Raw genomic sequence first — 72,089 nt, forward strand, 5'->3', positions numbered from 1 at the left:
CACATACTTATGAGAGCCACAAACTCGTACAATCGGCCGTTCCATTAATGGAGATTTGTTATGACTGATGACAGTTTTGACGTTGTTTTTTAATTACTCGAATCTGTTGAATCTGGAATTAGAATCACCTCACCCCTTTGCTTCCGTGAAGTGATTCAACGTCGATGTCTTTTTTCTCAATGTATTGGACCACAGAAAAGATGGAATCTATGGGTCCATTTATTAGAACAATATAGAAGTCAAATCCATATGTTCAGGGCATTAAGACTAAAAATTCGGAAACAGTCTGCTTGATACAATCCTTTCCATGGCAGTACCCATACAACGACAGCAGAAACATCATCGGTCAATGCATGTTCGGTAATTACTACAATTGAAAATGTCGCAGGTCATTTCGCTGAATTAATATGCTGTACCACACATATTTAAGACGCCTTGGTTCAAAACCCTGTCAAAACAATACGTACAACACAATTAATGTGTAGAGTAATTGTCTTTACGGTCGTAGTAGAATAATCTCTTGCAGTGACACCCGACACCGTCTCAGATAACAGACGTTGTATATATAGTTCCGGAGATGTGGGTCTTGGGTCTTGGACAAGGTCTCTTGCTAACTGCCGTTGCTTTGAGGAGTTATTTGGTTCCACAGTTTTCTCTTGGTCTGGGTTCTTCGAGCCGTGACAAGATGTGGAGAACAGGCGTTGTTCTCGGTCTGATGGTGATTCTGGGGGTGGTGCTGGAGACAGAGTCCTTCTTCCTCTACAACAAGATGAAGAGAAGGATGAAGAGGGAGCTTCCACACGAAGACAAACATGATAATGATACAGGTACGTGGTTATAGCATTCAGTTGAGTGAGTTTGGTTTTACGCCGCACTTTGCAACCATCCTTACTGTCAGGGAATGACTGTGAGAGAGTAGCTTTACATTTACTCCGGTTTTAGCAACATTCTAAAAATATCACGGCGGGGATCACCAGGAATGGGCTTCAGAACTTGTACCTATGTGGGGAGTCGAACGTGGGTCTTTGGTGTGACGAGCGATCGCTTGAACCACTGGGCTACCCTACCGCTCCTGTTAGGGAAGACGACGCCGTTACTGTAACCGTGGGTTAAATAGAAAATGGAACTCAAACCATCTTTCCCGACTGAACCGCTGCAACGAACACATCTTTCCGCCCACTTCACATTTGCCATATTTTGAAAGCAAACACAGATTGTACGACGAGGCGTTGTTTTCACGTAATAACTCCAGACATGGCGTACTCCTTTAAGTATTACCTTGCATAATGCTAGTGGCAGTATGTTATAACAGTAAATTTCTAATTCTCGATACAAACAATCACAGGACACTTAACACGCGAAACAGATACTGCTCAAAACAAGTCAAGGAGCACCTGATTCTAAAAATACAACTCTGTCATAACATGTAATATGAAAGCACCCGGAGTTCTTGAAGTTCAGTTAAGAAGTATGGTACATGTAAAATACGCGAGAAATAACCAATAAAACTGTGTCTGCCATTGCATTCATATTTATAATCAAATATATCGAATCTCTGAAGTTCACAACGGTATTATTACAGCCCAAGGGAGGCAACTATTGGCTCAGGGTACATAAACAAAACGTTACCGCATCAGGCAAAACGACAATTTAAGCATATGTCGTCCAGTAGAAACATTAAACGAAATATATGTATTGTTTTAACATTTCTTTTTCGGTTTGATTTTCTGCATTTTTATTGAACGAGCATAATATTTAAGTGTGTTTTCTTTGCTGTTTTATTCCAAACCAAAAATTGGTTGCTTGATGTTTTAATACATTTCATTAAGCAGAAGATCCTGTCATTTCATCAAATATTTAGATAGTGAATACATTTTTTTGCATGGTAAATATAAACATTTGCAGTAAGCCTACTTATATTTATGATAGTTCAACTTCAATTATAGTCTGTTTGCAGTGAAAACGTACCGGTGAATTTCACTTTAAACAAAAATGTAAATCGAATACAGTGAAATTAAGATTGCGAATCCTCATAATTCTACCTTGCCAATTTAAAAATTAAATCTTAGATTTTTATTCAACGTAGGAAAAAAGCTGTTTAACAAACGATCATTGTTTCAAATCGCTTATATTAGTCTGTATTACAAGGGGATAAGCGCAGTAGTTGGAACAGTGAAACAAATTCACGTGCTGTACGTGATGAGCGTTAACTTAGACCAACCCTCTTTGTTCTCGGTGTTTCATTGAATGTGCATACCCCCTTGTAATACAAACCAATAATACCGATTTGAAACTATGATCGTTTCTTAAACAACTTTTATCCTAAGTTGAATAAAATCTGAGATTAATATTTTGAAATGGCAAGGTAAAATTATGAGGATTCGCAATCTTAATTTCTCTTTATTTGATTTACAATTTTGTCTAAAGTGAAATTCATCGGTACGTTTTCACCGCAAACAGACTATAATGTGTTGGTGCAAATAGCCCCTACTTCTGGTCCAAGTCGCCCTAAAACCATATCACCACCCCCACCACCAACAGAGGGAACCCATGTACCCCTTGGGGACCAGTGTACAACTTATAATATCCAGTGCACGGGAAGAAATTAGGGTATGCGACTTATTCAGACAAATGTGAGGACATCTGCTGGCCTGAAGAACAATATTCTGAAATCAAATACATGTACATGTATTGCTTTTAACTCGTTTTAACATTTCTTTTTCTGTTGAATATTCTGGGTTTTTTTCATTGAAAGGTTATAATGTGTTTTTAAGATATCTTTGTCCATAATAATTTCTTTGACACAGTAAATTGATTTATCATCCAAAACTGTGTTCCACAGGAGATATCGCTTGTGTGAGATCAGACGATATCTCCTAGGAGATATCGTTTTGACAGTAGATTTTGTACAATGCCCTGACAATGCTATGACGTCATGAACTTGATGACGTCACAATGCTATGACATCGCTGCACTGCAAATCTAATTGCCGTACCATGTTCAGAGATTTCCTTTTTTTCATTGAAAATTAATGAAGAGTGATTTTTGATGATAAATAGAATCTCACCCTCGTGTCTTCCGATATCAAATATATCAACACTCGTTGATACAAGTAAAAATATCCTCGGCAAGACTCGGATATTTGTAACTTTATCAACTCGTGTTGATATAATTGATATCAGTAGACACTTGGGTGAGATTCTCTTTGTCTTAGTATTGTAAAACATCACAGAACAACAAATAGGTCTTTCTGTTCCATATCGTCTTCAAGCAAAACCATAGACAGCTCTAGATGACCATAATCAAGGAACTTGATTCAACCAAATAGTGAGAATGAATAGGTCACAGGTTACAGCCTCGGCCTACGTGCGTGTAACATAAAATATGTTGACAATCTTGACAAGTGATGAACTCAATTATCATTTGTTTAATTTGTTCTTGTTGAATGCCAACGGATATATGTAGCGACTCCAAAGTATTGACATGGGTGGTGCCCTTTGCTGGATCAATAATGAACCAGAAAATCAAATGATTGATATCATGAGCAAATAGTCGATGGGGTACGGTGACATATTATCAAACAAGAACCACTTACTTTGTTCGCAGTGTTACAATTGGTGGGGACCTATGACACTCACAACTGGAAGAAACAAGGCGATTGGAGGCAGGAGAGGGTCATTTTATGGCTAGGTTGTCTTTTGGTGTTGGTTCGGAGGTTTCTTAAACTTTAACTGTACTCGGATGCTTATGTAACGAAGGATACGACCAGTAAAGATCCCAAGGATTGTAAGGAAGTAACACGAATCTTGAACAAACTGTTTGTCTCATGTTACAGGCAGGCCGTAAAACCTAAACAGAGTCTTAGTTGGTTCTAACAGTTCCCGTCCAGAAACACGTGAAGATCCGGGTTAGAATTGGTCTTCAGCATCCACATGCTTGTCATAAGAGGCGGGGCGGTGGGGTAGCCTAGTGGTTAAAGCGTTGGCTCGTCGTGCCGAAGACCCGGTTTCGATTGCCCACATCGGCACAATGTGTGAAGCCCATTTCTGGTGTCCCCCGCCGTGATATTGCTGGAATATTGCTAAACGGGCGTAAAACGAAACTCAGTCAGTCAGTCATAAAAGGCTACTAACGGGGTCGGGTGGTCAAGCTCGCTGACTTGGTTGACACATTTCGTCGTATCCCAACTGCGTAGATCGGTGTTCACTTGATTGTCTGGTCCATGCTCGATTATTTACAGACCACCGCCATGTAGCTGGAATTATTGCTGAGTGCAGAGTAAAACAACAATCAATCAATTCCGTCCAGAAACCACGCTGTGGAAATCAGCCATGTCAAAAGGTGAAAACTGTATTCAGGTCAAAGTCCGGTACCCTTTGCCACTTTGCTGAGATCGTGAAACGCGATCCTGGCAATGTCCACTTGCCTGTAAGTACACATGTACACAACACTCGGAATGAACACATACAGGCTTGTAACATAACGCCTGGGACTGGGACGCTTGGTTCTTGTGTTACTGGACCAAGAGATGCCGGAGTCACTGACATACATTAATAGGGCCAAGAACGTTGCAGGACATATTTGTGTGTTGGTAGGCATTTAGAATAACTGCTCTTAAAAGGAAAAGAAAAGAAAAGAACAAAACAAAAACAAACAAACAATCAAACAAACAAAAAACAACTTACCAAAAATCTATAAAAAAGTACAATACCCTGTCTTGGGCACCATATAAGCACTTTCTGCCTGATTATGTGTAAGTTGATGGCAGAATATAATACATTTGCAATTGATACGAGTATGAGGGATTTATCGCTATATTTGACAGTAATTCATAGCCTTGCGACAGTCGCAACTGCAAAATGTCCTATGTTTGTAAAAAAAATCTTATGACTATGGAAAATGCTTCGTATCTCAAAGCTCAAAGCTGGATTTGACAACAATGCAGACTTATATTAATCTAAGGCTGATCTAAAAAATCAGGGAATAGTACATTTACCTCATACATGAAGCTATGACCATTAACCTTTAATTCAAATCAGTTGTATGTTATATTAAATATAATAGAGGATAAAGAAATATAAATAGTTATGGAAAAAACAAAGTTAAGGGTTGCTGACAAACATCCTATGACTGAACGTGTATGTCTGTAGAATGTTCTCGTGGCTGCCAAGACTCATCACACAATCCATAATCTGTAGGTCATGGTTGACTTCCCCATCGTTGACAATAACAGCTTTCGTCAGTTCCTCTCATATGTATTAACACGGTAAGACTGGACAAAGTTTTACCATTATTTATGACAGTATATATTATTGAAAACTGGACATGTACAGATTAACTGACCACGGTTCACAATCTTCAAGCTGCCAAGGGTCACATTGATAACGAACATCCGAAACCAGTATCTGGTACGGGTCTGCAGATAGCAATAAGCTAATCAAATTCACTGTGAACTTCACCCATCAACACCGATGTCTTCAATACGTTTATGAAAATTATCATATAATCCGGTCAAGATAGAATAGCTTAAGTGCGCAGTTGGCACCGTATCGTCAGTCGAGTTAGGCAATTGGATTTAGATATAGCAACTGAAGTTCACAACAACAACTTTATCGTCAGTGTATCAGTAAATGGGATTATCTATGATAACTGGAATAGGTATAAAACAGGGACAACACACAGTCACAAATCGTTCAGTGACTGCTGTGTAATAAACTCCTTGTTTATTTACTCAGGTGTTGTGTTGTGTGTGGGTTGGTATGGGCAGACCTCTTGCCAAGCGAGCTGATTCCCCCAAACTGGCGTTTTAATATAAGGACCAAAATATGGTGCAGCCCCCTACCTATCGTGAAAACAACTTTAAAATCATTATGGATGCCTTCGAAGCAGAATGTCTTTTGGAGAGAGTTAAGTCAGTGCGTGATGTTTTGTTATGGGTTGAATGCACAAAATGAAGAAGAAACAGAATTTGAATAGATCCATTCTGTCCAAACCAATTGTCATCCAGTTTGGCAGCCCAACATGACTTTAAGAAGACCATGATGCATGTATCGCTACATAAAGTGTTCGATCAATGTGTGACATAACAAACGACGCCCCTTATGAGACCCGTATAATAACTGAGGAAGAAATCTGCCCAAACCATGCATCCGTACCTTTCAACATTTGGCTTGACTCTAAACCCTGAAACCTTTTCATATCTGTACAATATTCCAAAGTTTCATAAAAATCTATTTTCAAAAAGCCATATTGATGGTCAAGTGAATTTAGCTCCAAAATACTGTTTCAAAACTTAACCATAATTCTTAATACAAAGGACTTTCTTTATATTCACAGAAAGTATTTGAAGGAAATTGAATTAGTGCGATGTAGATCTTAAAATATTCATGTCGTTTTCTTGATATTTTACATTCTTATTAAAGAACCAAGTTCAGTCGTACAATCGGCTATATTTGGCAGAGACGTCTGATGGATATTGGAAGGTTATTTTTCGTTTATATTGTGTATGAAGAAGCGATGAGACGACAACAAGGGGTTGAATGTCTATGGGCTGTTGACTATGCATGGGATGCTGAAAGTCAGCGTTCACTGGCCAATACCATCTATGTTTCGCTCAGCACAGCTCTGGAACAGTTGCAACAAGACCCCAAATGTTTACGACGGGGCGTTCAGGCGTGTATCGTTCAGGGCGTCCCAGATAAACCTCAAGGGTGCATTATCGATGGATCAGGAACAAATATCTACAAAATCCGGTTCAACAGGCGAATCGTTTTGAAACCTCTCTTCCCGGACACGATTTACTGAGTGGAACGACAGGGATGGCTGCTGGATAGTACCATCGGGACAATACACTGGCACCATTTGTTGTACCGTTTGCACACTGATACCCTTTGTTCTTATGTTTGCAAGATGCGTTGGTCAACGTTCTGTTTTGCAGAATTACGGAAGTCCGATGCCCATCGTGATAGAATTGTCAACGTTCACCTTTTGAATCACGACATCTATAAAATGCCATGGCTACCAATGAGCCCAGGCCTTCACTCTATTGAATATGTCTGAACTATGTGAGTCAACGCCATAGGCCGCAGACCACGTAAGCAGAACTTCTCCAGGTCCTGTATGACGAGTCGGACAAATCGCATATCGCACCTGGCAGTATCGTGTATTACGCACAACCGATCCAAAAGCGTCAACTAAGTTTAATATACTATACTAACTTAATATCGAACTTAAAAGATCGTTGGCTGTCAAATCTCAAAGACTCGCAAATCTTTCAAATCCCTACTAAAACGTTCTTCTTCCGCCAAACTTTCGCTGACTATAAATATTCAACCATATTGTGCGCCTTGAGCATTGGAAAATAGCCACATAGAAATGCACTATTATTGTTATAATTGTTTAGTGTCATACGTAACTACTGGGTGTAATGTGTTCGCATTTCGCTCACTGTTTTAAAAAAGCAATATTAGAAACTACTAAAGATTTTGGAAACTTGAAGTCATTCGAAGTGAAATTAACAAAGACAAAAGCATCGCTAATTTGAAAAAGAGTGTGAATGGGTGCATTTGTAATGCTTTAACATAACAAGTACTAGTTTTATGGTAATTTCAAAGTAATTTATTGTATTTAATTTAGAATTCATAAAGAACTTGAAACATGTATCTTGCAATTCTATCTTTGCTCTTCCCCAGACATTCACACATCACTGAAGGAAGGACATGACGACCATGGTCATGATAATGAAAGTCATCATGGAAGTAGCGAAAGTCATGGTAACCATAGCAGCAGTGAAAGTCATGGTCACCATAGTAGCAGTGAAAGACATGGTCACCATAGCAACAGTGAAAGTGAAGAACATAATGGTCGCCAAGGCAGACATCATGATAGTAGCGGAAGTGAAGAACATCATGGTCGCCATGGCAGACACCATGATAGTAGTGGAAGTGAAGAACATCATGGTCGATATGACAGACACCATGATAGTAGTGGAAGTGAAGAACATCATGGTCGATATGACAGACACCATGATAGGAGCGAAAGTGAAGAACATCATGGTCGCCATGGCAGACACCACGATAGTAGCGGAAGTGAAGAACATCATGGTCGTCGACATGGCAAACACCATGATAGTAGCGAAAGTGAAGAACATCGTGGTCGACATGGCAGACACCACGATAGTAGCGGAAGTGAAGAACATCATGGTCGTCGACATGGCAAACACCACAGCAGCAGTGAAAGTCATGGAAGCAGTGAAAGTGAAGAACATCATGGTCGCCATGGCAAACACCATGATAGTAGCGGAAGTGAAGAACATCATGGTCGACATGGCAGACACCACGATAGTAGCGGAAGTGAAGAACATCATGGTCGTCGACATGGCAAACACCATGATAGTAGCGAAAGTGAAGAGCATCGTGGTCGACATGGCAGACACCACGATAGTAGCGGAAGTGAAGAACATCATGGTCGTCGACATGGCAAACACCACAGCAGCAGTGAAAGTCATGGAAGCAGTGAAAGTGAAGAACATCAAGGTCGCCATGGCAAACACCAAGATAGTAGCGGAAGTGAAGAACATTATGGTCGATATGACAGACACCATGATAGTAGCGAAAGTGAAGAGCATCATGGTCGACATGGCAGACACCATGATAGTAGTGGAAGTGAAGAACATCATGGTCGACATGGCAGACACCATGATAGTAGCGGAAGTGAAGAACATCATGGTCGACACGACAAACACCACAGTGATAGTAGCGGAAGTGAAGAGTCATGGTCACCACAATAGCAGCAGTGAAAGTCAAGAAAGTCATGGTAACATTAGCAGCCACGAAAATACTACTGAAAGTGAACAACATCATGGTCACCACAGAAGCAGCGAAAATCATGAAAGTAGCGGTAGTCACGAAAGTCATGGTCACCATAGCAGCAGCGGAAGTCATGGAAGCAGCGGAAGTGAAGAACATCATGGTCGCCGTGGAAAGTATCACGGAAGTCATGACAATAGCGGAAGTGAAGAACATCATGGTCGACATGGCAGGCACCACGATAGCAGCGGAAGTGAAGAACAGCGTGGATGTCACGGCAGGTACCCCGGAAGTCATCATAGTAGCGAAAGTGACGAACATCAGGGTCGACATAGGAGACATCATGACAGTAGCGGAAGTGAAGAACATCATGGTCGACATGGCAGAAACCACGATAGTAGCGGAAGCGAAGAACATCATGGTCGACATGGCAGACACCATGATAGTAGCGAAAGTGAAGAACATCGTGGTCGATATGGCAGACACCACGATAGTAGCGAAAGTGAAGAACATCATGGTCGACATGGCAGACACCATGATAGTAGCGGAAGTGAAGAACATCATGGTCGACATGGCAGACACCATGATAGTAGCGAAAGTGAAGAACATCATGGTCGACATGGCAGACACCATGATAGTAGCGAAAGTGAAGAGCATCGTGGTCGACATGGCAAGCACCATGATAGTAGCGAAAGTGAAGAACATCGTGGTCGATATGGCAGACACCACGATAGTAGCGAAAGTGAAGAGCATCGTGGTCGACATGGAAGACACCACGATAGTAGCGGAAGTGAAGAACATCATGGTCGACATGGCAGACACCATGATAGTAGCGAAAGTGAAAAGCATCATGGTCGACATGGCAGACACCATGATAGTAGCGGAAGTGAAGAACATCATGGTCGACATGGCAGACACCATGATAGTAGCGAAAGTGAAGAACATCATGGTCGACATGGCAGACACCACGATAGTAGCGGAAGTGAAGAACATCATGGTCGACATGGCAAACACCATGATAGTAGCGGAAGTGAAGAACATCATGGTCGACATGGCAGACACCATGATAGTAGCGGAAGTGAAGAACATCATGGTCGTCATGGGAAGACACCACGATAGTAGCGGAAGTGAAGAACATCATGGTCGACGTGGCAGACACCATGATAGTAGCGGAAGTGAAGAACATCATGGTCGACATGACAAACACCACGATAGTAGCGAAAGTGAAAAGCATCATGGTCGACATGGCAGACACCATGATAGTAGCGAAAGTGAAGAACATCATGGTCGATATGGCAGACACCATGATAGTAGCGAAAGTGAAGAACATCATGGTCGACATGGCAGACACCATGATAGTAGCGAAAGTGAAGAACATCATGGTCGACATGGCAGAACACCATGATAATAGCGAAAGTGAAGAACATCATGGTCGATATGGCAGACACCATGATAGTAGCGGAAGTGAAGAACATCATGGTCGATATGGCAGACACCATGATAGTAGCGAAAGTGAAGAACATCATGGTCGACATGGCAGACACCATGATAGTAGCGGAAGTGAAGAACATCGTGGTCGACATGGCAAGCACCATGATAGTAGCGGAAGTGAAGAACATCATGGTCGTCATGGCAGACACCATGATAGTAGCGGAAGTGAAGAACATCATGGTCGACATGGCAAGCACCATGATAGTAGCGGAAGTGAAGAACATCATGGTCGACATGGCAGACATCATGATAGTAGCGAAAGTGAAGAACATCATGGTCGATATGGCAGACACCACGATAGTAGCGAAAGTGAAGAACATCATGGTCGACATGGCAAACACCACGATAGTAGTGGAAGTGAAGAACATCATGGTCGTCATGGCATCCACCACGGAAGTCATGATAGCAGCGGAAGTGAAGAACATCATGGTCGACATGGCAGACACCACGATAGTAGCGGAAGTGAAGAACATCATGGTCGTCATGGCAGCCACCACGGAAGTCATGATAGCAGCGGAAGTGAAGAACATCATGGTCGTCGACATCATGGTCACCATAGCAGCTATTAGGTTCTCTCAGTGCAGAGCAACCCTTTATCCGTTTGTATTTTAAAAATCTATATTAAAAATATATTTGCAATACTGTACCCATTTTCCTTGCTCATACCTTTTATATTACATAGTACTCTGCATAGAGAATTGAGGACTTCTTTCAAAAGAGGGAATATATATGCCGCTTTCGCAGCGTCCAGCATAGCAAATCCAGAGACAAAAAATGCATTTCAACGAAAAAGTCAAATACATGGCTATGATTAAATATCTTTTTTTATTCGTTTGTACACACAGATTCAGTGCCAGATATGCAGCGTTTCTCTCCTGTGTCGATCACATGGCTCGCCTCCATATTCACTCGGAGGTCTTTAATGTACCCACTGTCTATCCAAGGAAACATCTCCCTTGTCTTTGTTGGACATAGATGGAGGATGCATTCACCACATAGTGATAACGGATGTATTCGTCGGGATGGATTTCTACGAAGAAACATAAGAACCTGGCTAGCTATTCTCGAAACGTTCGTAGCCCTACGAACTTCTTAAGCCCATTCTTAACACATTGGCAACGATCAAAGTTAAGAATTCTTAGGGCTACGAACGTTTCGAGAATAAGGGCCCTGGGTAAAGTCAGGGTAGAATACCTAACTGCCCCTTGGCTCTGTACGAGTGTTTCTTACATACACTGGCCCAAAAAAGAAACGCATAGTTGAAAATCCAGTGTTATCAGTGATGCTTTAATAACTTAAATTACACAAAAAGTAATGATAATAGAGCAATAAAAATTCACACAGGTATTGGGACATGTGTATCCAAAAACATACAGTCATCCACAGTGGTATTGAGAGTCTCTGTTTTTGAAGGCACGGTCACAAAGTATCTGGTGTGACCACCACGAGCCTCAATCACTGCTCTGCATCGCCTGGGCATAGACTGTATAAAACGTCGGATCCGCCGATGTGGGATTCTTCTCCACTCATCCTGCAACGCATCGACAAGCTGTTGACGTGTCTGTGGTTGCGGCTGTGGGCGTCGTACACGTTGATCCAATTGGTCCCACAAATGTTCAATTGGGTTAAGATCCGGAGATTTTGAAGGCCATGAAAGAACTGTAATGTTGTTGATGGCAAGGAAATCTGTTGTAATGCGTGCTGTATGCGGTCTTGCGTTGTCATGCTGGAAAATTTCTCTTCTAGCGTCAATTACGGGAATAGCATGACATACCAGGATTTCATCACGACAGCGCACAGCATTCAAATTCCCTTGGACATGCACCAGCTCTGTTCTGTCATTCACAAATATGCCTGCCCACATCATTACACCTTCGCCGCCGTGTCTGTCGACCTCACGAACACACTGTCGAGCATATCTTTCATTTTGACGTCTGTAAATCCGCATCCTGCCATCATGTGGATACAGCATAAACCCCGACTCGTCGCTGAACCAGATCCTCCTCCAGTTCAAGAGGGTCCATGGCCGAACGTTCCTGCTCCATTGAAGACGTGCACGACGATGGTGCCGTCGCAGAACAGGTCCTGTATGTGGTCGCATCGGTCGGATTCCATGCTCTCTTAGGCGATTCCTGATGGTTTGTGCAGAGACTCGACGCAGCCCAGGAACATTGTCGGCGGTGTACGCTGCAGTGACGGTCCGATTTCGCAGATGAAACACCCGGATGAAGTGGTCTTGCGCTGGAGTTGTCACCCTTGGTCTCCCATCGAGTTGTGCTGCGTGTAGCGCTGCCAGAGACGGGAAATCGTACTCTGCCTCACGTTTAGATGTCTGGCAACTGGTGACTAGCTTTCTCCAGCTTCCAAGTGTCCAATGGCTCTGTTTCTGCTTTCTTCGTTTAGTCGTGGCATCTTGAGGGTCGCATATACAGAATTTCGGAGAATGAATCGCAACAGGACTGCTGGCTTTTTATACCCATCAGTATCAAGATTCAGATCCCGCATTTGCACGTGCATCATGCTTTCAGATTTTTCTACATGCAGATTATACGGGGATTTTTTTCAAGGTGCTGTGTTTTGGCGAATAATCACAAAAGGTTGTTTTTGCGTGTGTTGGATAATTGTATGGGCTATATTCACACTAATTATTGACATTGACAGTTTTTCCATGCCATATTTTTCGAAACAATCTACTTTGAAGATCAGAATTCAGCTATGCGTTTCTTTTTGGGCCAGTGTAGCTCGAATTCTTTGAACATCATGGTCGCCATGAGAAACACCATGATAATAGCGAAAGTGAAGAACATCATGGTCGTCATGAGAAACACCACGATAATAGCGGAAATGAAGAACATCATGGTCGTCATGGCAGGCACCACGATAGTAGTGGAAGTGAAGAACATCATGGTCGTCATGACAAACACGACGGAAGTCATCATAGTAGCGAAAGTGAAGAGCATCATGGTCGTCATGGCAAACACCATGATAGTAGTGGAAGTGAAGAACCTCGTGGTCGACATGGCAGACACCATGATAGTAGTGGAAGTGAAGAACATCATGGTCGTCGACATTATGGTCATCATAGCAGCTATTAAGTTCTCTCAGAGGCATGTTGTAAATCCTTTGCAGAGCAACCCTTTATCCGTTTATATTTTAAAAATCGATATTAAAAATATAATTGCAATACTGTACCCATTTTCCTTGCTCATACATTTTATATTACATAGTACTTTGCATAGAGAATTGAGAACTTCTTTCAAAAGAGGGAACATATATGCCGCTTTCGCAGTATCCAGGATAGTAAATCCAGAGACAAAAAATGCATTTCAACGAAAAAGTCAAATGCATGGCCATGATTAAATATCGCTAAAACAAAGAACGTACAATTGTCAAATGGGCTGGAAAGGAATGTTTTGGGTACAATTGACAATATCGCAATGTGTTGTATCTACCTGTATGTCCTTGCAAAATACATGAATATATGCATCTACGTGTTCTTTTATTCGTTTGTACACACAGATTCATTGCCTGATATGCAGCGTTTCTCTCCTGTATCGATCACATGGCTCGCCTCCATATTCACTGTGTCTGACCTTCTGGGAGGTATTTAATGTACCCACTGTCCATCCAAGGAAACATCTCCCTTGTCTTTGTTGGACATTGGTGGAGGATGCATTCACCACATGATGATAACAGGTATATTCGTCGGGATGGACTTCTACGAAGAAACATAAGAACCAGGCTAGCTATTCTCGAAACGTTCGTAGCCCTACGAACTTCTTAAGCCCATTCTTAATTCATTGGCTACGATCAAAGTTAAGAATTCTTAGGGCTACGAACGTTTCGAGAATAAGGGCTCTGGCTAGCTATTCTCGAAACTTTCGTATCCCTACGATCTTCTAAAGCCATTCTTAACACATTGGCTACGATCAAAGTTAAGAATTCTTAGGGCTACGAACGTTTCGAGAGTAAGCGCCCTGGGTAGAGTCAGGGTAGAATACCTAACTGCCTCTTGGCTCTGTACGACGGTTAAATAGCTCGAATCCTTATGTTACGAAACGTAAGGATCTAATGATAAAACGGGTGTGTGGACCTGTGCATGGAGCTGAGGTCACAATCAGTTGAAGTTAAGAAACGTTGGGCTCGGAGAGTAATGGATGGTGACCGTGTTGACATCATGTTGACTCCTGAGAGTTTATAGGACTTGAGTGCTGCCCCACCACGAAGCATTAGGCAAGTGAATCTGTTCAAAATTGCCTCTGATCACACAACAGAAAATGGGTACCCGGTGGGATATGTCATGTGACCTTCAGGTGCCTCACAGGCAGCTTGGGTTATCCGGGTTAATAATGTGATGTGCTTTGTTAGCGCTATGAGCATTCACTATAGTGAATGGAGTTTAGCGCATGATAAATGCACTTATTGCTATTATAAAAGACTGACCATTAGTAACGAGAGCCTTGAATCAATGCGTGTCCCCAAACTCATGGAAAGGCATTCATATCGAAGCTAACACTTCTATATTGTTTCGAGGCAATGGCCATGGGGGATAAAGGGTTTTAGTGCCACTGTTATATATACAAACCTATGTTAAAATATAGGATCGTCATAGTGCTAAGATCGCTTATGGAACTCGGTACTTGTCATGTCGATCACTTTTCAATACACTTGCACTTAATACAAAGAGAATACATTGCTCAAGTCTTCAGTTCTTAAGGCACAGGAAACTAACATTTCATATTACGTTAAAAATATCTTTTGTTAGGATTAAAGATATTAACACAACTGTAATTTACATGCCTGGTCTTCCCTTCTTTTAAATTCCTTTGGGTGTCTGATGTTATTAACACTTACTACACAATAAGATAAGATAAGATAAGATAAGATAAGATAAGATAAGATAAGATAAGATAAGATAAGATAAGATAAGATAAGATAAGATAAGATAAGATAAGATAATACGTTATTTCCCGTGAGGGAATTTCGTGTACATCAGAGGTAGACATGTTAAAACAGAAAGCAAGATGCAAACAGACACATTAACATAAACCATAATATTTAAGACATCCACAGTAATAGCACACGTAGAGTCCCTAAAGGTTAAACATAATAGGTTATGACCATAATTACGATTCTAACACAAGAGACAGCAGAATATTTAAGATTAGTTTAAAAGAGGTATACTAACGGGAATACAATAGTGTTTTGCTCTCTCAGATTTAACATTGGGGATAAGATATCTACGATCAGAGGGTGGAAGATTATAATAAGAGTTTAAAACATGAGATGGGTCATTTAAACTTCTTGATGCCATACACTTAACTGCTGCTATAATGAATTAAAAAATGAATATATAAGTAAACTTTTCAATAACTGAAACCAGCAAGATGTGTCAGTGATGTGTATGCTATTTATATTATCAAATTTGCAGAAAAAAAGCCAAAACCTATTTTAAGCATTTAACTATGATTGCATTGAAGACGAAGCACTCACTAACACACATCAGCATATTTTCATGAGAATTCCTAATTGATACATGACGATGTCCAAATTGAAACAGTAAGTTGACCAAGAACTCAGCGTAAACCAAGAAAGAACAAGAGAACAAAGAAATTCTTATACTGAAAAACGTAATATTTTATCAAACCAGTCTACACATACTACCAGTCACAGCAAAGTACCTACAATCCCAGTGAGTGAGTGAGTGAGTGAGTAAGTTCAGTTAAACGCCACACTCAGCAATATTCCAGCTATATGGCGGCGGTCTGTAAATAATCGAGTCTGGACCAGACAATCCAGTGATCAACAGCATTAGTATCGATCTACGCAGTTTGGATAGGATGACATGTGTCAATTAAATCAGCGAGCCTGACCACCCCATCCCGTTAGTCGCCTCTTACGACAAGCATGGGTTACTGAAGGTCAATTCTAACCCGCATCTTCACGGGTACCTACAATATCGACACTGTTCTGAACATGTCACTCGACGACCAAACTTTTGTAACTTGTAACTTTCAAGCTACTGTTTTTGATGGTAGTACATTCCTGACACCTAAGAATTAATTTGAGAGAGAGAGAGAGAGAGAGAGAGAGAGAGAGAGAGAGAGAGAGAGAGAGAGAGAGAGAGAGAGAGAGAGAGAGAGAGAGAGAGAGAGAGAGAGAGAGAGAGAGAGAGAGGAGTTGTGGTGAGAGTGACATTACACATCCATATTCTGGTAGATTCTAGAGGGTTCGTTCCATCGATCAGCATGAAATCCAACGGGAATCGTTTCCCCATTAATACCAGAATACCTTCGAGTATATGAAGTGTGCATGGATGCATTTCATTCTTGCATCGAGACAGCCGTCCAAACAAAACGTGTTAGCGTAATCTTACAAAAAAAATAGTTTAGAATTCGGTCAGAGTTTACTACACTTAGCATGCAGCTTTATCTTTCCTTTGTCCCCAGAACACCATACGGAACGAGAGATCATCTCCATTCCTAAAGGACATGACGACCACGAACATCAAAGTAATACAAGTAGCGAAAGTCACCACAGTCATCACAGCAGCCACGAAAGTCATGGAAGTAGCGGTCACCATAGCAGCAGCGAAAGTCATGGAAGTAGCGGAAGTCACGAAAGTCATGGTCACCATAGCAGCAGCGAAGGTGAAGTGTATCCTGGTCGACATAGAGGACACCATGATAGTAGCAGAATTGAAGAGCATCATGGTCGACATGGCAGACACCATGATAGTAGCGGAAGTGGAGAGCATCATGGTCGACATGGCAGACACCATGATAGTAGTGGAAGTGAAGAGCATCATGGTCGACATGGCAGACACCATGAAAGTAGTGAAAGTGAAGAGCATCATGGTCGATATGGCAGACACCACGGAAGTCATCATAGTAGCGAAAGTGAAGAGCATCGTGGTCGACATGGCAGACATCATGAAAGTGAAGAAAGTGAAGACAGACAGCATCATGGTCGACATGGTCGACATGGCACACCATGATAGAAGCGGAAGTGAAGAACATCATGGTCGATATGGCAGACACCATGATAGTAGCGGAAGTGAAGAGCATTATCATATGACAGACACCACATAGGTGGAAGTGAAGAACATCATGGTCGATAGTAGCCATGATAGTAGCGAAAGTGAAGAACATCATGGTCGATATGACAGACACCATGATTGTAGCGAAAGTGAAGGGCATCATGGTCGCCATGGCAGACACCATGATAGAAGTGGAAGTGAAGAACATCATGGTCGACATGGCCAACGCCACGATAGTAGCGGAAGTGAAGAGCATTATGGTCGATATGACAGACACCATGATAGTAGTGGAAGTGAAGAACATCATGGTCGACATGGCAAACGCCATGATAGTAGCGAAAGTGAAGAACATCATGGTCGATATGACAGACACCATGATTGTAGCGAAAGTGAAGAGCATCATGGTCGACATGGCAGACACCATGATAGTAGTGGAAGTGAAGAACATCATGGTCGATATGTCAGACACCATGATAGTAGCGGAAGTGAAGAGCATCATGGTCGACATGGCAAACGCCACGATAGTAGTGGAAGTGAAGAACATCATGATCGTCATAACAGACACCACGATAGTAGTGGAAGTGAAGAACATCATGGTCGACGTGGCAGACACCATGATAGTAGTGGAAGTGAAGAACATCATGGTCGACGTGGCAAACACCACGATAGTAGCGGAAGTGAAGAACATCATGGTCGACATGGCAAACACCATGATAGTAACGGAAGTGAAGAACATCATGTTCGATATGACAGACACCATGATTGTAGCGAAAGTGAAGAGCATCATGGTCGACATGGCAGACACCATGATAGTAGTGGAAGTGAAGAGCATCATGGTCGCCATGGCAAACACCACGGTAGTAGCGGAAGTGAAGTACATCATGGTCGACATCATGAAAGTAGCGAAAGTGAGGAACATCATGGTCAACGTGGCAGACGCCACGATAGTAGCGAAAGTGAAGAACACCATGGCAGGGTTCATGATAGTAGCGAAAGTGAGGAACATCATGGTCGAAATGGCAGACACCATGATAGTAGTGGAAGTGAAGAACATCATGGTCGTCATGGCAGACACCATGATAGTAGCGGAAGTGAAGAACATCATGGTCGACATGGCAGACACCATGACAGTAGCGAAAGTGAAGAGCATCATGGTCGACATGGCAGACACCATAACAGTAGCGGAAGTGAAGAACATCATGGTCGACATGACACTCACCACAACAGTGGCGGAAGTGAAGAACATCATGGTCGACATAACACTCACCACAACAGTAGCGGAAGTGAAGAACATCATGGTCGACATGACACTCACCCCAACAGTAGCGGAAGTCATGACCATATTAACAGCATGGAACGTCGTCACCAACATCACCCAGACCACGACAGTAAGTAAACATTGAACGTAACACAGACAACGTTTGGGAAATCTTCGTGGGTCTTATCTAGATCGCCATTTCCGAATATATCATACAGCAATTCTTTCACTACTAACGGGAAGGTAGTTCTTGAAAGGCATTAAGAAGTTGGACGAACATGGATATATGACACGTTTTATGAGTGAGTAAAAAAATTAAAGTCACGACACGTTTCATCGTTAACATTTTCTTTTTACTCTACACGACGTTTCAGCGCTAATTATTCTCTTTCAATGCTCATTCAACTGATAAAGGAGCAAGACTTAGCTCTGAATAAATTCGTATAAAGAATATAAAGAAGTTTTTCTCCATAAACCGTCATGCATTAACGGGAAGGTGGGCACCGTTGAGCTTAAGTGGTTGTTATCTATATACATTCTCTGTGACTCAAAAGGCTTGTCACCAAATTAAAAAAATTGTTCAACGATGTCATTTAATCATGAATAAGCAATTATTAACTAGGCATTCGATACTTTCAGGAACAAAATATAATATTGTACTGTAATGTCAGTGGGTTGTATATTGCATTAACTGTTCAAAACCTGCCCGATATGTTTCAGCCTACGTCTATGGTCGTTGTGATATGGCTATGAACCCAACACTGGTCGACTCACCGCACAACATCACTGGGGTGATCCTTTTCAGACAGAAGGTAATTTTGAAGTATGATATCGATGTATCAGATTGACGTTTCGCTCATTTGAGAATTGTTCAAACCATCTTAGGGGTAAATGATCGTGGAATTAAATTGATGCGTGCCAGAAATATTCTTAAACATGTAACGGCTCACTCTATGAACGTTGATTTATATACCGAACCACAAAAGAAATGACGAAATGTCGCACCGATAGCGGTTTCTATAGCACACACTTTAATTCACTCTAACTAACAATCAAAACGGAGGATTGAGTTCAAACTTGACAATTATGGTTAACACATTTTTGGGAATAACATTTAGAGTTCACTCAAGCAAAATCACCAAAAATGGTACCATTAAGTTACGCCAAAGTCAGTATTGTGTGTGGCCTCATGGGCATCGATGAAAGCGTTGCATCGTCTGTACATGGAATGAATAATCCGGTTGACGAAGGCCATAGGCACTTGGGTCCATACATGTACTCTGCGAAATGCCTGATCGAGTCCTGCCGCAGTTGTCGGCCTTGGCTGGAGGTCTTTCAGTTTTCTTTTGAATATTGTCCCAAAGGTGTTCTATTGGACTTAAATCCGGACTGAGTCCAATGTTGCTCTGGCAGTGTGGGCACGTTTGTTGTCTTGCTGGAAGATGTGATTTCTGTAACATCCAAACTGGTACAACGGTACAATCATAATAAAAACACCACCTTGTAAGAACCCAATTTAGCATTTGATTCTGAAAGGAGACGTTTCTTTTGTGGTTCAGTATATATACTGCTAATACATATATACACATAGAACTTCGTTAAGCACCCCCTGACATATTTCACGATTGAATGAGCCCCGATCTTAACCCTTTGGAGCATATGATTGGTCGTCGTCAGAGGTTCAGGAGGCCGACAGTTGGAATGAGGAGGAGTGTGCGGGCTTTCATACAGTCACATGGAGGTTACGCTCGGTATTGACCTTGAATCGTGTAAGACACACAAAATGACATTTTGAATGTTCACATTCATCAATAAATCAAACATTAAACATTCCAGGATCACACTTGTACAGATATGGTTTTGTATGAAAATCAGTGTTATTTTAGAATGGGCAATTATCACAATAAAATCAACATGGATTCATCATTTCGTCGTTTTTCATGAGTCAATGGATAAAAAATGGAGTTTTATGGATCATACAGGTCAGAAAAACTCCATCGAGGTCACCACCAGAAGTTTTATGTACGTGTTGAAAACCTATCATTGCAAAAATAGAGGCGGTGCTTAATTAAGCTCTTTGTGTATATTTATATATATATAAATAAGCCGCAAGTGTGCTGTTTGTCGTAATCTTAAGCACATTTCTCAACTACTTCTGGGGCGGTGGGGCAGCCTAGTGGTTAAAGCGTCCACTCGTCACGCCGACGGCCCGGGTTCGATTCCCCACATGGGTAGATTGTGTGAAGCCCATTTCTGGTGTCCCCCGCCGTGATATTGCAGGAATATTGCTAAAAGCGGCGTAAAACTAAACTCAGTAACTGAACTGCTTCTGACATCAATGACCTAAAACGTCCGAAAAATATCATTTTACGGACGCTTCATGTCGGGGTCATGCGACTGACGATATTCCCTTGAAGACTACTAAAGAGAGTGAGTGTGTTGAAATATTTAATGCGAATCGGCATTATTCCAGTTATGTAGCCACGTGACCAACTCTACATCCATACACAAGTACATTTAGTGCAAAGTTATATTTCAAACGAATTTCTTTACACACCGGATTAGGACAAGATCGAGTTTGTTCAATTGGCAGGAGTTTTTCTTAGGCTAAATGTAGGTCTAGTCCAGTGAGTTAGTAAATGAGTGAGCTTAGGTTTACGCCGCAATCAGCAATATTCCAGCTATATGGCGGAGGTCTGTAAATAATCGAGTCTAGACCAGACAATGATCAACAATATGAGCATCGATCTACACAACTGTTTTGATAGGATGACATGTGTCTACCAAGTCAGTAAGAGTGACCATTCGATCCCGTTAGTCGCCTCTTACGACAAGCATCTTCACGGCTCTATTCCAAAGAGGTTTCAAAGCATCATTTTACATGAAGTCCTCAATGTTTCTGAAACCGAAACCATATGAAGCATAGCGAAGACGGTAATACATTATTGAGAATTTAAAGATTGTATTTTTTATTTACAGACAGACAGACAGATTTATTTTCAGTGTACAAGGCCATGGCCCACATTACAGAATATTTTTACATTTGGTTTGATGCTGGTAAAACCAGTAATGGTCATACATTATTGCCTCTGAAAGCTGTGAAAACATTTGTGTACAATGTACAGGCATAATATACCCTACTAAAGAAAAAGTAGCAACACTTATCAAAACATCATCCTTAGATGACACAAGTCTAACAAGACTATCTCTACACGGGTTACCAATATATAGGTAAGGTGGAAAACATTCTATCTTATGCATTTTTTAAACATTGACAGTTTAAATGGTATTCATCTTCAACTACTGGTATAGCAATATAAACAGTCTATTACAGTACAGTGTATTATGCCTCCCTGTTACAGTTGGAGGTTGGAAGCTATTATATCTGGACTGGCTTAAAACATGTTTATAATACTGTAGAATATATCTTTCAATTTACACAAGTGTCATAAAGTGACAGTATGTTGTAATTTGCTTTATAAAGTGTCTGACATATTTGCACAGTGTATAGGCATAACATATCTAAGAAATAACATATAGATCTTAATGTGTAGAATATTGACTGAGATTTATGCATTTCTACTTTTACGAGCCTTCATCAGAAACTTAGCAATACTTGTCAAAACATTTTCATCCTTACATGACATAAGTCTTGCAAAACTTTCCCTATCCGGGTTTCTAATATAGGTATGGTGGAAACATTCAATTCTTGCATCTTTATAGCATTGACAAACCATCAATAGGTGGTATTCATCTTCAACTTGTAAAACCAGTAAAATCAGTAATAGTCATACATTATTGCCTCTGAAAGCTATGAAAACATTTTTGCACAATGTACAGGCATAATATACCCTACTAAAGAAAAAGTAGCAACACTTATCAAAACATCATCCTTAGATGACACAAGTCTAACAAGACTATCTTTACACGGGTTACCAATATATAGGTAAGGTGGAAAACATTCTATCTTATGCATTTTTTAAACATTGACAGTTTAAATGGTATTCATCTTCAACTACTGGTATAGCAATATAAACAGTCTATTACAGTACAGTGTATTATGCCCCCCTGTTACAGTTGGGGGTTGGAAGCTATTATATCTGGACTGGCTTAAAACATGTTTATAATACTGTAGAATATATCTAAGGAAATATATCTTTCAATTTGCACAAGTGTCATAAAGTGACAGTATGTTGTAATTTGCTTTATAAAGTGTCAGACATATTTGCACAGTGTATAGGCATAACATATCTAAGAAATAACATATAGATCTTAATGTGTAGAATATTGACTGAGATTTATGCATTTCAAATTTTCCGAGCCTTCATCAGAAACTTAGCAATACTTGTCAAAACATGTTCATCCTTACATGACATAAGTCTTGCAAAACTTTCCCTATCCGGGTTTCTAATATAGGTATGGTGGAAACATTCAATTCTTGCATCTTTATAGCATTGACAAACCATCGATAGGTGGTATTCATCTTCAACTAATGACATGCCTTTGCTTTGACAATATAAACAAATTCTATTACAGTACAGTGTATTATTATGCCTCCCTGTTTCAATGGCAAGTTTGAAGTTATTACATCTGAACTGGCTTCAAACATGCTTGTAACACCATGGAATGTCTAAGGACAGATATCTTTCAACTTGCAAAATTGTCTCAAATTGACAGTATGTCTGACATTTGCTCATAAGTGAAATAGTATGATGCCAATCTTGGTTCAAACAATCAGACAATCTCTGCTTATAAAGTGGGATAAACATTTTTACATTTCCTATGTCTTGGCTTATCCATAGAATACCAAAACCAAATTGAAATAAAATATTTCTGATATGCGATGCCCATGTAATTCTCCCTACACCATCAAGTGTCTTAAGCATACAATAAGCTTGATAAGGCATTCTATTGTTATCCATCATAATCAACTTACACCAATATTTAACTGATTTTAACATGTAATTATACTGAAGGGGAACTCTGCCACATTCACCCAATGCCATAACGTTACATGTATATTTATTCAGCCTCAATACCCTCTTGCATAACTGTGTTTGTACTCTTTCAATAATTTGTGAATAGTGAACACTACATACCTCTGCTCCATAAGTAACTTTAGGTAAAATCATTGTGTCAAAAACCTTAAATACATCAGTACAAGAGACTAATCCATATTGATATTGGTACCCATAGAATGCCATTAAGGCTTTATTTGCCTGAGATGCTAAACAACTCTGTGCCCTAGTCCATGATAGAGTAGGAGTAAACACAACACCAAGATATCTATAATTATTAACAGTCTCTATTTTGTTGCCCTTATAGTACCATTTTTCATACGATCTGAGGGGACCACCTCTACGAAACACCATGATTTTAATTTTGCTTATGTTTATCCTCATTCCTGTCTCATCACAGAACCTTTCCAGAACATTTACCTTCCTTTGGAGTTGAGCAGCAGTATCACTAACACCAGAAATACCATCCGCAAAAAATAGTGCAACCACGTTTAGAAACTCTTGAGTCATGAAAATACCATTTCCACCTTTCTCCTCAAGCATCACTGATAAGCGGTTTATGAAAATGATAAATATTATAGGACTTAAAATGCAGCCTTGCCTAGTTCCGATATTACACTTGATAAACTCTGTTATTCCACTGGGTGTTCTGACACAGGATGCAAGAGATGAATACATGGAAATCAGGAATTTAAGAAATCTATCTTTAACACCGATATCATATAAACTCTGAAACAGAACTCTATGATTTATACAATCAAACGCCTTGCTAAAATCAATGAATATACAATAGAACCTACAATTTTCTTGGAGAGATGCTTTTGAATCATTGCTTGCAAGGAAAATATCTGGTCAACAGTTGAGTAATTTGGTCTGAAACCAGCTTGTAACTCCGAAATAATATTTCTCTTATCACACCAAGTTCTCAACCTCTTATCTAAAACAGCAGCAAGGGTTTTACATAGAGTGTCTATTAGTGAAATCCCTCTATAATTATCAACACTCTTTCTATCTCGAGACTTATGTAATGGACAGATAATGCTTTTACCCCATTGAGATGGAAATACACCACTATCAAACAAAGTATTAAAGACTTGTGTCAACAAAGGAACAATATATAGTTTAGTGCTTTTCAGAAGTTCACTTGGAATGCCATCCTACCCCGGTGATTTACCTTGCTTAAGATTTGACAGACTCAACTCAATTTCAGCCTCAGTAAAAGGAGTGTTCAGTTCTTCCACAACATCAACACCAATGTCATCACCCAAATCAGAACATAAGGTAACCTGTTCAAAACAAGGATGAGAAGTCTCATCTATATAAGAAATAATATCATCGGTATTGTCAGCAGAACGTACATGTAACAATTTCTCAAAATGAGTTTGTTTGGTCCAGAATTTCAGTGTTTTAGGAAACAGCCACTCAGAACTTTCATCTGAGAAAATCACATTGTCCCAGTTAAATTTTCTATGCTGTAAGCACCAGTTCAACCTTCGCTCGTTTTGTTCAGGTTTCATGATCGGTGATGGAATTCTTCGACTTTTCTGCCAAACCCATTGCATGCAAATCAGTTCTAATTGTCTCCTTACAGACTCCTGTCACCGACAGTCAATTTTCTGGGCCTATCTGCGCCTCCCTGGTGCTCAATGCCATATCCATTTGCAATATTTTTCAAAACACGATAAACAGTGGATAAAGGGATGCTGTTCTACTTGAAATCACTTTAGCTGATCTGATGTCCTTGTTATAATACTCTAAAATCAACTTCCTCTTCTCTAAATCATCCATACTGAGGATCACTGAAAATGTCGTCTGCTAGCAAGTAAATAAGGGGGGATAACTCTTCACAAACTAATGAAACCAAACACTTGATGGCTGGTCAAGGTTGTTTATACTTGAAATCCAATTAAACATTTTCCTAAAATTCTCAATAATTTCTGGTCATACTATACTATCAATTCGTTTTGTTGGTCTGTTGCTGAACGCCGTACTCAGCAATATTCCACCTATATGGCGGCGGCCTGGAAATAATCGAGTCAATCAGACAACCCAGTGATCTTGAGCATCTGTCTATGAAATGAGGATACGATGAAACATATTGTCGACAGCTTGATCGTTTACGGTTTAGTCCCACAAACGATACACTGGAAACTTTTGTACGAGTGGCAGTGGGATAGCCTAATGGTTAAAGCGTTCGCCCATCACTCCGAAGACCCGGGTTCGACCATGGGTACAATGTGTGAAGCCTATTTCTGGTGTCCCCTGCCGTGATATTGTTGGAATATTGATAAAAAAGCAGCATTAAACCAAACTCACTAACTTTGGTACGAGTGTCAGCCAATCAGAGGAAAGCAGAATTTTCACAGATTCATTTAAAAAATACATTGTCTTTGGTGATTTGTGAACCATAGTATACATATCACAAACATGGGCTGCTAAAGATGAGATCTAACCCGGATCTTCACGGGTATCATGTCGTTTAAGATCCTGTGTTGGTGTTTGACAGCTTCCATTTATTCATTTAAGGATTGACTGTGTATTTCTTTCGTTGCATTGAGGTATGAAACTAAAAACAATGTGCAAACTGTATGCGGATTCATACAGTTTGCACATTGGTTTTTAGTTTCATACCTCAATGCAACGAAAGAAATACACAGTCAATCCTTATAATTAAATTCAACAACAAATACTATAGGCTTTCAACAATATTTTATTTAAACACAATCAAATTCATCGAAACAGATATCTTTGCTACCACCGATTAACATTTTCGGTGTAAGAATTCGGTAATGGCGTGACCTGACTCAGGTGACTCATTTACATAAAATGACACGCCTACCAAACCATTAGCCAATCAGCATAGAGCACCCCCAAACAGCTGTCAATCAACCAAGCTAACATCGGGTGGCGAATCAGAGCGGAACAACACAACGTGACGCGTTCCGGTAACGGCAAAGTTTCAAGTTCAAACATTTGAATTATTACCAGCGAACTGAAAGACACAGTTTGAAAAGTGAGAATTGGAAACGAAGCCCGATGACATGAAGTTAGTGGAACTGAGATTGTTAGTGGCAGCAGTATTTGCGCAAGTGGAAAGGGGCTGTGATGTGACTGGGATTGCGATGCCATGAACTGATGTTCCAACGTGCGCATGCTCTTGTCGAGGCGTTACAATGGCGGAAAGCGTCTCGCTAATTCTTAGTTTTTGAGTAGTCGTTGTGTGGCGACTATAACTACGCACGGAACTTTCATTCCTATGGCCACTCATAAACATTATGTGACGAGGTTCAAAGCCAGCGTCACTCATGGCTTGGATTGCTGTGGCGCGAAGGCAATGAGCAGTGTATGACTGACTACATTAGGCATATTACGACATATGTCAGACATGAAACGAGTGAACTGGTATTTTTTGACTGGGGTTGCTGTATACCAAATGTTGTGTGCGTCTGGGGAACAAAGTGCATCTTTATTACAGTGCGAAAAAAGTGATCCGGCATTTGGGTCACTTTTGTCAAGGAGCTGGCGAAGTGCATTGACGGGACATTGGTTTATATCATTCGTCGCGTACATTCGTTTGTCGCTTTGCGCTTCATCGCTGTTGAGACCACCCTGGATGTTTTTTTGTTTCGTTTCGCGGGACAGTGTGACATATTCAACATTGCTATCATCTACCGCAAATTCAAAGGATGTGGGCGTAAGCTGCTGGTGAAATTCAAGACCACGACTTACAAAATGGATGGCCACGTCGTACCATACTTTGTACCGGAGGATAACAGGATTGGATGCCGAATGCAGATAAGTGCTAATTTTCATCAGATCACTTGTTTCAATGATTGATTTATGTTGTGTGGGACGTGACAAGCCATGTTGTACATTGTACTTTAATTTAGCATCAAGCATATCATTTGCAGACTTAAACTGCTTATCTCTTACAATGTAAATATCTCTCCCGATGTCATTTAAGTGTCTTTTCAGGGCAGAACGAACATTTTTTAAAGTGTTCTTGTGATACTCGGCAGCATGTGCAGCCGGCATATTTTCACATCTTGTTTCCTGGTTTTTAGGCTGTGCCTCAGTGTAGAAATATCTCCACTTTGTGTTAAGTTCCTCTGGTGTAATTGTTGAAAAATCCACAGTCCGCCCCTCGCTCTCGAACGACCAATCTAAATAAACAGAACGAAAACAATATCCAGAAACCTGACTATGACAGACCCAACTATGTAAACTTTGAACTAGGTAACTTTATAGCAAATCATTTTTCTCGGTTAGATCTACATAATTTAATCTCATTCTGATAATTGTTCCATTTTTAAAAATACAACTTTGTGCTGATGAACTGTTTCGTTTGAGAAAATATACGTAGGATGGAATTTGAAAATAATATTTATATGAATTGTGTATATCTACCTTGGAATAGTTTAACACCCCATTTTGTGTTTCTTTTTGTGGATGTTGATTGTCTGTAGTCGAGCATTCGAAGTAAATCATTATTTGATAAACGTTTGAAACGATGTGTTTGGGATGGCTTATCATCGACTTGCATTGCATACGTCATCTCGTGATTTGCCGATGTTTTTGTAGATCTGGTTGATGCTGTTATCTCTAACAAGCTTTCAATTTCTTTCAGGTCTAAATCATCCGGAAAATCAATGTTATCCGTGCTAAGAGTTGCAACGTTTCCGGTAGATTGATCTTCGAAAATCGACTCAAAATTCCCTAGATCAAAACTTCCGTACTTGGAATCGGCCATCTTGTTGGAATGTAAACAGACAAGTTGCAAACGACTGTTTGCTGACTACACGTGGTAACCACAGTAACCAGTCAAATAATGTATTATGACAAACACCTTTTTATTAAATAAACACGTTTTTAACGTTCACGGATAATTTTGAGTTGTTTGTTTATGTTAACCACAATGTATCACTCCAATGTTTATCCAAAGTTCATTAAGGTACCCGAGTGCAAGGGAATTCCCTTGCTGTGTAAAGGTATTTCCCGACATTCCTCAGGTCCGAAAGTAGTCCGGTTCGGTGTGCGTGGCTTATTTTTTTAGATTCATTGGGAAATGAAATCAAAAGAAATGTTCCCAGTTAACCTATCAGATTGCCAGAATTTTAATGAACACAATAAAAATGTAATTATAACATATATTGTTATCATTAATTTATTATATGTCGCTTTATGGTCAGGTACACAAGCCTCTGGAAGTGCTCATCGATCTTGAAGGATTCAGCATGGCATCTATGAGTAACCATGACATACAGGAACATGGTTTCCACGTGCATCAGTTTGGTGACCTTACTGATGGATGTCAATCATTCGGAGGTCACTTTGACCCTGATGACGTCACTCACGGCAGTCCACACTCAGACCAAAGGTTGGCATTCATTTTTCTATGGGGAATTCTCATTCAATTCTCGTATCAAATCAACAGGTGGACGACGACCACCACCACCACCACCACCACCACCACCACCACCACCACCACTACTACTACTACTACTACTACTACTACTACTACTACTACTACTACTACTACTACTACTACCCATGGAGATCGTGAATTCTCGCCATCTAACATTCTCGCGCCTTTGGCATATTTAGATCTTTTCCAAAGAACGCGAGAATGCCCCTTAAGGTATTCCACAGTTAGGGCCTGCAAATGAAGACTGATCCCCATGATCTGGTCCCCAAAAATACTGTCGACTCCAGTCAGTGTCCGTAGCCTCAGGTAGTATTCTATAGTGTATTACTCAACCTTCGATATTAAGAGTTTGAGTGTGAGTGAGTGAGTTTCGTTTTACGCCGCACTAAGCAATAATTAAGCTTTATGACGGCGGTCTGTAAATAATCGAGTCTGGACCAGACAATCCAGTGATCAACAGCATGAGCATCGATCTACGCAAATGGGATAGGATGACCTGTGTCAGCAAGCCTGACCACCCGATCCCATTTGTCGCCTCTTACTATAAGCATGGGTTACTGAAGATCAATTCTAACCCGGATCTTCACGGGTCTTAGAATTTTGAAACTTTGATATTTGTGTTTGCTTCTGTGGAGTGAACTTTTCTTTCAAGTGAATCATATTTGATGTATTCAACAGACATAGACATGCCGGTGACTGGGGAAACATTGTTTGTGACAACGAGGGTAAAGTACACAGAAACCTGACGGACCACAACAGCAACCTTGTCGGATTCCACTCCATCATCGGCAGAGGCATTGTGGTCAGTATGGCCCGAATAGTCATCCCCTTCCCCCTACCACACACCACTCACAACTTCGCTTTCTGTCTCAGTGTGTGTGTGTGTGTGTGTGTGTGTGTGTGTCCAACTCAGTCTGTGTCTTCCTGTCACACTCTCTCGCCGATTTCCCCCCTTTCTCTCTGTCTCTCTCCACTTCCTTCGTCCTGTCACGCTCTCTCTCTGATTCCCTCCCAATCTCCTCTTCTTTATCTGTCTCTCTCCACTTCTTTCTTCCTGTCACGCTCTCTCTCCGATTCCCCCTCTTCTCTCTCTCTGTCTCTCCCCACTTCTTCCTTCCTGTCACGCGAACTCTTTTCTTTCTGTCTCTCTCCACTTCTTTCGTCCTGTCACGCTCTCTCTCTGACGTTCAGATGTAGATTCTTACACCTTATCAAGCTAAAAGTGACTATACAACCGAGTGTCGAACACATTTAGTCAAAAGGCTAGGTTTTCAACGGTATAAAGAGTCTAGTCAAAATGAAAGCTCATGGCATTACATAATTAATGAAAGTACTGTAAGTCCCCATGGTCCCTACTATGGTGATCTACCTTCAGTTGTTGGCAATCTATAGCCCGGTTTTATATTGTATTGTCAACTATAGTTAAACTGTTTTAGATTTAATTACTAGTTTTAAATTATACTCTGTGATAATCTAGTTATTTTACTGTCCTTCGTAGGCAGGCTTTTATAATTTACTATTACTTACTATGTGTACCAATTAATTGTTCTCGTCACGATATGGCTGAAATATTGCCGATGTGACGATGAATTTTAACTCACTCACTCACATAATTAATGCGTATAAGTATTCGTATGTATCAAGTGTCCACGGTCAGGAAAGTTACTTTACCGTCTCCTCTGCTCCTCTTAGATCCACGCACACAAGGATGACCTTGGCCTCGGCGGTGTCCCCGCTAGTCTGAAGACCGGAAACGCGGGACCAAGACTCGCTTGTTGTCCCATAGTGTCGTCCAAAGGCGTCGATTGGGAGGGAGCCCAAGGCTGAACTCATTCCACAAATTCTCTTTGCTGGACAAGTATTGTCTTCGGAAAACGTCAAATAAATAAAGTACTGCATGTGAAATTGTAACTGTTAAATCCGAAATATCAGCAAAATATGTATTATATTGCTATACATAAGTAGGACAAGAAAAGTTCAGGAAAGTGACGTTGGGTATTATTGAAAGTATGAATACACAAAGCCGCTTAGAGAGATCTAACCCACTCCGACACCGCGGTGTGTGTTCGAATCCCGAATGACACTCAAACTCCGAAAGTAACAGGATCTCTACTTTACGGAGAAAGTGTTATCCAAGCCATAACATATAACATATGTAAAGCATGTATTGTAGTGTTGTATTATGTCATCAATGTTAAAGTGATGTGTGGGATAGTGTTGACACTTTTCATGTTGACAGAGGTATCGAGGCCGAGGCAACATTTTGTCCATGATGTCACAGTTATATATCCAGTTTTGTATGCATAGTGTGTTGTTCTGGTATAGAAATCGTATGGATTTAAGACAAATAAAAATTGGTGGATATTTTGTTATGTTGTACAGAACGTCACTGCGAGATATCTGACTAGGTAGTACCGGTAGAGTAGGACCTGTTCATCCTTTTTTTCGCGGACACCCGGTGTCATCACTCATTTTCGGTATGTATTAGTACCGGTAGAGTACGACCTGTTCATCCTTTTTGTCGCGACACAGAGTGCGATTACTGATTTTAGGTGATCCACTCGGGTGTTCTTATCCTCTAATTTGCCCTTTACTTCGTTTGATGCTCGTGATATCAACTACAGGTTGATGCTGCTCGTGCTTACATTTCCATGAACCATATGATGCATCACAATTATTATGACGTATGTGTAGAATAGAAGTAAGATATGATGTACCATGAAGCATTTTCACGTGTATCATGTTGAGGTGCACAATTGACTTGCCTTTGCATGTGTTTGTGACGGAAGTCACCGGTGCGCCGGGATAAGCTAATATTTTCGCGAACATCTGGTATTATTACAATTTGTAGTGATTCATAAAGATGTGCAGCTCTAAAGTATCGTGTGAGACGGTATCCCTTTATCATGATAGATTACTTATGACTTTGGAAAAGCTTTCTGTGAAGCTCTTATCGCTGACATTCAACAACTCCGTGTTAATCATTATGAATCCATCGGAAACGTTATACTAGAAAAGGTAAAAAAAAGCTCATTGCAGGGATTCATTGCAGAATCGACGTTTGTGCACCAAGGCGACTAGCGACAATACATATCCATTTATCATCGAGAAGGTTTGCCGAAAGCAGAATCCATTGTACTATTCCCAGTAAAACATAATCGCGTTCATGAAGGACAAAAGCACACACCTACACACACTCGCACACACACGCCCATTATATATACTTATCAGTCAAACTGTTGTCATCTTTCATCTCAACATCTGCTGAGTACGGCAGCTTTTAAGGGCCACTTGTATAGCTTATTCAAGTGAGTGAGTGAGTTGGATTTTACGCCGCTTTTAGCAAATATTTCAGCAATAATTAAGGCGGGTGACACCAGAAATGTTCACACAATGTAGCCATATGGGAAATCGAACCCGGGTCTTTGGCATGACGAGCGAACGTTTAACCACTGGACTACAACACCGCCCCTTTTGTTTAAGTAAATGTAATGGACGAACAAACATACACTATACGAATACCTTTCGAAGCTTACATACCAATATATTCGGAGAAAGCATCGTGAAACTTCAACAGAAGGTGAAATAGCAAGATTGTTCCTTGAAATTTCAAGTATATAATCTTAAAATTTCAAGTTCAAATCTTTCATCTTAACATGCTGAAGCTTATGCTCTCGATGTCAAGGCTGGTGACTGAGCACGGTTTTGAACAAATTAAAGGTACCATATCATACCACACTTCTCTTAAAATAGATAATTCATTTGTACTCTCAATAATACCAACTATCAGCCCTCGGGGAAGCTACCATATAATCTATTCCAAGTACGTATTTATATTACAATATTAAATGAAAAAGTTCGAATGAATTAATGCAACGTTGCATTAAATCGACTTCCGCGCCCTCTACCAACCGAACATTATTGCAAGCGAACCCCAAAGAGTTATGTCCCATGGAGCGCTCTTCACGATTATCCTACGCACAACTCGTCATTGAAACACCGACAACACTGCGTGCGACAGTTTTCGATATATGGAGCAGTTGTTTACAGTTCTCTGTTGGAAGCTGTTCGCCACGAAGTTTCAACTATCGATTTCAAGCAAGTCGTAAGGGATATTATGTCTTTTATTGTATCAGTTTAAGCCAAAGTTAGTGCATACGCCCCGATATGTATAATATAGGCCAAATGTTGTCGAAAATGTGTGACATTGTGCCTCTAAAGTAAATTAAAATTGCTACCTTTTGTAGGCTTGGCTAAATAAATGAATGTTCAGGTTATGTATTCTTCCTGTACATTGGATACTTTTACTGTCGACGATAAAAGAAGCAAAGTACGCATGCGGATCCAGAGGGGAGTTCATGGGTTCGCCCCTTCTGAAAAAAACCACATTGAAATTTTTTTTGCGTTGGCGGAGCCAATAGGGTTGGGGTGGAGGTCACGGTTCAGGGTGTTCGAACCCCCTGAACCCCAACCTTTCAAAATTCCTGGATCCGCCGATGAACATTCAATTATTTTGGTTTCGTCTTATCATTTGGAGATAAACATATTGTGATATCATTGAAGTGCTAGGTTATTGAAACAAGTCTAAAAAAATATAATTTGGACTCTCTTATATCATTACAAAATATTGCCTTTATAAACATTGGCATAATATTTAAGAAACTAAAGCATAGTTTCAATGGACGCTTGATTGTGACAATGAATTTCATTCTGTTAAAAGTAAAAGCAAAACACGACTGATTCCTGATGACTTTTGGTCGTTGATACTATTTGTAGAACAGAGTAACGTGCGGGAATCCGAATCGATCGTGTTTTCTTGTTTGTAACTTTTGAAAAACATTGTTGAACGTTTAGATAAATTGTCTGTTTGTTTTCTGCCGCTTAACGCAGCACTCAGCAATATTCCAGCTATATGGCGTCGGTCTGTAAATAATCGAGAATGGATCAGACAATCCAGTGATCAACAGCATGAGCATCGATCTACGCAATTGGGATACGATGACGTGTGTCAACCAAGTCAGCGAGCCTGACCACCCGCCAGTCGCCTCGAACGACAAGCATGGGTTACTGAAGACCTATTCTAACCCGTCACGGGTATGGTTGGAAATAGAAATAAATATATATTTTCTGCGCAATAGGCAATCAGATAAACACAACCAACTACAGATGACATACCAAGACATGTCAAGAACAGTTTATAATTGAAGTAATCCATACGGTCTTTATCTTCAGCAGCTGATATCAGTCGCAGCAAACGTGTATCGGCTTGACATATTAGTTACAGTCACAAGACTTCGTACTGGACCTCAGTGACACACAGTCTTCCGTCCTTTGTTTGACCTACCATCAAGACTGTGTGCTGGTCAACGCATCTGCAGATACTGTTCGAAAGATTCTTGGCTTATAAGAAGTCACTTTTCGAGTTTTGATCTTGGGAGAAAGTTTCGTGTGGAACATGTGGAAGATTGGTGTTGTAGTCGTAGTGGTGCTCCTTGGGGTGATGATGGAGACAGATGCCAAGAAGCCCAGGAGGAGGAAACCACAGAAACCGGGACCTGATGCAGGTGTGTACAAATGATTCTGAACAAATATATTTAGGGTGGTCATACACATGTAATTTGGAGGTAAAGGTCTTTTTTCATTGTAGGGCGACATGACCTTGGTCTGTAGATTTAAATTCTAAGAATTTGAAACTGAATGAGTGAGTGGGTGGGTGAGTGAGTGTGGTTTTACGCCGCTTTTAGCAATTTTTGGCAATATCACGGCGGGAGACACCAGAAATAGGCTTCACATATTGTTCCCACGTTAGGAATCGAACCCGGGTCTTCGGAGTGACGAGCGAATGCTTTAACCACGAGGCTACCCTACCGGCAATGAAACTGAATGAAAGGAGGTATTTTCTATATATATTTGTTGGTGTGTTGCGTCTATCAAATCATCTCTTTAAATGAGAGGTGGTTATTCAAAATGCGATATTTTCTAAACTGGTATTAGAAATAGATTGTTGTTATTTGAAAAGAATGCGAACAGCCAATCGGGCCAGGTTATAATAACCATTTCATTGTGTCCAGTCGTGATCTTTGAAACGCTAGTAAATGTGTATGTGGTTCAAAACTTCAAACCATCTTATCAGTCAGAAGGTGAGGTGAGGTGAAATTGGGTTTAACGTCGTGCTTGAGAATATTTCGCTCATATGACGACGTGCATGCGTGTGTATGTGTATGTGCGGCTGCTTGTACCAGCCCAGACTTAAGCTGGTTTTATAGTGCTAGCTCACTGAGATACCATGCCGCAGTGAAGCATGGATACCCCACTCAGACACAGTATACTGACTCCGAGCCGACCAGTCCTTGTTGTACTCATTAATGCCGAGCGCCAGGCAGGGACCAACAAGTACCATATTTTAACGTCTTTTGGTATGACGCAGTCGGGGATCGAACCCGCGACCTTCCGCTCTCCTAATGGACGCTCTAACCACTACACCACGGAGGCGGCCATCAGTCAGAAGACCTTCTACTCACTTGATAATTTAGCCTATTGTGTTTTCAATTTACGGGTTTCGAATGTTCTGATATTAGAAGGCTGTGAACTGAAACTAATGTTTACATCCAATCTACCATGACAGAGTCAGGCGAAAGGAGGGTTCGCACAAACTTCTCATCTGATGGTCATGATTCCTACACGGTGTCATTTTACTGCTTAATAGACCCACTCCTCAACATGATCGAGTCAGTTTGGTTTTACGCCGCTTTTAGTAATATTGCAGCAATATCACGGCGGGGGACACCGGAGATGTGGAGAATCGAACCCGGGTCTTCGGCGTGTCTAGCGAACACTTTAACCATTAGGCCCACCACCCCTTCTTTAAAATGTGTTCGATATTGTAGACGTCAGAAGATTCCTTTCAAACCTATTGGACAGACAGACAGACAGACAGACAAACAGAGAGCCATTTTACTCATTAAAGTACCTTTCTTAGATAAGGTACCGACAATTATGATTGAAAAGTTTATATCTGAACACAGTTTATGCTACGATGCACACGTCTAAGTCTGAGAGAGACTGTTCATTTCTGACGTTTATGTAAACATGTAATATATTAATGAATCAACACATAGCCTCTGTGTATTGAAAATATACATTTGTATTTTACCAGAACTTCAGTCACTAAAGACGAACATCTCCAGTCTGTGGACGGAGATGCACAAGAAGTTGGAATCACGTGTCATGGTCCACGTGCACGGAGATGGAGATGACTCTACAGAAACGCATAAAGGTCAGGATGGGACGCACGTGCATATTCATCTGCACGTGGATGACCATCATGGCGGGAATAGAGGTCATGACGACTATTTCGACCATTTCGAGGACGACTGTGACGACGACTATCACCATGAGAGCCATGAAGACAGTGAGGAAGGTCATGCTCATAATGACAGCCACGAAGGTCACGATCATCATGATAGCCACGAAGGTCACGATCATCATGATAGCCACGAAGGTCACGATCATCATGATGGCCACGAAGGTCATGGTCATCACGACAGTCACGAAGGTCAGGGTCATCGTGGGCATCGAAGAGGATGTCGAGGGAGAAAACATGACGGTAGGGCATATGTATCCTGAACATATTTTTCGTCTGTTTCTGTGTAGGCCTGTATCTTTCCACATTGAAACACCACGCTCAGATGGGCTTAATCAGCGATACGTTCGTAAAATCCACAACTAACTCTCTGAACACATCAGCCATCGAGAAAATCATCTCTGGTGTGACCCAAATAATTTGCTTGCCTGGGCTATATGTAAGGGCATAATTTTCTTTATGTGTTACACGTAGCCACCATTTCTGAACATGAAATCGGAAAAAACCCGACCCCATTTCCCCCCCCCCAAACTTTTCTATCTGAGTAATGTTCTTAATTCTCATTTATTGTTATTCTTATTAAAATTTCTCGCGTTCTTTGGACTTGTGGCAGCGTCTGATTATAAGAAAGTCTTATAATGCGCTAATCTCGACGCAACAAAGCACGCTCAAAGCGCTAACACCCTGATTATTGTTACCCCGGGTAACACAAGTTGCCTGTTAACCGCTAGAAGGTTATAGTCACATGATGAGAAACACCAAAAAATATAAATGCTACCCTAACCGGCACTACCGACGTGATGTAAACATCCTGGCTTGCTGTCGATAAACATGAAATGGCATGCTGATTGGAGTGGTATGCGCTTCTGAGCGGCGACGTTGCATACATGTACGTATGTGACAAAATCAGCCGTTTGCGTAAATATGAAGGAATCGCACTTTTGCTGGTATTCTGGAGAATTTGTTGACAGTCGCCATATTGGAACTATGTTTCCAAGCCATTGTATTATTATGCAGTGTGAAATATCGTGTGACTATATGTATGATTAAGAATAAATAAGACAAGTTTCTGGAAGACTAATCAACATTAAACACAGATGAAGAGTTTGCGTGGCACATATATCCAGAACACGTTATCCAGTTCTCACATTCACAGCCGAGATTTCTTTGTGGTTACGGAAAGGAGCGAGGTTGGCCGATTGAACAAATAACAGTTGTCAATCACGACTTCTCCATATTATTCATCTTTGGGAAGTTACCGAGTCTGATATATTTCAGAATACATATATGGACGCTGTAACATGGACATGCGCAATGAACCCGTCAAGTCCGGCCCCCCGTAACAACATCACCGGCGCTATCTACTTAAGACAAAAGGTGAGTGAGTGAACGAGTGAGTGAACTTTACGCCGCACTCAGCAATATTCCAGCGACGGTCTGTAAATAATCGAGTCTGGACCAGACAATCCAATGATCAACTGCATGAGCGTCGATCTACGCAATTGGGATATGGTGGCATGTGTTAACGAACCTGACCACCCGACCCATTAGTCACCTCTTACGACAAACATAGGTTACTGAAGATCAATTCTAACTGGGATCTTCACGGGTTAAGACAAAAGGCACGACAACTTGTTGATACAGTCGGGAATTACCGACACATCACGGTCAACGACCTTTGTTACATCGGTAGATGATAGTGCTGAGTCAGTAAAGTAAGTCAGCTGCCTCGGAGGCTGTTAATATTTTTAGTATCAGCCAGTAAGTGATTATTGCTTAACACCAGCTGAACAGTCTTGCAGCTATTCGCGAACTACTTATGGAAAACAAAATATGCACGTTTCGCCTTGAGCAGGCAATGTGCCTGGATATGAGCGCCATATATGACGCGGTGACGTGTCAACCAAGTCAGCGAGCCTGACCACCCGGTATTGTTGGTCGCCTCTTACGACCGATTTTTCTAACCCGGATCTTCACGGGTTTAAGAGGTGTAGTTTTCAGACGTTCTCTTTGGAAAATTCGTTTAATGGATACCAGTATATCACATACCTGTAGATTGACAAGTATGTTGCTAGGATTTTGCAGCAACGGTATCCCGAATTATCGCCTGCTTATTGTACGAACCAAAATAGCTGACCAATCGGTTTCGATCTGTGATCTGTCTGACCAGTTGTCACCAGTTTGAATCATTCGTTGGTTTCACATTAATTTTCGACTCGCTGTGCGCATGCGTAGAGCGTGTAAAAATATCCACTGGTCAACTTCCGGTTTGGTCGTATAACCGATAGTGTAAACACACTCTAAATAAAAGCTCTATGAAGATTAATTACGTGTGACAACTGTTCATAGTTGAGTACATACATCCATTTGCCTATGCTTTTCAATAATTCATGTCCTATTTTGGTGGCAACTGCATCAGAGATGTGTTCTTTTAGTTGTGAGAAGGGGATGTGCAGGAAGGACGGTGGACGGGTGGTGGTGAGATGTGTTTATACAAGAGCTTGTGAACAAACGTAAAGCTATTATTTACCTAATCCCGGTCCTTTCCATTCATAAATGAATTGAGATCAGTTAAATTCGACATAAACCATATATCTGTTTTGATTTTTGCTTTCTTTAGAGTGTGTTTACACTATCGGTAAAGCATACGACCAAACCGGAAGTTGTCCAGTGGATAGTTTATACACTCTCTGCGCATGCGCACAGCGAGTCGAAAAATAATGTGAAACCAACGAATTGGTAGGTGTCAACTGTTGGTTTGGTTGCAACAAATGGTAACAAACGTAATAGACTTGTGTTACGTGAATAAAAAATCATTTAATGCGGCATACAACTTCATTCAGTCGACCAGGCAGTTTAAAGCATGTTTCACTTGACAATGCATTTTCTTGCTGTTGTGAATCGGAAAGCAGGATCTAGTTGTGAACCGTATATTAAATGTATATTATGGATATTACAAATTTAATAAATCGAAACCCCGATCGTGATTTCTGGTTCACAAACATCTGACAAAGAGCATTTTCAGTCGTAATACTTACAGGAAATTGGAGTGTAACAATTTCAATGAGATTTCCTAATCTGTCTATCTGTCTTTGGCGGATTGTATTGATGATATCAACCACTGGTTTGTTTTATACACAGTTTCATGGGCCACTTGAGATATTGCTTCATCTGCGGGGATTCTACTTGCCTAGCGACCACAGTGACCATTCCGTTCACATGCATGGGTTCCACGTGCACGAATTTGGCGACTTCAGCAACGGCTGTACGTCCTCCAGCGGCCACTTTAACCCCTCAGGTGCTGCTCATGGGGGTCACGATGCAAAAACAAGGTATGTGACCTTTCACCACCATCTAAAAATGCCAGTGATGATAGGTTTGAAATGAAGCAATTTACAGGAATTTGACATGTGCAGTATCGAACCCATCATGTTAAAGAAGGAACGGTGGAATAGCCCAGTGGTTTGAGCGTCACGCCGAAGATCCGGGTTCGATTCTCCACATGGGATCACAAATTCTTTCCCAACTGTAATTCGCGTTCTTGTGCGTGGCAGACAAGCCTACTCGTTGGTTTTCTTATCAACACACTCGTACATTAGAGTTCCACCAAAGTTGAAAAGGTCTTTACCTTACAATACTTCAGACTTTCCTCATGGGTAAAGAGGACACGTTCAGACCCCTGAAATAATGTTCAGAGAGCTTTTAAGCTAAAATCATACTCACTGACAGCTATCAGCTACAGAAAAAAACTCTATTTTGTATTTTGCATGCCTCTATGGTTAGCTATATCGTTCACCCATCGCGATCCGGGTTGGAATTGGTCTTCAGCAAACCATGCTTGTCTTAAGAGGCGACTAACGGGATATCGGGATGGGGTTGTCAGACTCGCTGATTTGTTGGACACATGTCACGGTATTCAGTTGTGTAGATCGATGCTCATGCTGTTGATTACTGGATTGTCTGGCCCAGACTTGATTATTTACAAACCGCCGCCATATAGCTGCAATATTGCTGAGTGCGGCGCGAAGCAACGAACAAACGGAACAAAGAAAAACTTTATGATTACCCCGCGTTACCTCCCTCCCTCACTCATTAACTTGTGTACCCGTCCAGGTTAGAATATTGATCGTCAGAAACCCATGCTTGTCGTAAGAGGCGACTAACGGGATCGGGTGGTCAGGCTCGCTGACTTGGTTGTCACATGACATCGGTTCCATGCTCATGTTGTTGATCACTGGATTGTGTGGTCCAGACTCGATTATTTACAGACCGCCGCCATATGGCTGGCATATTGCTGAGTGCGGCGTAAAACTAAACTCACTCACTCGCTCATTAGGTTTTAATTGATGGTTGTACAGACATGCCGGTGACTGGGGAAACATATCTTGTGACGACGCCGGAGAAGTACACACAAACATGACAGACAGGTACTGCGACCTCTATGGACCCCGCTCCATCATCGGCAGAGGCCTCGTGGTAGGTGTAGTTCTGTAGGTTGAATGACATTGGATAACTGATTTCTTGTGCAGTTTGGTTGTACCTTGGCTGAAACGTCGCATGGACTAAAGGGAGGATCGGGAGAATCCATCATCGTCTTCCGAAAGTGTTGGTCGATGCTCATGGTATCCTCTTTTGGTCTTTAGCTTGATCACTCTTATATGAAAAATATAGTCACGCTTCCCCGCTAAAAACAAAACAAGATAAAACAACAAAAAACCAATACAAAAGAAAAAAACCCAAACAAATCAAAAACGAAAACAAAACAAAACAAGACAAAGAAAACATTAGTACACCAATGTTTAAATCCTGTTCCTCGGTACCTAGCCGTCTAAAGTATCGCAAACCGCTCTGCATCATCTGCAGTGTTCTATTGACGTGGTTTTGAATCCCGTCTTTGTCACAATTAGAACCCTCCACTGAAACGCCGTTATGTAAATGAAATTAATCTCCAATACCGTTTAATCAACTGATTTACCTGTCTCTCAGATCCACGAGACCGCGGACCACCTTGGACAAGCACCTGTGGGCAAGAAAGATGGGAGGACACGTAGGATATGGAAACGCATGTTGTACCATTGCCAGGATTGGCAAGGTCGACTGGGACATGCTCCTTCAACACAAGCACTAAAGGGAGAAGACATAGGTCCACTTTTGACAGACCTTGGGCCTGGAATAAGATTCCTCGAGGTCATCTGTGAGATCATTGCAACACAAAGATACTGATGTGTTTCAATACTAATGTCTCAGCGTCATTTTCTTTCATTGATTTATAGCCCTACTCCATTTCTATACCCTCTCTAGAATCAGTAGCTCGCTTTCCAAACGTATCAAGCTTTGTAAATATGCCTTTTCAAAACTGAAAGACATGTTTTTCCAAACCTTGGAATAAAAGAATTGCCGAGAATGGAATTGTTTCCAAGTTGTGGATAGGTATGAAGAACTAACACATTTGCTGGAAAAGGTGGGTCAACTTGTTTAGTGTTGGACTTATTATTCGTTGCATGTTCTTTTCAAGCTTGGAATAGTTGTTAACTGCAAACGGGCTTGTGAATGTATACGTATACTCGTTATGTGTAAATAACATAACAAACTGGGATGACCTGTGGCAAATTAGGTTTAAATTATGTCATTCGTGAATAATTCACTCGTGAATTGTTGCAGTAATGATATTAGGTGTGGACTCAATGGTGGAGCAATCCATACATGTTGTAAATGCTTTGCATGAAGGATGGGGCCTGTATTTTGGAATTGTGTGCTCTTGTATAAAAGGGCGGTGGGGTAGTCTAGTGGTTAAAGCGTCGGCTCGTCACGCCGAAGACCCGGGTTCGACTCCCCACATGGGCACAATGTGTGAAGCCAATTTCTGGTGTACCTCGCCGTGATATTGCTGGAATATTGATAAAAGCGGCGTAAAACCATACTCACTCACTCTTGTATAAAATCTTTGAAATAAAATCGTTTAAATAGAGTTTGTCTAATATTGTCACACAGCCATAGCAGAGATGGAATCCTTGCTCTATCGGATTTCAGACAAAGTTAACCTCATTGCAGATGGAAAAGGTGTCCAGCACCTAAGGTGATTTCGAATTCCATTATTTTGTTTATGAGTGATGATTTTCGCATGCTTCGAGAGCATATTTACAAAATTTGCAGAAGGAATACGGTGCTCTCAAACCACGGGCGAAACTTTGTGCCAATTTGAAATTCGAACCTTCAACCATCCGGGCAGTTAAGGGACACGGCGCAATGAACTGTGGCGTTTCATCAGATAACTCTTCTCATTTTAGATATGTTAAGCAGTTTCCGTTAAAACAGCTGACATTTGATGTAAATAGGAAGAGGTGTATAATTTATGATTGCGTTTCCCACATTCATTTTACATATATTGAAAGATAAAGATATTGAATAGAATTGACCCACAACAAACTAGGTTGGTCGTAACTGGATCCTATGATCAGGTTTGGTGACTTGGTTGATGGTATACCATCGTACCTTGACAACATGGATCGCAGTTCATAATATCGATCACTCACTTATCTGATTAAGACCTGATTATTTTCAGGCCTTCATCATTAAACATGACTGTTACCGAGCGCGACGTTAGACAACAGACAAACGAAACTAATAAAGAAACGTGTGTTCTAAATCTTTTTTAGATATCCTACCAAATGAGACTTCTATGAGACGCGTGATATACTTCTTATAACTATGAGAATAAGGTAAAGGTTAACCCGTGGTGTTGTGCATCACGTTGTATCACATCACAGGTCCTAATTGTCTTGTTGATACTTATATTTCGTAGAAGACAAATTATTATTGAGCTGGTAAGTAATACATTTTCAACGAATATTGTCGAGTACACTTGACTGGGGGCCATTTTATGCTGCTTTTAGCAAAGGATATATGACTTTGATCATGGTATCACCGGAATGACATGTCCTTGGAGAGGGGGTTTATAAATTGTAAGAACTTGTCCCCGATCCTTTTCACTTTGAGAATAAAATATGTTTAAACTAAACTAATGACATGTCCAGATTAGATTCGTTAATTCTTGTGTAGCTGGGATATAGTTTGCTGCCGGGCTAAACAAAAAATAACTTAATTAATAACATAATTCGTTTATGGTCAAGGTAAGGCTGTGGGCCAAATGATTAAAGCGTTCGATCGTGACACCGAAGACACGGTTCCCCACATGGTTACAATGTGTGAATCCTATTTCTCGTGTACCCCGCTGTGATATTGTTGGAATATAGCAGCTTAATGCCAATCTCATGCATGGTCCATGTTGCGAAAAAAATGATAATTTGTCAGTGAAAAGTGAAGCATAGTGGAACATATAGCTAACGCTTCTGTGTACAACCTGACTTCCGCCATGATTGGTTGAAGGTAACCTTCAAAGGCACCATCCGCGATTGATTCGGTTAAGATAACATCATGCTAACTAAGGACCAGGACCTAGATTTTCGAAGCTCTCTTAGCGCTAAGATAGTCGTAAGTGCCATACATTAGCATTAACTTACGACTATCTTAGCGCTAAGAGAGCTTCGAAAATCTAGGCCCAGGAGACTAAGCTCTCTTAGCGTTAAGATAGTCGTAAGTGCCATACATTAACATTAACTTACGACTATCTTAGCGCTAAGAGAGCTTCGAAAATCTAGGCCCCGGGCCCCGTTTCACAAAGCTCTCGTAGCGCTCCGACTGTCGTAAGTCAATGTTACAGTATAGGAGATACGAATGCTAAGAGAAAAGTTACGAGGCCCTGGATCACATTTGCCACGGGCGTTGTATGATAAATTAGTCGATTTTCCGTACGACTTTTTAATAATCGTGGATGACCGCGGGGTACGACGTTAGTGTGCACATTGTCGACGGGCATCGTGCGACTTCCTTGGGGACAGACCGAGACAAACCTGCATGGAGACTGCACAGAAATCTTACTGATATTATACGGAAGCCGCACGGTGATCGTGCGATAGCCGTGCGGATATCACTCGATCCTACGATCCTTGAGTTAAATAAAATCGTGTGTTTACCGCATGACACCTACGGGATACGGTCGTACGATTTCTTTCAAATTTGTCAAACTTCGCTGTTTGTCAAAATCGTAGAGGCAACGGCGCATGTAGAATCGTGCGATAATCGGACGGCCGCCGCCTGCCACCGCGCGGAAATGGAGCTACGGCAGTCTGTCTGGCAGTGTCTGTCTGGCAGATTACGGACGCCGTAGACCGATCGCAAGCCAAGTGTGCACCAGGCATAAACAACATGCGTCTTGGGTTTCAACAAACCGTTTAGAGTCTACTATCTTGGCCTTTCTTCGACATCGTAATGTTCATACTGGACATTTTCTTGAGTCATTAATTAACATGTTCGGAGCTTACAGTGAAAATTATTACAAACTCTGTTTGCTAGCGTTAAAACATTCCTCTGCATTTCTGATTGACATGGGAAATAATAGAAAAGCGCACACAAAGAACGATTTTGCAACAGCTCAGTATATTGGTGTCCGTGAAGCCCGAATTCATCCTAGCAGTGTCATCACGCGTCTGTAAACGTCGTGTTGGGGTTTATTGTAATGAAGTCTATAGCGACATCGTGGCCGATTGAGACCAAAACGTGTGTGTCTGTTATATTTGCTTGTCTGTTTGTGTCTTTGTTTATATGTGTGCTCGCGTTTATGTTTGGTGCGTTGTTTATTTGTTTATTGCTTTTGTCTGTATATGTGTGTGTATGTGTGTGTATGTTTGTGTTTGTGTGTGTCAACACAACGAGGTAATATTCCAGCTATATGGCGGCGGTCTGTGAACAATCTGGACCAGACAATCCAGTGACTGACATCAAGAGCAACGATCTACACAACTGGGATACGATGACATGTGTCAACCAAATCAGCAAACCTGACGACCCGATCCCATTACTCGCCTCTTACGACAAGCCTGGTTTGCTGAACATCAATTCTAACCCTGATCTTCACGGGTGCAACGAGGTATGAATGTTGCAGCATTGTCTCCCTTAGTCATGCTGAGTATCCGCTGACCATGGGTTCGATTTTGGTTTCTTAAAGGTCACATGCAACCAAAAAATCAAACATAATTAAAACACAATTATCACTTCTTCATGACATATAATATGCATAGCTGATTATGAAAAAAACAAATAAACAAAATTATAAGCGTATAATCGCAAATCAAAAGTGCAATATTTTGTACTTGGGTTTACCTCCCTCGAAACGAAGCAGCCGGGATACCGAACCCAGTCAGAGCAGGTGGGTGTGCACTCAAGTGTAACGGCTGGTTCATTAGCAGATGACGCCTTCACGGCTGATTGTGTGTGTATATATAGAGATGTTGGGTTTTGTAAATACATGCTCATTTTTTGTGTGTAACATTTTGCAATCAACAGACATCATAACATGTCATGTGTTCAAGTATCACACCTGCCTGTCTGTGTAATTACATAATGTGACAGAGACCGAACTCGGGCCATAAATCAATGCGTTTTGTTTATGGTGAAAAGCCTGATTGGTGTTAAGTTCAAATTGCATGTGGTCAGTGATCGCAGTTGTGTATTGAATATTGTCATTAGCAGACAGGCAGGCAGACACACAGGTGTCAATAAAACAAGACATTGAGTTTAGTCTGTGACAGCGACATATCTATATCACAGTTAGAAATTGTGTCAACGCTAAATAATGACATTGCTTTTAAGTATCGAACTGAGAAAGTGACTAGGTAAGAAGAACGTGTGGTGAAATAGACAAATGAAATTATATAAACAGTTTATTTACTGTCATAACATATAAAAAAGTTCGCGCCTGTGAGATATCAACAAAACATTATGAAAATAGCTCACACCAAAGCCTTCACCGAGTATTCACCAGACAGCCCGCTTCCAAGTTCTTCCAAGTTGCGCGAACCTATTTCACTGCGCACGTGCTGTGAGCGCAGCCCAGCTGTTGAAACCCGTATTCCCCAGAAAAGTCTGGGGAAAATTAGTGAAACGTTTGAACTCCGATTTCGCGCGTTTTTTTTCATCGCGTTATTTTTCAACTTTATAAGTTGAATTTGCATTTTTTGAAGCTTTGTTTCGGTAAGTCCATACCGAAAGGTATCAGAATCTGCAAAGTTGTGTTTTACTGTCAGCCCCATAGCCATCCAGCGGGGTTCACCTGAGATGGATGTTTTTAACTTTGGGCTTTCCTAAAATATGAAACTAATATTGTGTCAAAAAATTAGTAACTGGTAAAAAACACACTAACGCGTGTCAAACATAAATAGATTCTAATAATATGTATTCACAGCCTGAAGCTTGAAAGACATTTTTATTTAACTTAATCAAAGTCTCTAAAAGTGGCTTTTTTATGGGAGAGCAACTATAGCTCCTCGTTAAACGCATCTTATCAACTATGTAATGGACATCTGTCATAATTAATGAAAACCCAATCCCTACTGACGGTAAGTCTTCAGGGTAATTGCTGTCACGTGACGTCATGACGTTTTGTTATTAGCCTAAATTGGTTCCCATTTGTCATCTCTTGTCTCAGATGAGGTGAAATATGGTGCCCGCAATTCGCATTTGTGGCGAATGTTTACGAAAATAGCTTTATCCGAAAATCGTTACTCTATGAAGGTTGTGTATCTGATAATGATGGATGTCTTATGGGGTTTTAAGCCTTGTTACGTCAGCGATGTTTGCAATAGACACAAAGCGGTGAGGTTATACTTCAGAGGGTGTTGCATTATGTTAAAATCCAGTGCATAGCTCTCGAATATTCTCACCACTTTATGTTATGCAGTAAAGTATATGTTGGAAATAAAGAAAATAATGACCTTGTATATGTGAACTAAACCACTACTGTATTGCGATGAGTATTTTGATGTACTCAAAGTCGCAGTTGCAATCGCTGTGAAAGTTGAAGCTTTTTCATTACGTGGATTGAGTAGGATTTTACGTCGCTTTTAGTAATATTTCAGAAAAAGGGGGGCCCCAGAAATAGGCTTAACACATTGTTCCAAAACAAACCGAATTCGCACCCGGGCTATTGCCGTGACGAGTGAACCCATTCACCAGTTGGCCAACCCTTCGCCCCTTTCCCCCTTTGTTTTTAGCTGCATCAAATATATATCTTTATCGAGTACATTATCCCTGGAGGGAGGCTACTGTCTTCTTAATACTGTTAAGAGTGAGTGAGTGAGTCTAGTTTTACGCCGCACTCTGCAATATTCCAGTTATATGGCGGCCGTATGTAAATAATCGAGTCTGGACCAGACAATCCAGTGGTCATCAGCATGAGCATCGATCTACTCAATTGGGATGCGATGGCGTGTCAACCAAGTCAGCGAACCTGACCACCCAATCCCGTTAGTCGCCTCTTACCACAAGCATGGGTTACTGCTGAAGATCAATTCTAACCCTGATCTTCACGGGTAATATTGTTAAGAAGGAAACAAGAATACTTTTTAAACACTACATCTGAGAGTAATGTTTTAGGCATGTTAAAACAGACAGGTTTATTGCCAGAAAATACATAGATTGTGCCCATGACCCATGGAGCCACAGTTCGCTGTGGAGTGTTGCGACCTTTAGTAGTTCGAATCCCACATTCCTCCCTGTGAAGATCTTTTGTATGACAAAACGTTTAATACCTAGCCTGCGTCAATGAAAAACATCCTAAAAACTGAAATACTGCTGAAACACTGCGGCGTAGAACATGAATACCCACTGTAGATGTCATGTAAGAAGCCTCTTAATGTATTTTGTGGTTTAAGGGAATATGTATAATTTCAACGTACTCTTGACCTTGACCTTTGTAGAATGTTCGCAAGGCAGCTGCAGGTGGTGGAAATTTGATTTCACATACTGTAGCACATTAAGATCGAATCCTGGTCTTGATAACTTTAATCCCGTGAAGATCCGAGTAAGAATTGATCTTCAGTAACCCATGCTTGTCGTAAGAGGCGACTAACGGGATTGCGTTGTCAGGCTCGCTGATTTGGTTCGTATCCCAATTGCGTAGATCAATGCTCATGCTGATGATCACTGGATTGTATGATCCAGACTCGATTATTTACAGACCGCCGCCATGTAGCTGGAATATTGCTGAGTGCGGCGTTAAACCTAACTCACTCACTCACATGATAACTTTAACCACTAAGCTGCCTGCCGACTCCTTCTGAAAGAAAGATAATGTTATTCCTATTGTGAAAAACGTTCACTTGAGTGTTCTGTGTACAACATGCTTGAGTTCGTCCTCAGTACCCACACCGCCGCCATATAGCTGGAATATTGCTGAGTGCGACGTAAAACTAAACTCACTCACTCACTCAGTACCCACACTTTCAACTGTTATCTTCTTTTGTGAGTCCAGTAAATCCGGGTTAGAATTGATGTTATTGATGTTAAGCAGCCCCTGCTTGTCCCAGGAGGTGATCGCGGAATCGGAGGCCTGTTATAGTATCCTGCATAAATCGATGCCCATGACTTCAATCACTGGGTTGTGTTACCGACTCGAATATTCAGGGTCATTGAACCATCATCCACATTGTTCAGTAGGCGTTAAACAACAAACAAAACACAAACTCATTTGGAACAAATCCAATCCCTTTCTGAACTAACGTGTCCATATGGCCCTCAACCACAAGAAGGCGATGGGGGTAGCCTAGTGGTTAAAGCGCCCGCTCGTCACACCGAAGACCCGGGTTCGATTCCCCACATGGGTACAATGTGGGAAGCCCATTTCAGGCGTCCCCCGCCGCGATATTGCTGAAATATTGCTAAAAGCTGCGTAAAACCATACTCACTCACACACTCCACCACAAGAATGAACGACAATTGTCCATGTTATGTTTCGATATGTTCAATTCAGGATGAACCAGGTGAGTCCTTTCATATTTCTGTTTGAAAATTGAAACTTCAAAGCCGGAGAATGATCAATATCGATTAGTATCTGTCGGCGCAGATTCCATGGGGTGTAAAATTGTCCGTGAAAATGAAAATGATATCAGAATCTGATGTCTGTTAACAACTGGATGTTTGTGAAAATCGTAACGACATGCTAATGACCTGATCCTTGGAGTGCACTCTGGACTGATAGTGATATTGATATTGATATTGATCGATCTGCACAAGATAAACAGTCATGGTTTCCAAAACAAGCAGCGAAAGAATCACCTGGTCAAGCATTTACGCCATGTCTATTTTGATTCTGAGGAAACTTGTGAATTGTTGCAATGAAGTGCTCATTCTTTGCATTTGAAAATACACCATGGTAACTTCGCGTAGTTTTGCTACCATGGAAACAACCACAAAACGCTCATCTGTAGGGTGTTTTGTATTGGATTAGGATTATTGCAAGAGCAGTCTGGACATGGCATGGTTCAGCTGTTGTACCCTTCCTTGCCTATTTTGAACGTTTATGTCGACAACACTCATTAAATACTATAATTATTAAAGACCCAGGCTATTTATTATCACAAAACACATTCGCGTGACAACCCTTTTTAACCATGCTGTATGTTGATATGTGTGAAACATGAACGATGTAGTATGGCAGGGCTGTATATATGCTCTCCAAGATAAGTAAGGGATCGGTTATGAGAATAAAGACGACCTTTGAAAAACGACTTCCCCTATATCAAGGACACACTGCACATTGAAGAGGAGCACTTATTATGGATAGACAACTTTATTGCACTAGATGCGACGTTTCGGTGTAGATCCTAACATAAAGAAGCTGTCTATTCATAATTATTGTTCCTCTTCTAAATTCCACATATGTATAAGGAAGAAGAAAAAGACATCGCACATTGTACGCAAAACCACACTAATCAGACCGGTCAGGGTTTGCTCTGTCCTTCCTCAGCCCATACTTCCCACCAACAAGGGGCTGTGGGGTAGCCTAGTAGTTATAGCGTTCGCTCGTCACGTCGATGACCCGGGTTTGATTTCCCACATGGGTACAGTGTTTGCGGCCCATTCCTGGTGTCCACTGCTGTGATATTGCGGGCATATTGCTAAACGAGGCGTAAAACTACTCACTCACCCACACCAATCAACAACCCGTATCCCAACCGCGCCGTGGAGCACGTTTGGGACGGCAGGTGACGTATGCGCCAATGTCAAAGTCCTCTACGTTATTCGAACTGGCCCAGGAACTTCAAGAGAAGTGGTTTAGACTCTCTCAAATTGTCATGGGAAAATGACTCTGTCCGGCCCAAGCCTTATAAACGAATGTCTTGATGAAGTTATGAAGTTTTGAGTGATGAAGTTATCTCAAGGTGGTGATGGTGTGTGTGTGGCGTTTTATCCCCATTTTATGGCGAGTATATCTGAAATGCTTTCAAGTATCGGTCTACACGACAGAATCGTGAGTCTGAATCACACGATAATGTCTCACACTGTATATAGCATTCAACGAAATAGAAATAATATTTTGGCATCAACATTTATGTATACGGAATATTGACTTTGAAAAATGTTTTACCTTTAGGGACACACAATTTCTCTCTTGTGGGGCAAGATAATCACACTCTTTCGTGAACATCATAGTGTGATATTGATTCATAAACACATGCTTATGAAAAGGTTTAAACACTTGATTGTGTTTGAACAGGTACTGCTGTTGGATAAGAAAATGATTTCATGGCTTTCTGTACGTGATCATTTAAAACTATTTCTTAGATTAAATAAAAACAAAACAAATTGCCATTGAGCATCGTTTTAATATATCTGGCGATATGCTGTATTTGTATTTTGAGAAGAAGTTATGTAATTTACATGCTTATATTGTTATTTCATTCACGTATTAATATGCACCAGATGTCTAATTACGAACATGTACGTACCGTCCGTCAAATAGATAAGTGCCTACTTTGATATGGTTCCACCCGTACTGCCTATCAGTAGAATACAGGAATGTTCATAAATACTACGTCACACTCTGGTTCTGACCATGTGGTCGTTGTGTCAATAAATTAACTGATTCTGTAAAAGTATGTACACCATTGCAGAAAATATACAGCACGATTGGCACGAGTCTGATCAACGGGGATGTAAGTAAATAACATTCCTCGAGGAATACTTATCTCGCGCCAGACTAATCTCCTGGCACTGTCACATTCAGGAACCTGAAATGTTGTAATAATTCTTAACACATTTCCGAAAGTATCAAACACGATAACCTTAGTTTATGCCCGTTTATAAACAATAATGTCATGTGTCTGACAGAATCTTACTGACGTTTCCACGTTCATCACATGATAAATTATCCTGGCTGGTACGCCCACTTGATATTTGAACAGGAACTAAGACTATAAACAAAACTAAAGTTATCATTTGTTGATAACCTGTTTAACCCAGGACACAAACACACTTTAAGTAGAGGAAAAACATACTTCTTGTAGCGGGAAAACAATGTCGTACTCCAATTAAAAAATACTGTCAGCAGGGGAAAAGCAATGTCATATTTCATATAAAGAAAAATTACTTCAAGTGGAGGAAAATCAATGTCATATTTCAATTAGAGGGAAAGAATACTTCAAGAAGGGGAACACAATGCCATACATCAATTAGAGGGAAATAATACTTCAAGAAGGGGAAAACAATGTCATATTTCAATTAGAGGGAAAGAATACTTCAAGAAGGGGAAAATCAATGTCATATTTCAATTAGAGGGAAATAATACTTCAAGAAGGGGAAAACAATGTCATATTTAAATTAGAGGGAGAGAATACTTCAAGAAGGGAAAACAATGTCATATTTCAATTGGAGGGAAAGAATACTTCAAGAAGGGGAAAACAATGTCATATTTCAATTTAACAAAAATAGACTTCTTTTAAAGGGAAAAACAATATCATACTTAAATTACAGGACGAAAACATACTTCGGGTAGGGATAAGTTTTAATTGATTAAATTTACAATTTTAAAGCTCGTTCTTTCATTGATACTGCTCTATTTCATGACGAATGTCTTAATCAGAATAAAGTGACGTTTCGTGTATGATGTTTATTTGAAAGTGAAACCCAAATACATGGCGAACACACTAAAGAAATATACCTTGAGATATGGGTGCTTACACAATTGCACTAATAGAATGAAATATAGCTTTGAGCTTCTATACAAATTATTTTAAAGATTTTGACGTCTCTAAAATTGTCCTAACTGCAGTTAAATCCTTCGCGGGTAATATCACAAAGATAATGAACATATTTCGTGCATATTTTCCCCATGCAGTATCAGCTTTGAAGCATTGTCAGGTGTAAGTGTGCCTTTGAAGTATTGTTATATTTGAGTATGCATGTTTCATGTTTTCAAACGAAAACTCTTAACGCTATATATAATTATACTTGTAAACAAGCTGAACGTAAGAAACATGTGTTACGTTTCTGTCGCATAGAATTGATACGTATAACAGAACTGATTGCCTTTATGTATGCCTTCTGCAGTTACGTGTATGTTTTAGCAGTCTTTCGGATGTCATCGTGTAAGTCGATCATGAGACCAAATCGTACATTATCCAGAAGGATATGCCTTGTGATTGTAGGAAAGACTCATATTTTGTGTTGTGGTATTTTTGAATGCAGTCATTTCATAAACCAATAAAGTTCTTTCGTAAAGTTCAACACATTCAGGAACGTTTCGGTTCCTTTCCAATTTGAAGTCTTTCCGATCACACAGAACTATATTCAAGCATTCCCACGACTGTCCCGTTTTTATAATATATCAGCTAAATCGTTTTGAAATATTTTTAACCTCGTTGTTTAGCTGTAATGTGACTTGAATCCCATAGATATCAACGAATCTCTTGTAGAATATCCAGAATTGAGATTGTTCCAAACCGTTTAGAATTCTTCAAGGAGACTTTCTTCAGCATCAATCTATGGCCATGGTCTTCATCAACGCTAACTCCGATTGCACAACTGTCTTTCACCCCCTATTTTCTTCCATGACATTCTGGATCCAGTCGTGGTAGGCGTTGATACGCGTGAAAACGCTTGGGTAGCCACTGACGTCGCAGTTCTCAGTCCCCCAGGACACGACTCCAGTGAGGTAGAACTTGCCATTGTACCGACAAGACAAGGGACCGCCGGAATCGCCCTGAAGAACAATCATAACTCAAAACTGATGTCGCCCCCGAACAAATCGATAGGACTTGCGAAGAGTTTACCCTTTCAACAGACCTTTGAAAGTCAAATTAGGAATGAACTCTTGGCGTAATTGTGACGTCAACATTTATAGCGATGATGATCATCCAAAATAGTTTTCGTAAAAAAGTGGCTTAAACCTTAGATCCTTTAGTCATTAAACTGATTCATGTTTTGCCTCACTGCTTTGATTTTTAAAAATAAAATTTTGTCCTATCATTAATAAACTCTGGCGACATTGTTTAACAAAGACGGGTTGAAATAATGCACTATTTTGTAAAGCAGATCGATTAAAACGAAATTAATGAATGGGTGAGAAGCGGTTCAAGTGAGAAGTATTGGCCTTCTATATGTCACACAGAAACGCTGAGCCTCATCACAACTACCAAGAGATCAACGGTGTAAAGTCGAAATACTGAAAACTACAACAAACGAATACGCGCCACAATCAATACACGGCTCACTTTCATCCAGAGCCGCTTAAAGGTCACCATTCATCTTTTCAGCCTTCCTCTTTTCATCCCTTATAAAATGAGTTAAATACCCAAGGTACACGCCATTCATTGGAAATCTGACAACAGCTGATGCCAACTGCTGTATGGATGTTTACTTAGACAACGAAGGAGGTTGACGTAGAGAGGAAGAGATAGAGGTTGACGTAGAGAGGAAGAGATAGAGGTTGACATCAAAGAGAGAGAGAGAGAAAGAGAGAAAGAGTGAGAGAGTGTGAGAGTGAGAGAGAGAGAGAGAGAGAGAGAGAGAGAGAGAGAGAGAGAGAGAGAGAGAGAGAGAGAGAGAGAGAGAGAGAGAGAGAGAGAGAGAGAGAGAGAGAGTGAGAGAGAGAGAGAGAGAGAGAGAGAGAGAATGAGAGAGAGAGAGAGAGAGAGAGAGAGAGAGAGAGAGAGAGAGAGAGAGAGAGAGAGAGAGAGAGAGAGAGAGAGAGAGAGAGAGAGAGAGAGAGAGAGAGAGACGGACTGGCAGACTGAACCTGAAGTTTGCACAAGCAGCATCCTCGATAATCTCCAGGGTATACGTTCCGATGTATCTCCACTATATCTTCTACTATACTATGCATCTACGGCTCGGTCTGATAATTGTATTACCTCACTTTGCTGGTTTTTTATCCAATAAGGTGTCTACGCTGGGAAGTTGAGCGTACCAATCACAAAGCTTTTACCATAACTCACTTCCGCTTCTTCGGTAAACATTAATATTAAGAGGGAGAAGGAGTTCTTGCATATATATTTTTTTCAGACCTGTCAATTTGTCTGTATGATTTCTTTTCCTAAATCTGAGTTCTTACAGCGAGCAAACCTTCGCGGCTGCGACCACCATCTTTGTTGACACTGGCAAGCTCGGTTGTAACGGCTTATCTGATTGGCTACTGTGAGAAGATGGAGCCAGCAAAGGGAGGTAATAAAATTATCCAGCCGATCCGTAGATGCATCCAGGGTATAGTGGAGATTTATGTTATTCTCATATAGCCAAACATCCTTGTGTCGAAGTTAGATGTACCTCTGTATATACTTCGAGTAAACAGTGGTTCGTCACAGCTCACACATGATTAATATGAATATCATGCGCGAATTTGATTTCGACTTCAAGACAACCTTAAATTCGACACATCAAACTTCGACACAAGGGTATTTGTCTATATCGATAGACTGAGTGTCTGGCGTACCTGACACGGACCGTGCACGCCATCTCCAAAACAGATCATGTCATCATCCAGCTGTGTGTGCCACATCTCGCCGCAGTCTCGGTGTCCAACGAGATCTGCATGGACCTGCCTCATCACCATGTCGCTTGTATCATCTGCTCATGAATAAACAATACGTCCACTGTCAACACTTCGAAGAGTTCTACAAATTATATTGAACGTCTGAATTTGCGCGATACATGCAGAAATGTAACTTACATTTCAGCACTGGAGCCTGGTTTAGAAAGCGACGTTAGTACCAAATGAGTGAGTGAGTTTAGTTTTACGCCGCACTCAGCAATATCCCAACTATTTGGCGACGGTCTCTAAATTATCCAGCGGTCAACAGCATGAGCATCGATCTACGCAATTGGGATACGATGACATGTGTCAACCAAGTCAGCGAGCCTGACCACCCGATCCCGTTAGACGCATCTTATGACAAGCACGGGTTACTGAAGATCAATTCTAACCAGGATCTTTACGGGTTGTTAGTACAAAGCCTGTCGCAACTCCTTTACTTTAACACAGACTTAACGTAGAAGTGGCTTTGTGGCTGACCTGTCTAAGGTGCCGTAAGTCGTTGCACAGGGATGCGTCCTTTAGGCAAGCTTTGATGGTAGGTTCGAATCCCAGTTCGGTCCGTTGTGTTTCTAGGTTTGTCAGCACCTTACCCACGAGGATGTAAAGAAGGGACATTGGTGTGCGACTTGCATCACCTCTGGAATACCGCTGAAAGCGGTGGTTCACCCACACACTCACTTAAGGTAGAAGCGCATTGTCTATTGACGGTCTGGCAGCAAGATTGTCTATCGGTTAATGAGTGAGCGAGTGAGTGAGTGAGTGAGTTTAGTTTTACGCAGCACTAAACAATATTCAAGCTATAGCGCGGCGGTCTGTAAATAATCGAGTCTGGATCAGACAATCCAGTGATGAACAACATGAGCATCGATCTACACAATTGGGATACGATGTCATGTGTCAACCAAGTCAGCGAGTCTGACCACCCGATCCCGTTAGTCACCACTTAGGACATGGGTTACTGAAGACCAGCTCTAACCCAGATCGGGTCCATCGGTTAACGAGAATGTAAGAATACATGTATCTTCTTACGCAAGAACCGACATTTGAATGTCAAATGTCAATTCCGTGTGCATATTAATTGAATGCGGGCGCACGATAATGTAGGAATAACTGACAACCAATTTTTTTTCATGTGGTGCTTAACAGCGATGTCACAGCAGAGTTTAACTAATGAGAAATCACTAATTAGTCATCAAACTTCGTGATACAGTTAAAGACATTTCACGTCTCTCTGTACACGCCTATTCAGTTCCTACACGTATTCACAGAACATGATTTATAATACAGAAATATCGTGCACAGCCAGTTGTTCTTGCACGGTGGTGCGTCCTTGTATTCTAAGAATTTTAGACATTATCTTTAAAAAATTAAAACCTATTTTACAAAACTGTTGAGCATCATATTAGATGAAAATGACATTAAATTGACAACAGTAGTCGATAAACAACCATCTTGTGGATACTTGAGACATCCAGTCTATATTTAAGTCATATGGGTTTGTTAGTATCCTCCTTCAAGGTCCAATTACGCTCTTTAAGGACGCACCTTTGAGCTATAACAATTGAATATTCTGGGACTACAATATGTTTTAGTGTATCCCGACTACTTAAGATTCAGTTTGGAGCTCACGAGACCACGAAATAGTATTCATTTAGATGACCAGCTGTTCTACCGTTTTGTGAAGTGGTGTAGAGACTGGACACAGATACGTATTTCGGGCACAGTAAAACAATGGCAGACAGTGAGAAAGGGTTGACGCCAGTTTAACGGTGTTTCATGTATAGCACGTCGTGTCACCATATTATGGGAGGAGAACCATTTGTTTGCCAGACACTTATTTTGCCCCTATGCCGGGGTATAAAGCTGACAAACAAAGAATACATAACCGGGGATATCCGGTGTTGGAGCCCATGACCAAATATTTCTCGTTTGCTCATGGATCGTAACACTACTCAGCGATTTCCGACGCCTCAGACAACTGGAAACCTATACAGTGGCATAGATTACACAGAAAACTACCACAAACGACGATATGGCGAAAAACAGCATCCAATCCCCTCCCCAATCGTCTCCACCACCACCAAAATAAGATAGAAAAATATTCACCCCCCACCACCCCAAATATTAAAAAGAATAAAAAAATAGAAAAAACCATATCCAAAACCAATCCCCCCTAACCCCCCAAAACAACAAAACAAACATAAACAACAAACCAACAAAAAACTAACATCAACCAAAAAAATCCAAACCAACAAACAAAACAAACTACAATCGAAAATAACAAAACCCCAAACCATACCCAAAATAAAACAAAAATACCTCACCCCAACCCCTCATCCACATACCTCCGACCCACCAAAAACAACCCGAAACCAAACAATCTTCAAATGAATGATTTAAACAACCTACGATAGATACATATACTCCATCTGTGTCGTACCATTTGTATATCCCCATCCCGTCACCCAGCAGTCGCCTCTCCTCTCAATTCTCCCCATGGTCAGGAACGGATCAACACCGGAACCAGCACTTGGACCGGAGCCGGAATGGTTCTCATCCGGGTCCCCAACATCCGGTTGCGCGATACATATGGGCATGGTATTGGTAGTCTCTCTGAGCTTGACCAAGGCGATGTCGTGTTTGTAGCGGACGTACTGGTTAGTGCTGTTGTCGTCGGAGGAGTTACTGGGGTTAAACTGATACTGTGGGAACTGAAAAAGAGAGTTACGTTTTGTCTTGATACCATTTAAGCACAACATATATTCCACCAAAAGTGTCAGGTAAGAAAGGACACGGTTCGCCCGGAGAGCGGAAGGTCGCTGGTTCGATCCCCGACCGCGTCATACCAAAAGACGTTAAAATATGGTACTTGTTGGTCCCTGCCTGCCGCTCGGCATTAATGGGTACAAGAAGGACTGGTAGGCTCGGAGTCAGTATAATGTGTCTGAGTGGGGTATTCATGCTTCACTGCGGCATGGTATCTCAGTGGGCTAGCACTATAAAACTGGCTTAAGTCTGGGCTAGTACAAGCAGCCGAACATACACATACACACGCATGCACGTCGTCATATGAGCGAAATATTCTCCAGCACGACGTTAAACCCAATTTCACCTCACCTCCAATGAAATCAGTTTCAGCGAATATCGAGACGGGTTAATCTGAGGCGTTGATGATTTACATTTCTCGTATATTAGAGAAATGATAAAATATAGAAGGATGCTGCTTCGATAAAGGGACACTATTCAGTCATAACGAGACCTTAAATGCATATTCATAATTTGTATGTTGTGAACGCCAAGTTAACCTATATCAAAGAAACTGATGCTTATAAGCATGTCATTGTCGTTGATAAGTAAACGGTATTCCAGAAATCTGCGATCGCGTGTTCGAATCCAAGATTCGCTCTAATTATGAGTCTTCGATAGCATCTTGTTCGTATGGGGGCGGTAGGTTAGCCTAGTGGTTGAAGCGTTCGCTCGTCATGCCGAAGACCCAGGTTCGGTTCCCTACATAGGTACAATGTGTGAATCCCATTTCTGGGGTACCTCGCCTTGATATTGCTGGAATATTGCTAAAAGCGGCGTAAAACTAAACTCACTCACTCATGTTTGTAGGTTTCACTGAGGTCGTAAAATGTCGAGGTAAAATGTCGAAAACTTGCCTGACTTTGGAATATCTTCCAAGATACAGTTATATAACTGATTATGTTATAATGCTCAAATCCAGCTAATAGAATAGCATGGGAAAAGTATACAGATTATAAAACACATCTCAACTAATACCAATTTCAGTGGTAAACATGAAAATGTACGTCAGAGAGAAGTAGTGCCGTTTATCCGGAAACTCCGCTTTCTATGTACTTTTGGAGTTGAACGTATACATTTATACAGAGAACTATGCTTCCGTAACCATGGCATCAGTGACTCCAGAACAGATAACGTCTGAAACAACAGGATTTCACTGTGCATTATCTCACTATTGTGGTTATTTGAAAGCAGGGAAGGGCTATGTCAGGTGGTTCCGAATGGGGACCATCGTAAAGAACAGTGCGTTTTTGAAAAATAATCGTCGTGAAAGCAAATGTATTGCAAACCAGAGACGAACATTTTCATTTTAAGAAGGGGATTTGTTCATGACATGGGTTAGTGAGTGAGTTTCGATATCATGACAAGAGTGAGTAAGTGTATGTTTTTACGCTGCTTTTAGCACTATTCTAGAAATCTCACGGCCCAGGACAAGAGGAATGGCTTTTGTAAATTGTAATTGTTAGATTCGAACAAGGGACCTTGGCGAGACGAGCTGACGCTGTATCCTCCAAGCTACCATACCGCCCCTCATTACAAGAAAAGGCATGAACCTTTTTAAGTTTGTGACTACAAGTTGCAAATAATGTATCTGTCTTACATCCAAATGTGAAAACATGAACATCATCTATTGGCAGAGGTTGTGTTTAAAGAGATCACATAGGATTGCCATGCTTGTTACACTCATTATATAGTCAGGGGATGTAACAGTACAGAACACTGGCAGTTAATGAGTTTATGTTTCAACAAGTGAATGACGGAAGATGAATACGATGTAAAATAAAAATTTAACAATGTTACTCACCACAAAAATATTGGAAATAGGAAGATCTTCCTCGCTGTCATCAGTGCGTAAGAGATGATATTCTCCAGTTCTAATACGCCACATGTTTGGAGACATAAATCTAAAACGATGAAATAAATAATTCATTGTACGGTGTTCAGAGATTAATTGAATTGTAAGGCAAAAGAAATTAAACAATTGCACCAAAGAATTAAAAACGTTATCAAAATGTTTCTTAGCTGAAAAAAGAAAACACAAGTGAGTGAGTTTAGTCAGTAGTATTCCAGCTATATGGTGGCAGTCTGTAAATAATTGAGTCTGGAACAGACAATCCAGTGATGAACAGCATGAACATCGATCAACGAAATTGGGATACAATGACATGTGTCAACCAAGTCAGCGAGCCTGACCACCCGATCCCGTTAGTTGCGTCTTACGACAAGCAAGATCAATTCTTACCCTGATGTTCACGGGTCAAAAAAAGGCAGAGTCATTTTTAAGTACTGACTTTACAGTAGTTCAGGAGCATTTATCGATTCTGGGTCACTTGCAAAGGAAATGTAATGCCACCTTACTCTGTTGTAAACATGCACGCATTGCTTAACTCTTTTTCGTTACGTATAAGCACTAAGCAGCATATGTCTCTTCACTAAACAACAACATATCGTTTCAACAAAATTAGTATCAAGGCTTTCGTGTCACGGTATCCTCTGGTCACCTGATCGTGTGGTTTGTCTACTGGCATGGACATGGTACCTTCATTTATTGTCCAAATTCGGCCAGTGGCGGGTACTACTGACAGGACAGGAGATACCCCTTTTCGTGAATACGTGGTGTCACCTATGGGTTGCAGCAGCCCTCTCGTTTAATTTTCACCTTATTTAGACATTTACAGTAGGCAGAATGGAATCTGTTTTGGGCTATAAACGATACTGGGTTTTCTCTTGCGTTTACGTTGCATAGTTTTGTTCTGTTTATGAAATATAATCCTCGGCCATCCTTGCAACCGCTTTATGTTGTTACTGTAGTGGTTGTTGGTGGCAAAAGATGATTTTGAAGAAACCGAAATGAACAAGGACTGGCCAACGTGACGTTTGCAGGGTACGCCATACATTCTATGTTCATGACATAAAAATATGATGTGCTTTCTTCCAACCTTTACACAATGTGCATTCACATGTTCAATAAGTGCATTCATCAACATTAAGTGTATTCATTGTTACTCACTGTCTGAAGCAGTGAGCAGCTGTAACAACCCATTGTTGACCAATCAGTGCACCGCCACACACGTGACCTCCAAGCGCTGATCTCAAGGCCACCAGCCACGGCCACGCCCCTGGCTCGGCAACACTTCCGCCAACGATCCTCTTCCGGCGGTGAATCGGGTTTGTCCGACCGCACTCCGCTGAAAAAACAAGAAGGCGTAAGTGATCTTCAATATTTTGTATATTGATTGTGAAAATAAAAGAAACTCGAGCAAAACAAATGTAAACACTCCATTAATACAACTTCGTTGTTTAATTTAAATTATGACATTCTTTATCTGTATATCACACATACTCTCCCTGTATATCACGCTCATTCCCTCTGCTTATCACACATATTCTACCTTTAAATCACACATATTCTACCTTTAAATCACACACATTCTAACTTTAATCACACATATTCTATCTTTAAATCACACATATTCTACCTTTAAATCACACATCTATTCTCCCTGTATATTATACTCATTCTCTCTGAAAATCACACATATTCTACCTTTAAATCACATATATTCTACCTTTAAAACACACACATTCTACCTTTAAATCACACATATATTCTTCCTGTATATTATACTAATTCTATCTGAAAGTCACACATATTCTACCTGTATATCACACTCACTCTCTCTGCATATCACATATTCTCCATGTACATCCCACATATTCTCCCTGTATATCACACATATTCTACCTTTAAATTACACATATATTGTCCCTGTATATCACACTCATCCTCTCTGAAAATCACACATATTCTACATTTAAATCAAACATTTTCTTCCTTGAAATCACACATATTCTACCTTCAAATCACACATATTGTACCTTTAAATCACACTCATTCTACCTTAAATCACACATATTCTACCTTTAAATCACACTTATTCTACCTTTAAATCACACATATTCTACCTTTAAATCACACATATTCTACATTTAAATCAAACATTTTCTTCCTTGAAATCACACATATTCTACCTTCAAATCACACATATTGTACCTTTAAATCACACTCATTCTACCTTAAATCACACATATTCTACCTTTAAATCACACTTATTCTACCTTTAAATCACACTTATTTTCTCTGTATATCAGATGTATCCTGCCTGTAAATCAACAGTATTCTCACACTAACCTTCTCAGTATATCACTCTTATTCTCTCTGTAATTAATTCTCTGTACATGCCACACTCATTCGCTATCTATTTTACCTCATTCGCTGTTTAATTCATACATATTGTTTCAGTATCATATACACAGGTACGTTTTGTTTCTACATATCATACTTTTTCTCTCATTAAATTACACTGCTCTTACAATTCTGCCCAGCGTTCAATACAAATCCTCCGGTAGACGCTCCAGTGTCAAGCGACATCATCTTCGCCGTCGTCGTCGTTGTAGTAGGCACTGTTGTTGTCATCACCGTCGTTGATGTTGGTGTAGTAGTGTCATTGCTAGAATCGCCACCTGAAGAAACATCACAAATCTCATTATCATTTTCTTAACGATGATCCATTGTAGCTGATTACACAAGCATTAGTTCTAATCGATCGAATAAGATGTTAGAATACAATGATGAAAGGTAAAACGTTCCCATGGTGTTTCTTGTCTTAGGAAAAGATAAAGACCCTTTGTTCGCGCAGGCAGGAAGATGTGCTGCGTTAGGACATTTAAAGGCACAATGTCACATCACATTTCTCTAAAAATACATAATGCATTTCTCTCAATAATTCTAACTATCAGCCCTCAGCGAAGCTACCATATAATTTATTCCAAATTCTAATTCGAATGAATTAATGCAACGTTGCATTAAATCGACTCTCGCGCCCTCTAACGGCCGAACATTATTTCAAGCGAACCCCATAGAGTTATGTCCATTAGAGCGCTCTTTACGAATATCCAAACTTGTGATTGAAACAAGTTCACAGTTTTCGATGTACGGAGCATTCGTTTACATTCCATATGTGGCAAGTACTATCTGTTTGGAAACTCTTTGCCTCGAAGTTTCAATTATCGGTTTCAGGCAAGTCGTACAGTATAATAAGTCTTTTATTGCACGAATAGGAAGCTAAAGTGAGTGCATATGCCCCCAATATTTATAATGTTTGCCAAAATATTGTCGAAAATGTGTGACATTGTGCCTTTAATGTTGATGGTTGCAATTATACTCGGTCCGCTTTAATCTTCTGTATTCAGTGCTGGTATTGTTCGTTTTCACTTCGCATCATGTAGTCTGGAGGGAAAATCGCACAATGTATACGAGCTTTAACTATAAGACTTTCTAGCCCAGCTACAGAATTTGGACGTTCCTTCTCGCGTTTTAATCCCTCATTATACACCTTTATCGTCGTTTATTTGTTCTCATTTTGAAAATTAATCGAAATTATGCCTAAATGTGTTTCATTCCCCTTAGCATTTTACTATTAGAAGGGGCGGTGGGGTAGTCTAGTGGTTAAAGCGTCCGCTCGTCACGCCGAAGACCCGAGTTCAATTCCCCACATGGTTACAATGTGTGAAGCCCATTTCTGGTGTCTCCCGCCGCGATATTGCTGGAATATTGCTAAAAGCGGCGTAAAACCAAATTCACTCACTCACTCACTATTAGAAAAAAATACAGGACATTGTTTTCTGGTGTACATCATCAGTTTATGTTGTCCATTTTAGTGCTGTCTAACTTGGGTTTATATGTCATCTTGTCTTTATAACACAAATTTGTCCATGTATAAGTATCACTCCTATGTAAAAAGAATTCCTTAAGGGATAATATAGAACTATGTGATCTTTCGATTTTTAATAGGAATTCAAAAAGAGTTTTCGGTTTACATCTCACAGGGAGGTCACAGTAGAGTGGAGGAAAACTATCGCCATATTTTTCCTTCCGTAAGCCAATATGAATTCAGACAAAATGACAGGACATGTTTTTGTGCACCTCGCATCGTGGCTGTTTTCTAATGTATAGATAGGTTTCATCATCCCACGATAGGAACAAACCGAAACAATAGAGTACGTCAACGGCCACATCACTGAAAATGATGCATCGTTTTGTTAATGAATTCTGAAATATATGCTTGTGTCTCATGAGATAATGTACACAATCGAATATTGCACAGTTAGTTTCAACACATGAACAATTTCACTACATATATAGAGATTAGGCTCGCATAATACAATATTTATTCCAAATATATCATATTAATGATACGGAAACACACGCGTTTAATAATCTCTTTATCATATCATGTCATTCTTAAAATTACTCTAAAAAAGAAGCAAATCGTACGTATATGAAGAGAATCGAGCATTCGCGTAAGAATACTTAGCGGTACACCAAGGTGAAGGTCTTTCATGACGGTGGCTTATGGTTGTGACTAGTTGCTAATACAGTGCAAACATAACTCATGCCTAAAATACGATCTTTCTGTCTAAAAAGAACAACACAATCGGGCAGGGTTTTCTTGGTAGTGTTTCTATTTTCATTGCGGGTAATCACCTCATCAGTATCAATTTCTGATACCTGACGGAATCGATTCGTCGTCTTCTTTGTTGTGATCAATAGATCGAAATCCTTGGTTGGTACCTTTCTTAGACGATAGCCTGTCACTCGTGCCTCATAATCCGTACCTTCAATTTGAACGAAGTTCTCCGTTTCATGTTTTCCAAAGTCAATTACTGCAGTAACGACTCCAGAACCTCTGTCATCAATTCTTACAGAATCACCAATTTTGATAATGGGGGCAGCCATGTTTGTTTACAAACTCGTCCACGCAATGTAAACTCGCGACGACGTCATCAATGAAATGTTAAACGTTTTAGGATCCGCATGGCATGTATGGAGTTTTGAGAAAGTAGTTCGTGGATTGACGTAATTTGCATAGTTATCAGATTTGGATACCAAGTTTATCAGATTGCTTTATTGCACCGATAACACCCTCCATTAGATGATAATTACTAAATGAACGTCAGCCAGTACATGTAAATGACCCTACGTCAACGCATGGGTTTGCCAGTAAAACCTGTGTTAACAGGATGGCTGTGCAATTTAAAGTAAAGCTCAGTGATTGTGTTATGCTTACATCTCAACCTCATGACTATTGACGCCATATTGAGTTACATTATGGATTTGATGCTTTTCCTCAGACAAAGAAATCCACCACTATTGTCAGTCATTGCTCGAGGCCATTCCAGAAGGAGAATGGAATTTGCAAGTGAAAATATTCACACTGACCCAATCCCTCTTTTGTTAGAGTGATGAATTCATCACGTGACGTAACGTCTACTGTCACTGGGAAAGCTAATATCGTTAGGATGACTCTTTTCAAGAAATGTGTATTTTCGTACCGGTAACAAACTTGCGTGAAACAATTTGAAATGAATCATTTTCAATTACCATTATGTTTCTGACAGTTGTGACACTGATCACCAGGTTTAGTGAAATTGAGCTCGAAAAGGATTCCAGTGGAACAGATATTTATTTCTTGAAGCCCATGACGTCAGCGTTAGGCGCCCGTGGTGCGTTAGGTCAAGGTGCCAGAGGATTGATGCTGAGTCCAGATTGCTGAGTGGGTGTATATATGAATGATTTTGCAGCCGGGGTTAAAACATGGGAACGGTCGGTGGGGGAGTTACCAAGGAGGAACTACTCTGTGATAGAGTTAATTTAGTATTCTTGCTTTGACAGGTACAACGGCTGTGGTATGTCCATAGATATATTAGGAACTTGGCTGTCAAATGAGTTACACTTGGAGTACGTGAACTCTAGAAATGGACTTGACACATTGTACTCATATTGGATTCGAACCCCGCCCTCTGGCGTGACGAGTGGGCACTTTAATTATTGTTCATATGCATGATGTTACGCATAAATAACACATATGCGTGCATAACTGACGTATTGCTTCCAAGGGGAGGGACGCTTGATACAATGCAGGTTAATAATCATACCCGCAAGCACGGGTAGGATGCTACAAGAACAAAGAATGAGAACGAGGGTAAAACCCGGTATTCTAATGACACAATCTCAGGGCAATGCATTATGTCATGCATAAATAACACAAACCCACAAAGAACACGGGGCCTGGGCCAACTGCAAGACCTGTGCCCCTCACTTCATAGAAATATGCTCTCTACGTCACCATGAACGTGTCCGTGCTTTACTTATATATTTTGTTTCGTTTCTATTTCCTTAGAGCTACCAACAGACCACCAAACAGTCTCAGTTCACAATTTTGAAGACCTCTAAACCGTGTACATGCATCCTTGTTCGAAGACCATGCATATACATGTAGTTGTGTTCAGTTCTTGTTATCAATTGCACAGTCATATGTCTTGGGACATATTGCTATAATTTAAAGTCATAGAGGATCCAAAACAAAGTACTAGTATTCTTTTGTGAAAAATGACCATATAAACCCTCGGGATTTTCCTCTCCCATTATGTTTAAACAGAAATAATTAATTCGCAAACGACTAATGTTTATTCCTGTGTACATAAACCAAGAAAATATACTGACGTACACAAGAAAATACACACCTGGTATTTAGGGAAAATGTCCCCCCAAAAATAAACATAGAAATAATCATGTTAAATTTGTCACTTGTAACACACATTCAAAACACTTTTCACAATAGTTACGGTGTTTTTGTGGAAAATAACCCCAAGCGACAAGTGTGTACTGTTGTACCTCAGTGTATAAAAGAAAACTTCGTTAGCCAAAAATTGAGGTGGTATCATTATTTTCATTATTTGTTAGTCGAGCTTCTGCGTGAATGCTCACGATTATAGTGAGTGAGTGAGTTTAGTTTTACGCCGCACTCAACAATATTCCAGCTATATGGCGGCGGTCTGTAGATAATCGAGTCTGGACCAGACAATCAAGCATTGGTTGCTGAAGATCGATATTCTAACCCGGATCTTCACGGGTACTAAAGATTATAATGAATTGTAGGTGGAATATAGTCTGTGGTAATTTAGGATCTATCTTCAGACAACTACAACGAAAAAAGGTTAACTATGACGTAGCCAGCAATTGTTAGCTTGTTAGCTTGATGTTAACGCCGCACTTAGCTATATGACGGTGGCCTGTAAATAATCGAGTCTTGACCAGGTGATCCATTGTTTGATATCATTTCTATCACGCCATCGTATCGTTTCAAGCCAACCAATCCATGAGTATTTATTTTCTAGTTATGAGTTATCAACTCGTGTAGAGATGTATACCGTACCTACTGATGACGGAACGCAGCACTTGTGATCCAGGTTCGGGCAGAGCGGCACCCCCCCATCGGTGCTGGTAGTACCGCGTGCAGTTCGCCTCACATGACCCCCTAAAGTGTCGACACAGTTCCAGGGAGGCGAGGAACTCGTAGTCAAGCAAAGCTGTAGGGAACAGAAAAATATTGTCATAATAATAATGGTGTAGTTATACTTATCAGTTTATAAACGCAACACTAGGATCGAATTTCTTTTAAGTTTAGTATTATATATTGTTTGTTTTGAACTGTAAACGTTGTTTGGTTGCTGTGACGAATGTGATGTGAAAAGGTACATTTTAATCCCCCCCCAAAAACCCAAACAAACCCAAAACAACAACAAACAAAAAAACAACAACCCCAAAACAAAACAAAACAAGAAAAACCAAAACCCCCCAAAAGAAGAAAAAACAAACAAACAAAATAACCAAAACAAAACCCCAAATCACAAAACAAAAAACTCAAAACAAACAAAAAGACAAAAACCAAAACCAAAACCAAAACAACAAACAAACAAAAACAAAACAAACCTGAACAACCCAAAACAAGAACAGCAAGCCTAAACAAAACAAACAAACAATAATTTACAAAAGGAAAAGGTTTTGCCGGACGTATTTAAAAAAAACCCTGTTTCACACACAACAGTAATTCTGTCTGGATGAGACTGTGTACGGTGCAACGAAGCCGATGCTTTTAACTATAGCCACTGTCCCTATTTTGCACTTAACTTGCTTAAACTCCATCACGACACAAACTACTACTTTAATTAAAAACACTACATATTTAACATTTCTAAAAAGGATTTGTCTAAAATCTACAAAACGATGTTCATTTTCTCTTGTATACATCAGTCCATAGCCTTGCTCCAAGGCTTTACTAAATGCTGAGCCCATGGATGTAAAGTAATGCTATCTTCAAAGAGGTAAGTCTAGATAAGCGGACAGTACATCTAAGGACCCCAGTCTGATATTTATTAATGTTTAGAAATTATCTTTTAAACTATTAATTTTTACATTAGAGATTTGTGCAAGCCTAATCAGTCCAGTATTAGAATATGACGAGCTGTTAAAATTAATATTAACCGTATCCTTGTTATATACACATTAACATCCAATGACTTTGATAAATGTGAGCGACGTTGTGTACCCCCTCATAGTGTATGTGACGTCCCTAACAGGGCTTTGCAAACAGCACCAATCTGTCCACGACAGACTCATTTACATTGGAGTTGATCCATCAGACCCCTGGCGATAAGGCCAACATTCATCCCAATGGCTGGGTGAAGAATGTTCCCTTTATAGCCTCAGTAAGTGCTCATTCTGACCAGAATACTCCCCAGTGGGCTATTTTAAGTAATACACAGCAGAAAAACATTCCACTTCCGCAGGAAATCCGCTTTGATAGCTAGGCATTGGACATGAATTCATAAAGATATAGAGTTGACTGAGGTCAAACCAATCGAGATGGTGGAGCAATAAACTGGAGTCATCAGTAGACTTTCGTCCGTCATTATTAACATGAGCCAACTGACCCATGCCTGGTAGATACGCATTGACTTAACGGTACGTTTTAGACGTTACGATATAGTATGTGGTTATAAAAGGTCAAATCGATTTATATGCAAGATTAATTGGGCAGAGCAATATTTTGGCACGTAGACATCGTCCTTCATTTCTGACATGAGCCAACTGGCCCATACCTTATGTTACGTATTGACGTAACTTTACGTTTTAGACGCTACGGTATGTTTGTGGTTTTAAGGTCAAACCAATTTGCAATTTATATACTACATTATATAGTACACAACCCTGTGCACTTAAAAGAACCCACGAATCCGTTGGTATATGACCAGATGGTGGCCACATGAATACGTGCAAACACCTAGTTGCGGGTATAGCAACGTGCAGTAAACTTGGACAAAATACTGTGACTATGTGTCCCAGTCCACCCAGCTGTGAATGGGTACCTCGTACGGATGGGGAAGCCGCAATAACTCGGTGCGCTTAGTGGCTGCAAGAGCTGTATGATCCCCAGGGAGTTGAGATTGATAATAAGATGTGCAGTTGAGATTGACATCCAATGATCGAGAGAAAAACTACCAGCGCCTTGAGCATGGACTAGTGCGTGGATATGTGCGCTATATAAATATCCAATAATAAAATAAATAATAATAAAAAAATAATTGTTTGGAGCAATACTTTGGCTCGTAGACATCGTCCTTCATTGTCGTCACGAGCCATCTGACTCATACCTGGTGTTTACGCATGGACGTAAAGGTACGTTTTAGACGTTGTGGTTAGGGATGTGGTTTTAAAAGGTCAAATCAATTTATATACTAGATTAATTGGGTGGAGCTATACTTGGTCACGTAGATATCGTCCTTCTGTCTCTGGCATATGCCAACTACACAAGGTGTTTATATTTAGAGATTGTGTTTTGGTGAATGAATGAGTCGGTTTAACGCCGATTTGAACATTTATATCCGCACGCCTTGTTAACTCGAAGTGGAAGGAAAATCCGATGCTTATATATATTTATCACTTTGGTGAAACCCATGAACACGGGTACGGTGCTTAAATGCCTAGACACACAATAGGGAAGAACTAGGATTCGAACCCCTAATCACAGATTCCTGCCGTACCAAAGGGACGCAACTCTGTACAACGAATTACATGGAATTATGCAACTTGTGGATTCCGTTGCGCATTGTGAATGACTTAGGGATGCCACGACATCGATGCATCGAATTTTTCTAAGACGACACAATTATAGATACACTAGTATCGATATTTAGTTTTGAAAGTATGGGTTTAAATATGTTCATGTATCGTTTACATTTTGCAACTGTATCATGTTTTTTGATGTTATGAGAGTTATAAATGATTATTTTTCATGCACAAAGATGGGAAATTCGAACTTTTTAATCTCTGAGAATAAAAAATGTTGATCTTTTCATGGACAATTATAAAATATGAAATGTTAATATTCAAAATGTAACTAAATTTACGCAATAATGCCGCGAAAATAGGTATCGTGATACGTATCGAATCATGACATGGGTATCGTGATACGTATCGATTCATGAAACTTATGTATCGTGACGTCCCTAAGGAATGTAATAATCCTGTATAGGCAGTATTGAAACATATTGTATTTTCAAATTTCCCAACGTTTGATACAGTAAGAAAGATGTATGTATTACTTATCACTAGGTTCTCCTCAGACAACCCAAGTCTCCAATTATTTGTTCATAACTTCAAAGGTATCCTTTCGGTAATGCTAAGATTTGACTTCACAATGTGTGTTGGCGTTTGTCTTTGAACACGAGCGGATCTACTCTTGGAATGTGGGAACATACATCCTGGAAATTCAAAGATTTCTTTTTACGCCAACAGGCATAATTGACTTTGTTTCCTGAAAAGGACTTCATGCATGTTGCGAAAGAAGTGTGCGAGGATAGAAATACTTTCGGAAAATACGTTGTGTAATAAAACTCCCACAGTTCCGATAGATGAAAATAATTTCCTGTGTTCTATAACATGTGCTTTTACCTTCGATCGTGTTCGTATTTCGCCCTAAATCTGTTGTCATTTTGTCACGAAGCCTGTATTGAAAGAGAGATAACCTTGAAAACAAATTGGATGTGATATATATTTAGGTGCATATGTCACTGTCCATTATACAACATTTATGGAATCTGTTTGTGTCTTATTTCAGTAAGCAGATCATGCAACCAAGGTAATTTGAACATGGGAGATGCAGATACATCATCAGTTATCTTCGTGACAAGCAGTTTCATCCTCCATCTGTAAACTACATACTGATGAAACCGATACTGAACATCGATGAAAGCTATTATAATTTGTATCAATCGATTTGTGTTCCTCAGTAAACTAAATTCAGGAACCGATCTTCAAGAAATATTTACCTGTATAACGTTTCAGGGATGTTTTGCGATTGATGTAATTAAAATATATCAGGTATTTAAAATAATTCAGGTATATCAGATTAGTGAAGTTAAATGTAACTGTATAATGCTGATTTTGTTCGAAGCTCATTTATTTGTCTGGGTTCGAATCCCGTTTCGACCATATTATGTTTCCAGGTTTCTCGACGCCAGATCCGTGATCGTGGATTTACCAAAGTGGTAAACGCGTGACACCTGTCTCCTTTAGACTTGCACCTAATGAAGATTTGGGGAAAAACTTTGTGTTGGACTCTCTGTAACCAATATTCGTAATTTATCTTCTAATTTGTTATTACTAATGTATATATACGTGTTTCACCAACATATTTTCGACTTTAATCCAAGAAACATATAGGATGACAAATGAAATTTGAATATAAAACGATCTTACTCTCCGACTTTCATTCAAGAAACGTATTTTTACTTATTTAAAAAAAATGTGCTTGTTGTGCGCAAGGAATTGCTTTTCTGCTACAGTTTCGAAGCTGTGTTTAATCTGATATGTCATTCATACATTCTGTCAGAAAGAGTATGAAGCAGTCACTTCATTGTGCAAGACAGTGGGTACCCTAGTTTTTAAATCAATCTCCTCACGTTGATCGCCCGGTTCGTTTTCTTCAATTACTAAATCTCATTTTCGGTGTCGAGAATATAGCTTAAAGCTGTTAAACATTCTCATTCAATTA

The 72,089-nt window shown here is 40.4% G+C and overlaps 4 protein-coding genes across 8 annotated transcripts; 3 read left to right on the top strand and 1 right to left on the bottom strand.

Moving 5' to 3' along the window:
* The first annotated feature begins 593 nt into the window (after window positions 1-593).
* LOC124272071 lies at window positions 594-17,389 on the top strand. Its single transcript, XM_046707208.1, has 2 exons — window positions 594-827; window positions 16,748-17,389. The coding sequence occupies exons 1-2, from the start codon at window positions 813-815 to the stop codon at window positions 17,387-17,389; spliced, it is 657 nt and encodes a 218-aa protein (XP_046563164.1). The 5' UTR covers window positions 594-812.
* Window positions 17,390-18,610: 1,221 nt separating this feature from the next.
* Window positions 18,611-31,402, top strand: LOC124272092 (superoxide dismutase [Cu-Zn], chloroplastic-like). Its single transcript, XM_046707239.1, has 5 exons — window positions 18,611-18,725; window positions 19,316-19,407; window positions 28,803-28,990; window positions 29,717-29,840; window positions 30,731-31,402. Exons 1-5 carry the CDS (start codon window positions 18,689-18,691, stop codon window positions 30,863-30,865), a joined length of 576 nt encoding a protein of 191 aa, XP_046563195.1. The 5' UTR covers window positions 18,611-18,688; the 3' UTR covers window positions 30,866-31,402.
* A 2,966-nt stretch (window positions 31,403-34,368) lies between these two features.
* On the top strand, window positions 34,369-42,213 carry LOC124272093. Of its 5 annotated transcripts, none has more exons than XM_046707241.1 (7): window positions 34,369-34,602; window positions 36,195-36,580; window positions 36,617-36,644; window positions 37,680-37,778; window positions 39,543-39,733; window positions 40,760-40,877; window positions 41,388-42,213. In XM_046707241.1, the coding sequence occupies exons 2-7, from the start codon at window positions 36,285-36,287 to the stop codon at window positions 41,622-41,624; spliced, it is 969 nt and encodes a 322-aa protein (XP_046563197.1). In that variant the 5' UTR covers window positions 34,369-34,602; window positions 36,195-36,284; the 3' UTR covers window positions 41,625-42,213. The 5 variants fall into 5 exon arrangements, with proteins under 5 accessions (XP_046563197.1, XP_046563199.1, XP_046563198.1 ...); XM_046707243.1 differs by having other exon boundaries at window positions 36,195-36,512; window positions 36,567-36,644; XM_046707242.1 differs by having other exon boundaries at window positions 36,195-36,485; window positions 36,540-36,644.
* Window positions 42,214-52,389: 10,176 nt separating this feature from the next.
* On the bottom strand, window positions 52,390-68,988 carry LOC124272072 (serine protease 30-like). The gene is made up of 8 exons (XM_046707209.1): window positions 68,968-68,988; window positions 67,410-67,563; window positions 62,506-62,655; window positions 61,142-61,319; window positions 59,936-60,035; window positions 57,767-58,037; window positions 55,225-55,358; window positions 52,390-53,496 (listed from the first exon to the last, which is right to left on the bottom strand). Exons 1-8 carry the CDS (start codon window positions 68,986-68,988, stop codon window positions 53,326-53,328), a joined length of 1,179 nt encoding a protein of 392 aa, XP_046563165.1. The 3' UTR covers window positions 52,390-53,325.
* Window positions 68,989-72,089: the final 3,101 nt, after the last annotated feature.

Source organism: Haliotis rubra, unplaced genomic scaffold, assembly GCF_003918875.1.
Source record: "Haliotis rubra isolate DU_JTF1 unplaced genomic scaffold, ASM391887v1 Scf166, whole genome shotgun sequence".
Lineage (NCBI taxonomy): Eukaryota > Metazoa > Mollusca > Gastropoda > Lepetellida > Haliotidae > Haliotis > Haliotis rubra.

Bases quoted from the DNA above. Each gene is read 5' to 3' on its own strand.
- LOC124272092 (XM_046707239.1), top strand. From the start codon at position 18,689: ATGGAACGTCGTCACCAACATCACCCAGACCACGACA. The intron at 19,408-28,802 runs GTAATTTTGAAG...CTTTATGGTCAG, and splicing joins TGATCCTTTTCAGACAGAAG to GTACACAAGCCTCTGGAAGT. The intron at 29,841-30,730 runs GTCAGTATGGCC...TGCTCCTCTTAG, and splicing joins TCATCGGCAGAGGCATTGTG to ATCCACGCACACAAGGATGA.
- LOC124272093 (XM_046707240.1), top strand. From the start codon at position 36,285: ATGGAGATGACTCTACAGAAACGCATAAAGGTCAGGATGGGACGCACG. The intron at 36,645-37,679 runs GTAGGGCATATG...GATATATTTCAG, and splicing joins TCGAGGGAGAAAACATGACG to AATACATATATGGACGCTGT. The intron at 37,779-39,542 runs GTGAGTGAGTGA...TTTTATACACAG, and splicing joins CTATCTACTTAAGACAAAAG to TTTCATGGGCCACTTGAGAT.
- LOC124272072 (XM_046707209.1), bottom strand. From the start codon at position 68,988: ATGCGTATCTACCAGGCATGG. The intron at 58,038-59,935 runs GTGAGTAACATT...TCTCTTTTTCAG, and splicing joins CTATTTCCAATATTTTTGTG to TTCCCACAGTATCAGTTTAA. The intron at 55,359-57,766 runs GTACGACACAGA...ATTCATGAGCAG, and splicing joins GGGATGGGGATATACAAATG to ATGATACAAGCGACATGGTG.